Genomic DNA, 72,089 nt, shown 5'->3' with positions numbered 1-72,089 from the left:
TGCCTTTGGGTCGAACCATTCTTTTGTCCATTCACTAGGTAGAATACCATGCTCTGTTAGATTTTATGAAGACCTTACAAATCCATTTAATGGCTTCAAGGGCAAAAAATTTGTGGATGAAGTTAAAGGCATGGTATGATTTTATTTCAATATGGCTACATCCTCCACTGTGAGCTTTGTAGGAGGCCTTCCCATGACTACTATAGATTGAAGGCATTCCGCGAATGGTGATTGTCCTTTCTTGTGACGTGATAATGGTATATAATAGAGGAATAGAAGGTTATTGGAAGGTGTTGAAATTTTCACTCTCACTGAATTACTAGTAGATTCACTAGAACGTCCTAACAAAACATTGCTTGCTAATTCTTCAACGATTAATTCCAAATGTATCATGCCGATTGCATGTTGTCCTCCTTGGTTAAAACCTTGAATGACCAAACGACTATGCGATAATTCCTCCATAGTAAGACCAAGTCATCTCATTATCATTTTCGGTAGTATATTAATAGCTGAACCTCCGTCAATGAGAATATGATCAATCTTTTGTTCACGAGCATAACCAGAGACATAAAGTGGACGATTGTGGGGCTTTGAGCCTAACAACAGATCCTCATCAGTGAAAGTTAAGTCTGGAGAGCACGCGTAACATTCTTGCATTTGTTGAAGCCTGTTGGTATAAGGGTTGTAAATCTTTGGCTTTTCAAGAGCTTGGGTGAGCTCTTCTTTTGGTGAGGTGGGGGATTGCAAGGGTTCAACTTTATTAACCTGAGATTGGAGTTCCTTCAAAGATGACAAAGTCTCATTTGGACCACCATGGTCGACATCCTCTTTTTCGTTATGAATTTTGTAACTAGAGACCGTGTGAACGGCCTTTGTTGACTCATTTTGAAAGAATTATTTGGGGAAGAATTCTTCCAATGTGATGAGATTTCGAAGTTTTTGGGTTTGTGCCGAATGACATTTTTGTTTCTAGTCTTTCTTGCCTTTTATCGCTCCTTCCTCTTAACCGAGGCTAAATTTGGTTTTGTGCTCCTCTAAACTCTTAAATGATCAAATAAAGAGGGAATGCTCATCTCTTCTTCCATCTCCTACAAGTAACCATCGACCAACCCTCATTCTCATCCATTTTTGACCTTTTATCATCATTTGAATTATAATCAGATGCTTCTTGTGAGAGCTGAACTTGAACAAGTTCTAGAGAACCAGACTGGATGAGCATGGTATTTGCCCCCTGCGTAGTTGTTGGAGTCATGCAACTAGGTAATCCGCAAGCAAATGTTGCAAGGTTTGACTCGAAAACCTCATCAAAATCTAAGTCAATTTTCCTTTCCTTAGCTAAGTTCACAATGAGTTCTTTAAGAACAAAGAATTTTTGGATTGGATGGCTTATGATGCGATGATACTTACAATAGTTTGGGTCATCAACTTTTCCTATCTCTTCCGGTCATTGCCATTCTGGCAATACAATTAATTTCAACTTGAGCAGTTGTTCTAACATTTCAGGCATATCAGCATCTAGGAAAGGATACACCTTTTATTACCATTCCTTAAGTGATGAGCGACGCGTCTCATGCCATTGGCCTCCCTCATGTCTCTTCTCATTAGCCTTCACATTTCTTGTTGAAATTTTGATTAAGGCAAGTTGATACCGTATTTTGTCCGCCCTCGGTCTGTGTGTCGGACCCCCGAATATCCTAAAATATTATTTTCTCTCTACGGGGCCATAAGAACATCTAGAACGACGTGACGCAACCCGTTCAGGCATCGGAGCACTGGAAGTGACTTTTTTCGCTAAAATGACCAAAATGCCCCTAGTCAGCCCTAAATTTAAACGAATGTCAAACATGGTCTAGACTCTCACAAAAAAACATTTTTTCACAGTTTTACTTCAAACCTGAGCTTCTTGGAGATTTTTAGCAACTTTGATTAAGTTCGACCAAGTTTGACCCAAAGTCGATCCTAGGTGGGTCCAAAAATCCTAATTTTGATCTAACTACTAGAATAGATTGAAACCAATGCCATTGTGAAGATTATCGAATTCTCGTTCCAACGACTGTTCATGGGTCAAAATTGGAGTTAGAACGGCCAAGATATCACAAAAACCAAGATAACGTACTAATCGCTACACTACAAACGTCTGGGAGCCATAACTTTTGATCCAACTATTGGATTTTTGAGTTCCATACTTTTTAGAAACTGAAAATCAAGATCTATTCAAAGAAGTCAAGATTAGCCCGATCGGGGGAGGATTGAGGCCAGCAGCCTTACAATAGCCAATGCCTCGATTTTCGCAACCGGGGCTATAAATAGCCCCAGGCACACCCCAGATAGGGAGGACAAACATTTTTTTGAAATTTCTGTTCTGCCCAGCCTCTCTCTACATTTTTTCTCTCTTCCAAACACTAAACCCCCCCCCCCCCAAAAGCACTCCAAAAAACATATCAAAATTTCTTGATTCTTGCATCTCCACCAAGAACACAAGGTATTATTTTTTAATCCAATCTTCCTTTCCTTGGTTCTTCATCTTGGATTTGGGGTTTAGGGTTGTGGACGTAGCTTTTTAGCTATAATCCACACCCCTAACCTTCTAAATCTTTTTTCCTAGCATGTTCTTGCTCTTTTTGCCATAATAATATGTTTTATTGCTTTCTCTGACATGTTTCTTGCTTTATCTTGTTTCTAGTATGTTTTTAGCTTAGATCCTTGTTCTTTTATGCTTGTTCACATGTTTATTTGTCCTAATCTACAAGTTTTTGTTTTATGCTTAGATCTATGTTTCTACATTCATATATGTTTAGATCTACATGCCTAGGGTTTTATGCCATGTTTCCTTGGTTTTGTCCCTCTTATTACTTTACTTTTCTACACTTATATTTTGGGCCATGCTCTAGGGATGTAGGCATTTACTTTCCTGTTCTGTCTACTAGCATTATGCATAATGCATGTATATTTATACCTGCTTGCCCCTTTCTGGTGTGATTGTCACAATCCGTGTCACCTAAGGCTAGTAATGCCTAATTTCTACCGCAAAAGTAAGGTGACCTCTCACCGGATTCTCGCAATGGAAATCTGGCACTTTGCTCGAATGCCTTAGGAAAGTACAGATTGAGACCACACCCTTTCAAAACCAAACCTCAAAGCCCCCATGCATGCAAAGCCCCGAAAGCCAATGCCAAAATCATGTTTTTACTGCCAATCTCCAAACTTTAAGGTTTTATCAAAACAAAGGCTTGTCCTTGGATAGGCATTTTGGGGTGCCTAACACCTTCCCCACACGTAACCAAACTTCCAGACCTAAGAATCAAGATTTTTTGCCATCCACATTAGATTACGTAAATGCCATTTTTCTTAACCTAGGATCGGTAATAAAATCAACTAGAAACAGGTGACTAATCACACCTTAGAAAAACCCAATGATTGGTGGCAACTCCACTCACCTTTGGTAATCACCTAAAATTTGGCCTAGATTCCCGCCATAAAACCAAAGGTAGACTTACCTTCCACCACTGAGAGAGAGAGCACCCGAAGCTTCACACGAACTATATACACACACACACATCGAAAGGGGCCTCCAACGGGCCCCACACACGTGCGAGTTGTCGCCAAGGATCGAGGCCAGGCGTCGACAGGCAGAGTTGATATTCATTAAGTCTTTGATGTTAATTTTCGCATTCCTATCATTCTTCCTTATTTCTCGTCTTTCTTTCCTTTCCTCAGGTACGAAAGGTTTCGTATTTCCATGGCTAGAAATACTCAATTTCATGTCGTGCACACGAGTTGCTAACTCTTCAAATATTCGGGGTTTTATCCCTTAAAGGATGTAAAGAAGTCCCTAATGCATGCCTTGGATGCACATCTCCACAGCCGAGATTTCAGTAAGTCTGTCTTTACAATCTAAACTCAAAGAACGCCACTGATTGATATAATCCACAACAGGCTCATCCTTTCATAGCTTGGTATTAGTAAGCTCCATCATGCTTACCGTACGACGTGTGCTATAAAATCGGTTAAGAAACTCCCTTTTCAAGTTGTTCCCAATTGTCAATTGATTCAGGTTCCAAATCAGTGTACCAATCAAACGCATTTCCCTTGAGTGAACGTACAAATTGTTTTATAAGGAGGCTTCCTTAGGTTCCTGCATTCTCATAAGTCTTTACAAAGTGAGCAATGTGTTGTTTTGGATTGCCCTTCCCATCAAATTGTAGGAACTTAGGAGGTTGGTACCCATTTGGCATTCTCATGTTATTGATGCGCTTTGTGTAGGGTTTTGAATATATAAAGGAACTAGTAGAAGAACCCCCACATTGTGCTCGAATGGTATTTGTTATCATGTCTTGTAGTTGTTGGACAGATATCGAGGCCATTGAGGTGGAATGTCTGTGTTTAGAAGTGCCTTCACCTCCTTGTCCTTTATCAACCCTTGCATTTTCTCCTTTCAAGGTAAAGCCAGGTGGGTGCTCAGGGTCAAGACTTGATTCACTCAAATCTCGTACCTTTAGTTTTTTCATCAGGGTTGCAATTTTGACGTCCTTATCTTCAAGTGCTTTTATGAGAATGATGACCCTTTGTTCCATTTCAGCCATCTTTTCTTCCATGGTAGAGGTGTTAGTCATCATCACTGGCATGATCTCTAGATATGATGAAGAAAATGATGAAACAGGATGAATCAAAGGTACTTCATTCCTTAAGTTTCTCATCACGAGTGAAGAGTTGATAGAAAAGGTCTTTGTTGCGAATGACTCATTATTGATCTCTAAATCTTTCGAGACAGATGAATCCTTAGCCGTAGCTTTCCTATATGCAAGAAAGTCTGAAGCTTGCTTTCTTTGGTTGGTTGGGGTTGAAGTCGATCAAGAGCTTTAAACAGACTACAAGTGATTGGGCCGACATAATCATCGGAAATGGAAGCATCAACCACTAATTTTCGGACATTCTTACTAGAGGCCATTGAAGCTGGTGGCAAAATGATGTCAAATTTCTTTTCTTTTGAAGAAAAAAGAGATAAGGGGCAGAGATGTCTCACCAGGCATACCAGAATTTGTAGAAGACTAAATTTCTAGTAACAGTACATGATGCTTTGTAATTAGCTGTACTTTGTGGACTTGGTAGCATGATGTATCAACTTGTGATAGGTCGGGAATTTTCCTTCTCTACAAACACTATTGTTAACTCAAAGACAATTTGGTCAAAGTATGCGAGCACCACCTTTCTCTACTTTACGCAAATTAGTTATCTCGGTACTTGGTTTCTATAAGTCAAAAGTAGGGCCATCAACTTAGTTAGTCAAAACAGCTCAAGAAGATCCTATTACTGATCATTAGAAATCATGTGCATGTTGCCCAATCGGAGCAGGGTTCAAGGGAGTCGGTGCTGAAGAAGGATCCAATAAAGGTGCATTTAAGGCAAATCAATGACTTTTTGGTAACGCCTGATTCCTTGCATGTATCATGGGATAAGTTATTCTCCAAGACAGCTAGCCAACGGAAAGAAAGTAAAAGGCAAACTCAAAATTTAGAAGGTGCATCCATGAATTTAGGAAACCCTACATATCGGGTTAATGTCATTAATGAGCCACAGGGAAAAACTAATCCAACTACACTTAATTCCATTCCACACTTAACTTTTAGCCCGAATTCCCCAGCTCCGATTATTGTTCAATGTGATCTCTTATCTTTTTATAGTAGCTAGTTTTTCATCTTGACCCTCCACATGGAGGGTGGTTGAATCCCCCTAAATGCTTGTCCCATCTCACCTTTAAGGGGAGTGTTAAGTGAGCTACAAGTTGTCTTGGCATTGTTCAGGTGTCATGCAGCCATTAATTCGGTTGACCTAGTTGGTGTAGTGCATTCAATGCGGAAGTGATGGATGCTTCCTTAACACTCCTTTTCTTTTTACACTTCCAAACCAGGGGTGATACTCCTCCTCATTACCTCGGGGTGGTTACCTTTAGGACAAGGTTCCTTTCTTCCTCCTTGTGTTGTTTAGTGGTCCTCGTTCAAACCCTTTCTTCATGCAATGCCAACTTTCCCACTATTGTATCTACTTGTTGGCCTTATACGCTCCTCAGGTGTGGCCCAACAGCGGGGCTGCCCTCAAATCCTCATTGGGTCCATATGCTCTTTAGGCACGGACCAGTAGGGGTTCTGTCCTTGGACCCCCACATAACACTTTAACTAGTAATATAGTTCTGGTAAAAAAGAAAAAAAGAGTAATAATATAATAAATAGTGGGTCTAAAAGTCATGTTTGCGCCAAGTGTCTATATATATATATATATATTTTTTTTTTTTTCACTTAATTTATTCTATCCTAATACACCCTTTATTCTTCTGTCTTTTAATGTTAAAAAATAGAATGCTAGTGAGATTGATATATTAAAAAAAAATATATATATATATATATATATATAAAAGAAAACATATTTTAAAAATAAAATTCAAATTTTAACCAAGTTTCATCGGGATTAAATGATAGAAATACAAGTAAGAGTGACTAAATTTTTTTGTATTAAAATAAAAAATTTAAAAATAATGTATGATTAGATTAAAATTAAAATTTTATTTTAAAATTTAGTTTGGAGTAAAATTTTAAATATTTAAAACTTAGCCAATAGAGATTTACTCAATCTGAACTATACTAGGAATGTTTAGGATCTGTTTGATTTGTGTTTTCAAACAACTATTTTTAATTTTTAAATAACATTTTACGCATTTTAACACATTTCTTCACTCCTAAATATTTTTACAAATATTTTTAAACAACAATTTTTAAACATACAGAGCAAACGGGCTTTAGATTCTATATATAAAAGGAAAAGAAAAAAGAATTGATTGCTTAGAATGGCAGAAGTTGCAGTCGCCGGAGCAATAACTCTGGTTGGTGAGTTGTCACTGTGGCTCGTCAAAAGTTGGTTTAACTTCGAGCGTATTGAGATTGAAATTGAAGAGCTAAGAAAAGGGTTGAATACTATAAAAGTTTACCTGAAGGAGAAGGACACAGAAGGAAGAGAAGATACCCAGGGTTTGGAGCTTCGATCGTATTCGTATGTGCGGGATTTAGCCCTTGAAATTCAGGATGAAATTGAAGATCTCATGTATGAAGCAACTAAACGCCCCTGTCATCTTCCTCAGGCCAGCAAATTTGTTTATGCGAGCATGTTTTGTCCATCAAAGCGATTTTCCTCCCGAATGAAAGCTATCAAGTGCAAAATTAGAATCATCGATGCACTTTGCATTTGTCCCTCCCACGTTCGTACGGTAAGATCAAGTTCCAATTTATTTTAGGGGGATGAACATCTTGTGGGCATTGAGAAGCATATAAAGCCTCTTCTTAGTCTTGTTTGCCTTGAAGAATCAAGTGATAAGGTAATTTCAGTAATTGGAGATGCTGGCTCAGGTAAAACAACTCATATTAGCGAAGTTTACCATATGTTGAATTCAAATTTTAATTGGAAAGCTTGGGTTTCCGTCTCACGCTCCTCTTCTGATGGCTTGTTAGAGAAACTTTGTGAGGCACTGGAATTACCTCACAAAATAGAGAAGTTGCGCTCTTATTTACAACATAAAAGGTACCTCCTTGTTTTAGATGATATTTGGAATGAGAATGAGTGGAATTGGATTAAAAATGTACTTCCTTCTAATAATACTGGTAGTAGAACAATCATCACCACACATAAACGCAGTTTAGGTTCTTATTGTGCTAGTTCCAGTTATTATATCTATGATCTCAACCTTCATCTATTAACATGCGAAGAGGCTTGGGAGCTCTTTTGTGATAAGGCCTTCCAGGATGGTAAATGCCCGGATTTTTTGGTTGATTGGTCTGTGAAAATTGTGAAAAGATGTGAAGGATTGCCGCATGCAATTGTTACTGTTGGAAAATTCTTGTCAAATAAGCGACAAAGTATGATGGAGTTTAAGAAAACCCTTTTAGTCACTCTTTCTATAGAATTTTATGGCCAAGTTATTATCATCTGCTGCCCAATCTCAAGTCTTGTTTCTTGTATCTTGTGGCGTTTTTCCTGAGGATTACTCTATCAAATGTCGAAGACTAATTCACCTGTGGGTAGCTGAGGGATTCATTGAACAAAAACGAGGTAAAACTCTAGAGCAAGCGGTGTATGAGTACTTAGATGAGCTAATTCAAATGAGCTTGGTTCAAGTGAGCAGATGGGATTTAGATGGACGAGTAAGGAGTTGTCGAGTTTCTAATCTTGTAAGAGGGTTCATTCTTTCCGAGACTATGAAGGACAACTTCCTTACTGTTGTGAGGAGATAACACACCAGTTTGGGGCGTGAGAAGATCCGGCGCTTATCTCTCCACAATTGCTCCCCCTCTATATTACAAAGCAAGGACCTCTCTTATCTTCTTACATTTTCTCTGTTTGGGGGAGACAATCGTATTGAATCATTGCCCAGAAGTTTTTTCAGAAAGTTCAGGTTGTTGACAGTTTTAGATTTGGAAAATGCAGCCTTGCATCATTTTCCTGAAGAAGCTGTCAAACTCAACCTCCTGATGTACCTAAGTCTGAGGAATACAAAGATAGAGTCAGTTCCAAAATCTATTAAGAAGCTTCAAAACTTAGTCATTTTGAACCTTAAAAAAACTCGTCACCATTTTCCCAATGGAGATCTTTAAACTTCGTAAGTTGCTGTTTTTAGGGGCACAAGTGTCTTCAGGAATTGGGTGTTTGACAATGTTAGAGAAACTATCACTTATCAAGGCAAATGACAAGAACCAGAGCATTGTAAAAGAGTTAGGGAACTTGATTCGAATGAGGGAACTTGGGATCACAGAACTCAAGGTTGAAGATGGAAAAAATTTGTGTGCATCCATTGAGAAGATGGAGCATCTTTGCTTTTTGTATGTGAACTCAGCAAGCAAGGAGGAGTATCTTGATTTGAATTATGTGACGAACTCTCCTCAACTGATTAATAGTCTAATTCTTGGAGGGAGGTTGGAGGAAATTCCAGCATGGATTTGCAAACTTAACAGTTTGTCTAAAATAGAGCTCAAATGGTCAAAATTGCAGAACAGCCCACTCGAGGCCCTTCAAGCTTTGCATTCTCTAAAGGAGCTTCATCTGTGTGATGCTTACACTGGTACGGTGATGGAATTCAGTGCTGAATGCTTTTTGGAATTGAAGATGTTAGAAATTGAACAATGCAATAGGCTAAACAAGGTTGTGATACAAGAACGAGCATTGCCTAAACTTCAAAAGATGACAATAAAAAAATGTGATAGCTTGGTCATGGTGCACGTAACAAAGAATTTGCTCAGCCAGCTGGAGGAAGTGCTTGTTCCACAAGACCTTATTAGTATAATAAAAGGATGAGAAGCGTTGTCGTTGAAGCACCTCTTTGGTATGGTTTCAATGAACAAAAATATTATTGTTATATTTCCATGTAGCATGCTGCCATGATTGCACATTCATTTTCTTGGATTGTTAAATCTCACATTTCTGTCAAATGAATTAGTAGTAGNATAAGCTTTTGTTGTTGTTTAGGGTCTCAGAGGTTTCCCTTATTAGGATTGGCTCATTGCAGATAGTCTTATAACACTGACTTGGACTCTTTAGGAGTTGAATATTGACATCGAATTATGGGTATAGTTAGTCAACATATAGAAGCTTAAATCTGGAAAGAAGTATAATTAGAGAGAAATTAGGGCTATTCACCTATGAACAATACATTGAGCACAATAACTTATATATATATATATATATATAAATTTAAATAAAAAAAAAAAAAAAAACATTTAGCACAATACACATTGAGACTCGTTCTTGTAATAGTAGTAGTAGGACTCCCAGTAGTATTAGGATTACTAGTTTGACTAGTAAAATAAAACCTAATAAATACTAACTTGGTCCCAAAGAAAATAAACCTAAGATACTTAGAATTTCTTAGAAGATTCTGGACTCAACTAAATTCCAAAATAACCTTATTTCGCAGGAATTGTAGAAATTATAGATTTGCCCTGAATATAAATTGACCATAACTAATAAAATAAAAACCCAAATTAAAAACTGTTTTAACCCTAAAGACTCATACTTAGACCATTAAAATGGCATGACTTTCACTTCAATTGGACTTCAAACGAGTACCCAATAAAATAATTCTTTGAATAGGTCAATTAGCAAAATAATAGCATATTACTCTTCCATGACTTCATCGATATGTTAATTGATAAATTGGAGCATATAAGCATTTTTTCAAGCTCTTGAGACAAGGAAGTAAGGTCTTTCTAGAGGTTGCCATCAGTTTTAATCTTACGCTTTCAAGGTGACATATATGTATTGGCCTGAATTTTTCTTTTTTAATCTTCTACGTCTCAATTTTTATATCAAAAACCTCAATTTAGTATTTTTGAGCTTATGAGTTTGTCAATTCATGTTTAATGAATAGCAGGTGTTTTGAAAATAATGAGATAACTATGTCAGATCTCAAGTTATTCTGTTTTTAGAAACTTAATGGACTGGTTGTTAGCATTGACAAACCATTCTTTCTTTACTTTTCTTGATTTTCTTGATTTATGTAATTTTCTTTAATATTAATAAATCTTTATTACTTATAATTTTTTTTTCATGTTTAATGAATGTATTTAAATAGAAATTGTAATTTGTAAATTATTGTTTATATGATATTTGTTCATGCTTCTTGGGCCAAAGTTTGTTGTCTACACTTTTTTTGCTAAAAAATTTCCTCTATGACATAAGTAATATATTGTTTGGACAGATTAAATTTTTTTTTTTTTTTGATAGGTAATAACAATCTTTATTGATAATAAAAGTACAATGAATTTACGATAGTAAACTCACTCCACTTAAAAGAATACAAACCAATCAAAAAGAAAGAAGAAAGACTAACAAAATTAAGAAAGTCAAACAAAGAATGACAATGCGTAAACCCCCAAATACGAGACCACTCAAACAAAGTCCTAAGTAGCAAAGACTTCACACAATCTACAGGTCTCTTAGTTTCCTCAAAAGTTCAGACACTGTGCTCTTTCCTAATTAACCATATAAGACACGCCGGTACCATATTCCACACATTTGAAATGTGACTCTCCAAACAATTCCACCATGTAGAGAGAAGAGAAACAATAGACTTCGGCATCACCCACTGAACCCCAAACAAAAGGACTTCACTCCACAAGGTATGAGCATACTTACAATGGATCAATAAATGATCCATAGTTTCCTCTTCACATCGATAAAGGCAGCACCAATTAACAAGAGGTAAATTATTCTTAACAAGGTTGTCTATAGTAAGAATCCCACCCCTAGCAGTTGTCTATAAGAAGAATGCCACCCTTTTAGGCACCTTAACACACCAAATGCTCTTCCAAGGAAAAGACACCAACGGGGCTGCTAGCAATGAAATATAGAAAGAGCGCATATCAAAAAATACCCCTATGATTCAATTGCCATATCATGGTATCAACACCACCCCCCCCCCCCCCCCGAAGGTAACTTGGATGAGATATGTGCAAAGAAATCATAAAAAAATCCCTTGTTGAACTCACTGGACATTGTTAATTACTTGCTTACCATTAGCTCATTGAAGGCCAAAAATCTTTAAGAGGGACAAGTTGACTTTGAGGATTTAGGACAATCATCATTTAATGCTTGATTGAATTTGAATCCTTTTATTGCGTGTGAGGATAAGTATGGGGTAATGACTTTGGTTCAGCAGATATATCGGAATTCCAATGCATACTTGGGCTGGGCACACAGCATTGTCTATGGGCTCTAGGGTCCTTCAAGTGTTCCAAGCCCCAAGGGAGGAACCTTAGATGAGCCCAACGTCAATACAAAATGACTCTTCTACCCACCATTCCATGCCTCTTGATCACCCCCTTCGTTGAACTTCTTCCTTGCTCCTTGTGAGCTTGGTTCAATTGTTGGCAAAGAAAACATGTTGCTTCAAAGGGTTTATTTTTGAACGCTAATTATTGTTACACACTATGAATCGCACACAAAAATTAAAATCATATTTTGAATTTCAGTTATAATTGTAAAGTGATAACTTTGACACAATTTCAAATATGTGTCCGTGTGTAAGTACTACTACTCATTTAAGGGTCGTCAATGGGCCGGGTCGGGTTGGCCCGACCCATTTTTACTTGGCCCATGAGCACAATGGGCTGGGCATAATGGGCTATTAACTAGTTAATGGGCCGGGTCGGGCTGGGCCGAAAGAGGAAACCTTAGCCCATGACCCTACCCATGGGCAATGCCCATGTTGTCTTTAGCGAGATGGGCTATGGGGTTGGGCCTAATGGGTTACCCATGGGCTTGTGTTAACATATTATTTTATTATTTTTATAAGGAAAAAATCAATTTTTTATAAGGGAATAATCAATCTATTTTTTTAAAGGAAAGAATTAAAGAATTTAATACTTAATTACAAATTTTTTTATAGTCAAATCTATTTAATTTTTTGTTTTGTTGATGGAAACCTATTTAATTTTTTATTTATTAAGGCTTTAAATAGTTTTATTTTTATTTTTATCTTTAATAAAAAAAATGTCAAACAATTAATTCAAATTTGATAGACTACTAGAAAAATATATATCTAGTAAACTAAGTTTAGCACAATTACTTTAGGTATCTTACTGGTTGAGGGAGTTCTTTTAAGAAATTTCTCTATAATATCTCAAGATCAATCCTTCATACACTTCCTATATATTTTTGTTATGAATTATGAGTTATTAGGCTGGGCCAATGAGTTAGGCCAACGGGCTGGGCAACGGGTCGGGCTACTGGGCTAGCCCACCGGATACCCATGGGCATAAAAACTAGCCCATGGCCTAACCCACTGGTCTAGTGGGCTACCCATGGGCCTTAATAACAACGGGGCGGGCCGCCCATTAGCTCGGTGGGCCGTCGGGTTTCTGGGTCGGGCTGTGGGCCATGGGCTATTTGATGACCCTTATACTCATTTATGAATATGGTGACCTTTACTTTATCTTTCTTCACTCAACTTAGTGGTGCCCAATTGGGCTTCATCCATGGGCCCGGACCAGTACAATATTTTTTTGGGTTGGTTGGCTATAGAAGGCCACGGGTTGGCATCAAAATGGGCCCTCTTAGATCAAATTTGCAATGGATTTATGTGGGCCATTCATCTATATATATATATATAATCGAAACCCTGAAACTCCCACAATTTTCTACATCAGCAGAATATTAAAAAAAAAAAAAAAAAACGTAAATAAACTACAGCAAACCACGATACTCTACTAGCTCCTCCTCGATGCTNCCATGGCTTATTGGAAATGACCAAGTTAGCACACAAATTGGGAGTGTAGCTTGTGGCCTCAACCCTTAATTAAAACTAGTCGCAAACCCGTGCTATGCATGAGAACCTACCTATTTGTGAGGTAGACTAAAATAATTTTATTAAAAATTTAAGAAACTACACTTTTACATGATTTGCTCTTGTATGACTTCAATTTGTGTTATAATTTGATGAAGAAGCTATTGCTTGAACGTACAATGAATTATAAAAAATTTGTCAGACAATTTCAAATATTGCAAAAAATAACTCAAAAATCCAAATATTAAAACTTCTGAAAGACCAAAAAATATTATAGAATCAAATGATTCACTACTTAGAAATTATTCAAACAAAACAAAATATATATGATTAAACAATAGAGAAATATAAGAGAAAGATGGATTACATTCTAAATAATAATTTCAATTATTGCAAGCTTTTTTATCTTGTAAAAAACACCTAAAGAGAGTTTGTGGTTCATATATAAAAATTACTTTTTAAAAAATACATGAAAAACCATAAAATAATTTTTTTTTTTTAACAAAATAAAGGAGAAGAAAATAACATAAGAAGAGCTCATACATCTACTCAGCTTAAAAATATATGTATATACATATATATATATATATATATATATATATATATATATATATATATTGGGGTTTGCTTTACTTTTATAGTGTTCATGATTAATCTCACAAATTTGGGAATAAATTATCAATGTTTGAGTTTGAGTTTAAGTTGGACTTGTTAGATAGATAGAGTTTCACTCTTTATTAAGTTTGGATTGAACAAAACTAATTTTGTTTTAAAAAAATGATAATGATGAGTTTGAGTTTAAGTTAGACTTATGAGACAGATAAAGTTCCACTCCTTGTTAAGTTTAGATTAAATTTTTTTTTTATTTATTTAAATATCGTGCTGTCGTGGAAAATTGTGAGAGTTTCAGAGTGTCTAAATATTGCTAAAATAATCCTAATGAGTTTAGTAACTAACTAACCATGAGCATTTTTTTCTATCCCTCAGAAGTGACAGCAAATTTTGGCACCATTTCCAAAACAGAAATAAAAAAATGCTTCACAGATCAACCACACGAGACAGCTTTTGGATCCGGTTCAATAGGAAGTCCCCTTGCTTGATAGTTGCTTGGTAAAGAGCATTCTTTGCATCTGGACGATTAGTCTCAAGAACTCCTGCACTTTATCAATCTTGTAATCTTCGTAATTTTTATATATGAACCACAAACTCTCTTTAGGTGTTTTTTACAAGATAAAAAAGCTTGCAATAATTGAAATTATTATTTAGAATGTAATCCATCTTTCTCTTATATTTCTCTATTGTTTAATCATATATATTTTGTTTTGTTTGAATAATTTCTAAGTAGTGAATCATTTGATTCTATAATATTTTTTGGTCTTTCAGAAGTTTTAATATTTGGATTTTTGAGTTATTTTTTGCAATATTTGAAATTGTCTGACAAATTTTTTATAATTCATTGTACGTTCAAGCAATAGCTTCTTCATCAAATTATAACACAAATTGAAGTCATACAAGAGCAAATCATGTAAAAGTGTAGTTTCTTAAATTTTTAATAAAATTATTTTAGTCTACCTCACAAATAGGTAGGTTCTCATGCATAGCACGGGTTTGCGACTAGTTTTAATTAAGGGTTGAGGCCACAAGCTACACTCCCAATTTGTGTGCTAACTTGGTCATTTCCAATAAGCCATGGATTGGCATGAAAGTTAGCTACTTTTGGGCTTTATATTTGTGAAGAATTTTGTGGGCCTCAAGCCCATTTCGTGTTATTGACCAAAATGTCCTTAACAAAGATCAAACTTGCTCCATAAATACTAGGAAAATCACCAACCATAAGTCAATAAACATAAGAAAGACAAGAAATCAATCATTAATTCAATTTCATAAATAAAACTTAAAACATCCACTAGTGAGATCATTTTTATTATATCTCAATATATTAAGAAAATAGGGGTGGATTCCAGTTAGCTCAACTAGTATAGTCTCTGATGGTTGAATAAAAGATTTGGGATTCAATCCCCGCTTATATCAAAAACTAATTATTGTCTTAGTCTAGTAATAAAGAACTCGCATCAAAAGTGGACGCCATAGGTTGAAATTCTCTATATAAAAAATAGGGAAAATGAGTTACTTGTTTTCTAAATTCTTTAAACCACCCCTAATATTTAGCCTATACTATTTCAAGCAATAAATAAGTGGGGGTATAAAATTCATTTATAAATTCTGTGTAAAATTAAAATACAAAACTCACCTCCTTTTTCTAAAATTTAGCTTACCTCTTCAAATTTTAAGTTTTAAAATAATCACAACCTTTAGGTAAACACAAACTTCCCACCACACAAACGCACATTTGAATTCAAATTCCCTTTTTCCCTGATTTCAACTTAAGCATTAATTGCTCTTTTAACTTCTTATTCTTATCTTTATTCTTTTTCCACTCTTTTTTTTTTTTTTTTTTTAAATAAAAATTTAAAAATGCTTAGGATTCTCTTTTATTCCTTTAAAAAAAAAAAAAAACACAAAAACATAAAAATTTAAAAATGCTTAGGATTCTCTTTTATTCCTTTAAAAAAAAAAAAACACAAAAACAAAACAAAAATAATTCTATCTTATTGGACCAAACTGGACCAATTCATTATTTTGCATTATCATTTTAGTATCATAGTTTACAATAAAATGATAGAGGATTTAGAAAGTTTATGGTAAAGTTTAAAGATGAAAATAATATGGTGTAACTAAAATAAAATAAAAGAGAGAGAGAAAAAAATAGTAGTAATTTTTTAGCAAAAACAATTTAAAGTACAAAATTTTATTGACAAATGGAGCGCTAATATTTCAATGAACATTGTCAAACCATTTTATATTAGCACTCCCTTTATATTTTTCTTCAGCCAACTTAGTGTGTTTCACACACTAAACTAATAAAATAAAATAAAATAAAAACTTTAAAAGCTAACTTTACTAGCTTGTGGGTCCATTTCTATCTATTTTAGTATAAGAATCTACATTTTCTATTTTACATACTTAGTGTATGTTTGGATAGTGCTGAAAAGCACTTTTCAACTGCGTCCCACATTTTAGTGGGTCCCGTGCACCGTTCACGAAATCCGCAAGTACTTTTTTCAGTAAAAACAACTTCAAAACTAAGTCCCACGGCACTATTTACACATTTAAAAATTATTTTGCTTTAGTTTTTTCAGTTTTCAGTAATAAGCGATGTCCAAACACATCATTACTTTTCAAAATACTCACATTAAATTATCTATTTTATACTATATTTTATTAAAATATCAGTATTTCTTGATTTTTTTTTAATTATTTCTCTTTTTTCACACACAATAACAATCATCTACTCTCTTCCTTCATCCTTGCGATCCATAAAAAAAATAAAATAAAACTAAATGCAAAATGAATAGTGCTAGTATAAATTTATAACGTTACTGTAGCAACAATACATATTTACACAATTTTTGCTTGTTTGATGTGGGTAGTTTTTGGACAAAAATATGTAAAAATTTGTTACATTTATCTATTATACACCTTCTAATGTGAGTACTCTAACAACAAGATAATAATGAGCTTTTCATGCTAATGTCTAGTATGGGCTAGACAGGATAGGTGATCCCCTCCAACCCATCAAGAGAGGAAATCTTCAACCCAATTCATCAATTAGAATCCATGTCAGCTAACCCAACACAAAGCTCAAACTTTTCTTTAGTTATAACCTTGGTCAACATGTCAGTTGAATTTTCATTTGTGTGACTCGTCTTCAATTTCATCTACTGTTTCTCAACAACTTATCTTAGTCAATAGCACTCACATTAATGTGCTTCATGTGTGCATAGTACATAGTATTTTTTGCTCAATAACACGCTTTTATAGCTTAAACTGCCATGATACAGAACCCCATGCAAAAGTAAATAAGTACCGCAAAGATAGATATTTTTCTATAAAGGTCATCTACCATATTTGCATCTAGGGTTATTTTTTATTTTGTTGAGTTCACCCTGATGAGTCAATGTTTCTGTTTCATTTTACCTCTAGGGTTACATAATCAAACTAACTACACTAAGCTAGTATGGTGCACTGCACTTTGTGTAGACCAATTCCCACCAGTCCACAATTGAGGTGTGGGTCAAGCAAAAGGGGGAATCGCACCTATAGGTTTGGTGCAAACTCATTGCCCCCTAAAACCAATTGCATTGTGCCGTGTACAACCCTATGTGAGTACTGAGTAGTGAGGTCATTTTCCTCTTTATAAAAAAGATGTGACATGTAAGGAAAATGAGGTGAGGAGCATTACAGCTAGAATCGATTATAGGAGAGAGAGAGAGAGAGAGAGAATCAAATTTGTTACCACCTTCAGGGAGAGGAATGCGTAAAATGGTGACAAGTGTCCCTATCCCACCATAACATGTGGCCTAGTTAGTTGCATTGGAAAGTTCTAGACACAATCATGGATTGCCAGTTTGCGTCATGGCCATGTAGGTCCCATTCGAATTTCAATATTTATTTTTCAAGTAGTTTTTTGAAACTAGCTCAATTAAGTTGGACACGACACACCTTGACAAAAATGTTTGGATAATTAATGCTATGTTTGGTTTGAGGGAAAATGAGAGATGGGAAGCGAAAAGACTTCTTGTCTTTTGTTTTTTTAATAGAAAGTAGAGAAGATAAACGAAATGTGGGGAGAAAAGATTTTTATGAATGCCACCAATTTTTTTTTGTTTTTAACTTTTTATCCAAATTCAGAAAGTTACTCTTGTACCCTTAAATGGTTTTGATTTTTTAAATGAAATTACATTTATATCCTTATTTCTTTATAAATTAAAAGGATAAAAGTGTAAAATATATTCAATTTCTTTAATTTATATTTTAATTTGCATCCAAACACATATTTTCTTTTCCTTTTCTCGACCCTTCCTTTTCCCTTCTACTTTGTTTTTCTTCCCACTAACCAAACATATGGTAAATGACTTTCCAATGGAACAAGCTAGGTGCATTCTTCAACAGGATTTAGCTTTTAAAGTAATTGGATTTTAATTCCTTTTTTTATATTTGGATTTCCAAGGAAAATTCCTCTTTTTTTTTTTTTTTGGATTTCCAAGGGACTAAAAAAAAAAAAAAAAAAAAGAATGGGTAATTGTCACATATTATTTTGGAAAGTGTGTTGTGTGTAATATAACTTGCATCACTCTCCCTTAAAAGTTATAATGGTTTTTTAGTAGAATTTCAAATTTGTGGTATGCCTTTTTGTTAGAACCATTTCCCTCTCTCTTGTGTGTGTGCGCGTGCACTTATTTCTCAAAAAAAAAAAAAAACTTACAAATTGTTAAATGATCATAGTATGCATTTACTTTTAATACAATTAGGGCATATTTGGTAGACTATAATAGGCGTTGTAATGTAATAGTTATTCCTATGGTTTAGTTATTCTTTAGTTTGGCTATGTTTTTATTACAAGAAATAATCATTCCTTATGAATAGCTATTCTTCAAAATGAGAAATAACTATTCATTTTTAAAAAGTTGTATTAGCTATTCCTTAGTAAGTGCAATAATTTCAAAATTTAATATATTTCTAAGTAAACAAACTTTCTATATACATCTAACAATTATTAAAATAAAAAATCATAAAAATAACACATATCTCTCTTAAATTTAAAAATAAATTTTTTTAAGGAAATATAATTGTACGAGTACGTAAGAAATTTCCTAAAATAAATGTTAAGTTTCATTCTAATGTTTTAACTCACAACCAAACTAATGAATAAATTTAGTTATTACATTACAACACATTTTATTCCTAGTAATAAAGATTACAATTCCTGTCTTAATTCCCATTCAGTATACCAAACGTACCCTTAGTACTAAACTAGTGTGATGGATAACTTAATTAATTATATGTAAATAAATCGAAATAATATTAATAATTAGTGAGACACTTAATAGTTTAATAAAGTTTCACCTAAAGTAAATTGATTATATTAATAGTTAATAAGTCATGTGAAAAACTATATATATATATTGGATTTGTAGTGGGTAAATTTTGCTAGTATTAAAATATAAGACTATGATATATAATCAAAATAATTAAAATAAATACTAAAATTTATTTTGGATTATTTGAAACTTTTGGTAATAGAAACTTACCAAGAGTAAATTTTGGAAATAGAGCTCAATTTATGATAAACTATCTTAATATTATCAAAAACAAAAACAATTATCATATGTAGATGTTAGAGTTTTACATAGAGTAAATTATTGGTAATAGAGTTTTTTTTTTTTTTTTTTTTGAGAGAGTTTCAACCTATGACGTTTGCTCCTGATGATAGCTTTTTATCATCAGACCAAGACACCAATTAATTTTTAGTGTAAACGGAGATTGAACCCCAAATCTCTTCTACAACCATCAAAGACTTTACCAGTTGAACTAACTGGAATCCACATTGGTAATAGAGTTTAAACTAGGATAAACTAGCGTAATATTATGAAAAACAAAAAATTATCACTTAACTAAATAAGAGTGTAAAGACTTGTTGCTAAGAAGAAATAGCCATTTGCCGTAATCATAGCTTCTAAGACTAAACTTTTATTATATATTAGTATTATGCCCCTACGATGTATGGCTTAATCAAGAATCATGTGAAAACTAAAGAATTTTTTTTTATTAATGTAATTAAAATAAAATAGATAATAAAACTAAAGTAATTTTTTAAAGCATCTTTTACTTTTTAAGTTATATAATGAATGCATATCGTGTAAAACTAAGTTTTTCAAATATTCTACCTCCATTATAGCTATCAAATATTTTTCAATCAAAATGCCACAATAAGGACTTCAGTTGGTGTAACATCAACTCAATGGACATATATTAGACTAAAAACAATAACTAATACCATTGAAATTTGAATGACTAAAGAACAATTAAATAATTATAATTGTATATAAATATAATCACGCCAAAAACACAATCCATTAAAATTGCTTAAATAGTATTATTTAAAAGCCAAAAATATAGATTTATGGACTTGCCTTCAAATCCGATTGCTTTTAAATCCGAACAATACGTACCTGTCTTTCCTTGATATCCCATGAAATTTTTGGTAACTTTAACTCAAAGCAATGACACTCCTACAAGTGTAATCTTTGTTCATTCATAATGGATCTTTGTTTTAATTTTGTGAGTCTCGTTATTTCAACATTTTTCAACTATTTAACCCAAAAAGTATAACAAATATAGCATACACAACCAAACTTGTAAAGTTGTGATTTTCAATTCATGTATGTTGACATTAATTCTGTGTCAAATTTGATTGTAATTCATTCAATCATTTACCTATATTTTTGTGGGATTAAATGTAATGGATATAGTGTTCAATTTGGTGTAGAATTGTGATGAACAAGAGATTTTGTGACTTGCTTGTGACTGGCTCATGACTATTGCAACCCATGAAAGGCCACATGAGGAGCACATGTTGGAAGTTTAAATGACTCAAGTGTCAAAGGCATCTCAAGACTTGGTTGCGACTTGGCCAACTTGTGATTGACTTGCAAAAGGCCACTAACAATTGTTTTATGTGTGTTTCCTCTCTTTCTTTACCCACACTATAAAAGCTCACATTATCCACGAAATTGTAAGAAGAGTTTCATATTGAAAACCCTAGAAATCCATTAGAGAGTTAGAGATTGCAAACCAACAATCATCTACACATTTCTTTTAGTTTTCTTCCCTCTCTTTCCTCTCCCATTGTCATACCTTGAGAGAAGATTTTACCTAAACACAACCCACACACAATCTGAGTGTTGGGAGCATTTTGGAGCTTGGGAAGCATTATGTCTTTGCCATATTAAGTCGGTAAGGCTTCGCAGTGCAATCAAGCAGTATTGCATGATTTAGGAAGCTGGTGAAGACAAGACTCCAAGAAGTCTATTAGTAGCTGGATCTTGGAGAGTTCAAGCACTTTGGGTAGATTAGGCTTTGCGGGTCTTTTTGATATTCTTGTACTCCAACTTATTCACTAGTGGATCATTTTGGCTTGGATAACACATCGCATGTTATCTTGGGTTTGCTATTCTTTTCCTACTGCCTTTTATATTATAGCATTGCATCCTTGTGTTCATCCATGCTATTATTGAATGTTTTAGTTAATCAATTGGCTAATCAAGTATATTTTGCATTAATTGTGTTTAGCTTAAAATTAATTTAGTCATAATTAAAATATGGGTGTATTAATTTGCTCTAGTAATTACACTAGTGAGCTTTCAAAACTAACTTTATAGATTATTTGAAAGACAAATTAAGTGCATGTAAAATGTAAAAAAATTGTAACGCCCCATTTTTTTATACCAATTTAATTATTATGCGTAAATTAAAAATGAGGCCCACAATTAAATGGATTTAATTAATTTAGGCCTAAGATATTAAAAATAAGTAAATGCTATGGAATATGAAACTCAAGTGAGATGGCATAAGTAAATATATGAGCTTTGGTAAGCTTTTAAAAATAAATAAATAAATAAAACCCTAGTCTTTTACCTCTTCTGCTACACGTGCATAAACTTTTGAGGCTGCCTTTGTGCTTCAGCCGCATCACACTACTGAACTTTGCCTTTTTTCTTCACTGTGGCGTTGAGTTGGAATTGGAGTCTATTTTCTCATGCTCTAGATTTAAGAAGTTTGAATAGTCAATGGCTTGAAATGGTTATGAACTTAGAATATCATTTTACTAATAAAAAAGGGCTCCTATAAGTTTATTATATTAGATAAGGATAGTCAATATGTCAGGAAAGCCACAGACTTTGAACTTGAAATGGTTATGAACTTAGAATATCATATTACTAATAAAAAAGGGCTCCTATAAGTTTATTATATTAGATAAGGATGGTCAATATGTAAGGAAAGCCACAGACTTTGAAATTGAACCAAATAGAGCAATAGACTTGGACTTTGTCACCATGCTAAAGGGAAAAGAATGCTTGTGGTTAATATGCGTTCACACACATAGCCTCAATTGTTGACCGATTGACCATTACCTTTATTATTGTCTAAAACTAGTCCAGTGGCATTAAGGGACAATAGGCAAGTAGATTGGTAGTTAGGCTAGTACGTGGCTTCCTATATTTGATTGATTATATATAATAAAATTTTGCTATGAAGATTTAAAGCTTTTAAAATCCTTTTGTCGAAAGCAGTCACAGCATCCAAAAACACTTGGTTTGCTAGCTTTGACAGTACTTGCCGTGTTAATTAAGTCCACCAAGTCATACCCATATTTTTTTCCAACATCAATTAAAAGTCTTAAGGCTCTGATCACCTTCTGTGTAGAATGCTATAAATGTGCCTGAGGCAAAGGAGAGCTGGTATTTGATGGATCCCAATCTAGGAATTTACAATGGAAAATCTGATTTGGCAGAACTATATTATTTCACTATCTATTTAAGTGTGAAAACTGATTTTAAGTGAGAAATTGTGTATTGATGGACTATCTTTGGTATTATTTAGGTTCTAGTTGACATTGTTTCGAACAATTGAAATAAAGCTTGAATTAGCAACTAGAGGTAGGTGAACTACAGAACATAACGTCTCTCAAGACGTGTATATATATATATTTTGGTAAAATATATATATATATATATTTATATATACATAATTGTAAAAGTGAAGTTTCAAAAATTTATACCATTGTAAATGCATAATATATACCAGAAATTTTATTATTTATTGTATATTATTATGAAACTGTACATGTCAAGAATGTTTTCAAATAGTCAGTTAGACAGTCTGCAACCTTTGTCAACACAGAGTTAAGTGTTGGCCTTCGGACGATGTAGTGTTATTGTGATGTGGTGCAGTGTTATCGTTTGCTCTTTGGAGCTAGTGTTGCCTCTTTGAGGTTAGTGTTATTGTTCCCCATGGGAATCACCCACCGAGTGTTTAGCAGCTTATGTCTTTGTCTGACTAATGTTTTCCATATCGAACTACTGTTTTATTGTTACTGATCTTTATAAGTGGAAAAAGACTATTTATTGTTATAATATATTGTTTCTACCTATTTAGTGTATTCTGGCTAACTAACGTGGTTATTATTTTATTTAATGATTACAGCGTTATAGTTAAATGTTTTATTCTTGACAGTTTTATAGATTATATTATATTATTGTTAAAAATTAGTGGTAAATGTTTTGTAAGGACTATACTTTGTCAATGATACTAATGGTTTGTTTTGAAAGACATCCTCATATTATGTAGTCCCTTATTGGGCTTCTAGCTCACCCCCCCTTTCTCCACCCTTTCAGATTAGAGCAGTGGAATATCTTTTGGTGGTAGATCATTGGAGGCATAGATTGAAGATTTCTTTTGGAGTTATGTTAGTTGATGGATTGTTTTAGTATTTTTTTTAGGATAGTAAATTTGGCAATTGTGAAACTCTTTGAGATTGTATTTGGAGACTTTATTGTTAAACTTTTTTTTTTTTTTTTTTTTTTTATGGATTTCGTAAGGGAAAAGATTTTGATTATTTGAAGTTTATTGTGGATATTTAATTACGCTCTATTCCATTTTATTAGTGTTGAGTATTATTAAGATAGGTTATGCATCTAAATTCTTGGTATGGGTTTGGGGCGTTACAAAAATACTTGCTTGTAGGTTGGTGGTGGTGGTGGTTGTGGTGGTGTAGTCTTCCATGTAAAGCTAATTTTTGTTAATCCCTTTTGTTTTATAGGGAGAGAGAGAAAGACTTCTTTTTGGGAAAAAAAAAAGAAAAAAAAGTTAGTATATAATAATTGTAGATACCTCATTTTGTATTCCTTACGACTCAAGCCCCCATTCTTCAATAAAGACATCACTAGAGGGCCTAGGGTTGATTTAGGGCACAATCTTGTGAATTTTTAGCTTGAAGGATGTTTTGGTGAATAAAAACCTATATATATATATATATATAAATAAAAAAAATAAAAAAAAAAAAAAACCTAAATATGTGCATGCACACGTGTTTGCTTCATGCACACATATACCCCATGTATGCACACACATGTAGGGTTTCAGATTTCTGTAAGCAAAGCTTTTTGGATGTAAAATTGTATAGAGCAAATCTCACATCGGCTAGGAGTTGCCCTACCCCTCTATGATCATTATAAAAGGCCCCAAAGGCTCTTTTACTAAAACACGCCGAGTTCACTAGAAAAGAGTGAATCAAAGAGGGATTTATTCAAAAACATCCTCAAGTTAAAGTTTTGCTTGGTTGGGTCTTATTTCGTTCTTAACCTTTGAGTTTTTGAGTTGGCTAACCTTTTGGTTTTGTCTTGATTAGATTGACTAAGGGGAACGGTCAAATCAAAATCTCAAAGGAGTTTTAGTGTTTGAGGTAAAGGTTTAACTTTTTCTCTTTCATTCTAGTTTGTTTGCTTGTTTTTTATTTGTGTTTTACTACTCTAATATCTTGGTTGCTAGTTCAGGTTGCTTAGTTTTCATATTTGAAGCATGATAGGTTGCTAGAATTGTTGTTTTGATTGTTGGTTTTTGGGTTTGAGTTTCTAGGCATATATGTGTGTGCATGCTTTATACATGCGTACACATACTTCTAATATGTGTATGCATACTTATGAGATGTGCACGCATACCCCATGTGTGCGCACACAAATTCGTGCCTAGAAACCCAGATTCATGCCATTGTACAAGTGTGGTTTTGTACAATGAACCATGAATTTTATGCCATTGGAGTATACAAGCACATTTTGAGATGCATTTAGCTCAAACAAAAGAATAAAATCTAAATCCTTGCAAAGGATAATTAGATGGGGCCTCAATATGTATTATTTTTGCAAAGTACAAGTTAAGGGGATTCGAGTTTGACCCTTGGATCTAAACCCATAAGAAAGGAGCAGAATGCCACTAGGGTATATGACCATTAATTGGAAACTCACCATTATATGTATGTAAACATTGTGCTTGTAGAGAGCTTTTATGATATTAATTACCAATATTCTTGAGCAGACATTCAATCTATCACCTTTACTAAGCTTATAGTTTTAGCAATCCATGAATTAAATTCATATGCAAGCTAAAACACAATTATTTCATATGATATTCCCCCTTCTTTTTTAAAAAAAAAAATTTTAATTTTATTTTTTTGTTAATCCTTGAAAGTTCTGCGAAATTTGGTAAGTTACAGAAACTACACTTCAAAACATCTTAGGCATCTTCAGTATATGAATCTTTTTTTTCATGGTTGATGTTTTTTTCCTCTTTTATAGGAAGGCTTACAGCTTGAATGTAGTTGGCGTAATTCCAAATGAATTGTGGACTTTGACTTTCCTCTTCAATCTGTACGATATCTTCTTGATATGTTTGTTTACTTGCGTTTTGCATGAATATGGATTGCCTTCTTTTTCATGAAAGCTAGGATTAAACATAGACCTAGAAAGTGTATTGCGTCATGTAAACCAATTAAATTTGTTGTTTTCTTCTTTTTTCTTCACTTTTATCATATGTTTAGCTTCTATTTAGCCTAGTTCTTGCATGTTTAGGTCTTAGGTTAGAGAGATAACATGTTTTATTTGTTTTAATTTCTAGTTGGAAGATTAGGGTTTATACGTCTTGAATAATAACATGAACAAGCATATGAACATGAACATGCATTGATACATAGGTGTTATGGTGCAGTGAGATAAGTAAGGTAAGTCATGTATATGAATACGGATATGCATTTGAATTCTTTAAGCATGAGGTGATTGATGAGCATAATGATTATGCTTGAATACCATGAAGCCATGCTTGGATGATTAAATATGTTTTGTTTGAACATCATGATCACATGCTACTGACCTATTGATGTTGTTGTCTTATGATGTTTATGCTGCCCTTGGATATACATATGCACTAGATGAATGATAGGATCTTATGCCATGTTTGAAATTGGGATAATATGTCATGTTGTGTGCTAGATGCATGCTAGAGTGTGTGTGGGTATAAGATGAACATATTAGAAGACCCTTTGATAGGACTAGGATTCAGAACATAGTAAGTGGAGGTCGACCAGTTGGCTGGGGTTGGGTGCCTAACACCTTCCCATCCCTATACCTAAACTTCGGACATGTGCTCTAGTAAAGATTAGTCATTCCACAATGACATTATATATATGGTTCCTAGATCTAATCTAGGTAGCGATTTCATTTACACCCTCTACCTAGTCCACTCTAGACCGAGGCGTACTTTCCATGAGGAAACCACTTGTCGCTAGCGTTACGCCCACAATAGTTAAGATATTAATCCATGGAAGTGGTATTTGATGGGAATTATTATTTCAATTGTGATAAAAGTAATTAACAATAGGCTACTATTTGTCACCCGTCCAGATTAGAGTTCTTGTGGGTTTTGGTAGTTAGCAATTAGCACATAGTACTTAATAATTAGCCAATCACTTTGATTTTTTTTTTAAACAAGTCACTTAAAAAATTTAGTAGAATTTAAATCAGGTTAATAAATTAACTCTCTATTCAGGAAGAAAAATAAAAAATTAGGCTTATCTATTTTGCTTTGTTGTCTTCTAGTTGGATTACTATCATTAGCACAACAATGTGTTTTTGTTTGTGATACAAAGTTCTCCTTGTAATTCCTTTTAAGAAATTGTTAACAACTCTTTTATTTTATTTTTAAACATAACACAAATACAACCCATAAATAAAAAGATTAACCCCTTGTTGTAGAAGATAACACAAAATTTGATAATTCTTAAATAATAAATAGATAAAGCCTAAATATTTATAGAGGTTTATATAATGGATTTCATGGATTTAAAATTGTTTTTATGACTCATAAGCAAAACCTTGAAAAAAACACACACGCACACACTTACACAAAAACAAAGAAGAAAAATACACGATTGTGGATGGTAGGTTTGATAAAGCATTCTACTATGGATTTCACTAACGTCAAATTGCTTAAATAATAAGAAAGAACAAAAAAGGAAAAGAAAAAGAGAGTTAGATTTCTAATTAACATATAGAAATTACAAGCGAAGGATAATTATTGATAATGAAGGAGAGAAAAAATTCATTAGAACAATAAGTATTGTTTGTAAAATAAAAAAATAAAAAAAAAAAAACAGAGAGAAGAAGAAATTGTGCGTAGAGGAATATATAAGAATACGCTAAAAATAGTATAAATAAGTTTTGATAACAGACTTTTAGTTGGAGTAGCATATAAATTTCTAAAACTTAGATGATAAAATTTTAACTAAATGAAATTATTGTTAAATCTTATCACTTGGTTTGAGAAATTACGTCCTAACAACGAATAAAAGAAAATTATTTAATAAGTAATGAAACATAAGATGCAACTTGAGAAAAAAAAAATACGGGTGTTGCTCACTCGCTTGTGTCAAAAACAAATTTTCTACCTAAATTAAACTCTTGTTAAATCTTATCCCTTAATTTGAGGAAATATATCCTAACATATCCAAGAAATTAATATAAAATGAATTAAAGTAGTTGTTTATTAGGAAAAAATTGTTCAATGTAAATACTAATAAAAATACTATATCCACAACATTTTCACAACACTATCATAACAAATCTTAAGTAGTAGATTGTTATAGGTTGTTATTAGTGAACAAAAAAGTAATTTCAGTGGTAAGTTCAAATTAGAACCAATAACAACTTACCACCTTTGATTAGCTATAAAAGTGTTGTGAAAATGTTGTGCACCAAGCACTTTCCAAATACTAAATATAGAGATAGGTTTTGTACTAGAATTTTTATTTTTTTTTATTTTTTTTTGATATTAAGTATTAAGTAGTAAGTTTTGGTGTTTATCCAAAAAAAAAAAAAAGTGAGGAGAAAAAATAGTTTAATATGACCAAAATGTTGTATGTTTTGTTAAAATACTAAGGAGAAGTTCGTAAGAACGAACAAACTGTTGTTTTTATTTAAAAAGTTATTGTAATTTGGCGAAGCAACTTAGCCTAATCATGGCTTCTAAGTTTAACTTTTATTATATGATATTGTATATAATTTTTAGCTATGAACATATTTATATAACTTATTTTTTAAGTTAGGCCCTTTTGGATATATATCACTATCAATTTCTTTAAGACATTATTCCCTCTCTCTGTGTGTGTGTTAAAATACATATTATTTTTTTTATTTTTAAAAACTTATTTTTTAAGTTATATAAAAAAAACTTATTTTTTTATGCAAAATAAACCGTTCAAAATAAATTAACCCAACCCACACACAAACTGGACGTGCTTTAACAATGTCTCCTTATCGCATGTCGTCTACTAACACAAATCAAAACTATTTTATTTTTTTATTTTTTTTGAGAATGATAACACCAGTCAAAACTTGAATATTTATAAACGTCAAACTTAGATAAAGGTCTATAATAATTCTATAATTTTGTTTGAACCGAACAATTAATAAAATTCTCATCAATAAACCTCATTTCATATTTTTCATATTAAAATTTAAAAAGAAGAAAAAGAGAACAATCCTTCCCCGTGACTAAAATGAGTGGTGAAAATTTTCAAATACATATGTATTAGTATCGCACTGTTTTACAATAATTTATTTGTTAAATATTAGACCATATATATAATTTTTTGTAATTTATTTATTAAATATATGACAAAAAGATATTTTTTTAAAAAATATCTTATTTGTACTAAAGATAATTTTGTTAAAATTAAAAAAAAAAAAATTGTGACAAACAAGAAAAGGCAAAAACCAAAAAATTTTGCCTAACCGGATGCCAGATGGATGGACTTTTCTTTGCTTGACTTTTTTAGTAGGAAATGCATTTAGTCAGGTCTGGTGCAAAACCAAAAAAAACTTGTGTTTTCAGACCTGCGTTTCCTCTCCAGCTAGTGCGCATGGATCCCCCATTGCAAAACGTGGAACGCTGAATTAAGTAACTAACTGTGCTATTCAAACCGGGTCTTAGTCAGGTCTGGTGGCTCAATTTTTAAATGCTATACCCATATGCCGGGTACCACACACTGTGGGGCCCCCCTCCCTGTGACCTCCCTCTGTACCTCGTACCTCGTACCCGGCATTTATATAACACCTCTGGTGGCTCAGCAAATCACTTAAATAATCTTTTGTACTCACTCTATTGCTCTTTCTCTAGTTTTCTGCAGTCTCATTGCTCATCAATTTTGTTAATCAATCTCTATAGAAAAAGATTAAAGCCATGGTGGGATCACCACCACTTCTAGCTATAGCTTTTTGTGCTGCTTGCATCTTCGGCCAGCTGGTGGAGGTAGCTCAATCTCAATCTCAAAATCAAACCCAACCTCGGACAGACCCTGCTGAAGGTGTGCCTCTCTCTCTCTCTTTCTCCTTTGGATTATTGGGTTACAGTTCGTGGCTGAGTGCTCTGCTTTTTTTGTGTATATGAGATAAATAATAATACAAAACTGCATATTATTTTTTTAACTAGTAGTGCATTGGTAAGAATTTAGCCAAATTTAGGGCCCGTTTGTTTAGGCGTTTACATTGCACAGAACGGGAGTTTCGCGAATCGTGATTCTGGGATTTCAACGAACTCATTTGTAAATAATGGCTTATTAGACTAAATACTCTATTATTAAATTACTAGCTTTATCAATGGTTCTAATTTTTACTAGGAGAGCACTCTTAGCTATCTACATTTTTAAATACACTTTTTAACAAACTCTATTATTTAATCTTTTTTTTTCTACTCATAAGATAACGACAGAGACTAAAATAACACGAAACTGAGAAAGTTAAAGACTAAATTGACACAATTGAAAGGTTAGGGATTAAATTAAAATATAGTGCAAAGGATAAGGACTAACTTTGTAATTTACCCTTTAAATAATCATTTTTATTCTTCTTTTTATTAATATTTTCATTTATTCCTTCTCACCTCTCAAATCTAAAACTCATGCCTACCCTCTCTCTCATCCTAGCCCCTCACTTCCCACCTGTCTCCTCTCAATTTTCTCCCAGCTGCTACTATCCGCACTACTCTTCTTCTTCTTAGCAACATCTTAAACTTGACCCATCCTCACTGCCGCCAACCTAAGCAAGCCTCAGTTGTAGCAACCCACCACTGCCACCTCCGATTTTGATATCGTGCTACCATGGTCCTCACTTGATTTCATATGGCTTTTTGTTAATTTTGTGTTTTGATTTCATCTAGTTCTATGATGAATTATTCTAATTTTAGTTTTGGGGTTTTAATATTTGGGTGCCATAGCAAGATTGTATATTTGCAATTCTATACATCCACTGATGTGGATAAGTTTTACGCCAAAATGTGTATATCTTACCCTTTTTTTTTTTTTTTTCTTTTTTAGACTCATTGATGTGTGTGCTTACTCCTTTTTAAATACTGTTGTTTGGTTTTGAATAAAGTTTTTATTGTTTATTATTAAAAAAACTCTACATTATGGGATCACTCTATAGCCTATTTCAATTTATGGACATTTAAATGTTTATATTTTACTTACAATGTAAATTTATATTACAAGTATAAAGTAAACATAGAATTTTCTTTTATAATAAACTTAATAATTTCATAAAGTTTATTAAATGGGGGCATAAACCAAAAAAATTGTATTGAAAAGTGAAAATATTAAATAAGTACTTGACTTTTAGTTTGTTTTCAAAATTTTTATTTTTATTTTTTATGTTTTGGAAAGTTTGTTTGTTTGTTTATTTGATCAAAGTTAACGATACCTGTGGAGAGACGAACCTCTCCCTTAGAAGGTATTGTCTACTTTGGGTAAAGTAGGGCCGGCTCAAGGTATTGTAAGGCCTAAGGCGACAACTTCAAATCATGTCTATTCTTATATTTTGAATATTAATAGAATATTTATTTAACTTTTGTTTTTTTTTTTTTCATTTAAAATCTATTTTTTTAGAAAAAAATTACAAATTAAAATGAACCCATCGCATTATTCAATGACTATATAACTAAAATAAACACTATTCATTGAATGAAGTAACTAAATACTAAAAAATTATGATTGAAAATTTAAATAAAGTTATATATTTGATATTTCTAAATAGAATTTGAGTATAAATTTATATACTAGTGTTAGATTAATGAGTTTTTTTAACATTTATATGTGAGAGATTAAATGATTGACTCATCCAATGAAAATATTTTTCTTTAACTAGTATTTCTGTGATAAAAAACTACTTTTTATTTATTAGTGAATATTTAGGGCTTAATTAATACTTCTATTGGTAAAAGAATATTTTTATTGGTAAAAATTTAGGGGTCTTTTTTCATTGGGGCCTTAGGCGGTTGCCTATTTGGCTCACCCATTGAGTCGGCACTGGGGTGAAGACCCTCACAGATTTGCTCAATCCCACGTCGGAGAAAGACGCCTCCCACCTTCCCTTTCACCTTTAGCTTATAAGCACTGGGCCTAATTGAAGGTGTACCACTAAGGATTCAACTGTAGGTTTGTATTTCGAGATATGCTAAAGGGTTTGGTAAGATTCTTTATATTTGTAACCGTCTGTGATTGATAATAGTGGGTTCTTAGGAGTGGTGACCTTAAAATTACCTGGTGGGATTTTGCCTCGATAGTTTTTTTTATTCGTAAACAAATTACCTGTGTCAAATTTATTTTCCATTGCATTTAGATAATTTGGTGATTTATTTGTGTTGTCACACTATTGCATGAAATTTGATCTAATTAATTAACTTGAATAATTAATTAATTAATTACAAGAATTCAATTCATTTTAACCCAACAACCCACCGTCAGTCACCACCAAAAAAAAAAAAAATCATCAGCCAGCACCCACCACAACCCACTAGCCACGAAATCCACTCAACCACTGCCACAATTACAACAATAACAACTGCCACTGTCATCACTACCCACAACTGCAACCCCCAACCACTAAAATACAACCAAATTACAAACCCAAACCCACTACCACATCGCCCTACCAGCTGAAGAAAGAAAGAAAAACAATAAAATAAACACCAGCCACCTTCAAAAATCAAATAAGACCCACGAAGAACCAATAGAAATCAGATCAGACCACCGAAAATCTTATGGAGCAATAGGTCGGACCACCGAATGAAGCACAAATCGGACCATCGAAGCCTCACTGTTGGACTATCGAAAATACTATTGGACATCGAATCACTACTGAAAATCGGACCACGAACCGAACTTTTAAGGACAATGTCTCAATATTAGTATTAAGGACACTGTTCATTGTTAAAGATTTTGAACAAAATATTGATTCAAATGTGTGGGTGTTTTTGACAAGTTCAACTAAAATTTTAACTGGAGACTATTTTATTTGTTGAGTGATTAACACGCGCTACCCTTATAAACGTGTTACCGTTATACATCAAAAGCTAATAGACACCTATAGTGCTAGTTAGCAACCACACTAGTGCTGACATGTCAGAACTTGTGCCACGTCATCCTCCCAAGTCAATGCATTTTGCCCCGCAATCCTACCACTTCAGCACGCAAGTTAAGTCAATTACCGCATTACACCATTGACCAATTTGCTGGTCATCAGTCATCGGCAATGATTGTTTTTGGCAATCAATTTTTTTTTTTTTCCAATTAGGGCACTTTTTCACGTCTATTTTTTTGGGAGAAATTTCAAATTTTAGGTTCATTTTTCTCATTTGAGACTCATAAATAGCCCAACTTAGCATTTCTCCGTTGCAAACTGCCTTACATCCTCCAACCCCAACGGCTAACACAAACATCTTTAGCTTGTCCTCCATTACGACATTTATAGTCACAGTAGTTGATCTAGCAGCCTTTATCAGCCATGTCCTATCCCATCTTCAAATTTTATTTTCTTTTATTCATTCTACTATAGTAGTAAAATCCTTTTATTGGTTTCTTGATTCTGCATGTTGCAATCATATGATATTTGATCTGCCGATTTTATCACACAACTCCCTCTTTACATATTCATTCACAATGTTGGTGTCTCATCTGTAACCAACAGATGAATGTGGAATTTATCTACATCTAAATTATTTGTAGACGGAGTCTCCCTTGAGGCAATTTATCACCATCTAAAATATTTCTAGATTGCGTCTCCCTTGAGGCTTTTCGTGTGAAGAATCTGTTTTAGAGCTCTGCTGTTTTGTTTTGGACCGTGCTTGAACAAAAACACCCCACATTTGTTTCTATTAAGAAAAGTCTTATATCCACAACATTTTTACAATACTGTTGCAACAAATCATTGGTGGAAAAATGTTATTGGTTTTAATTTAAATCGACGACTTAAATTACACTTGTGACAATCAATAGCAACTTGCCACATAAAATTTGTTGTGAAAATAATGTAAACTTAGCATTTCACTTCTATTAATGATCTGACCTAACTGACCACAATACTTTTCAAAACACTGGTTAATGGACACCACATAGTGGCGGAGCCACATTGATTCCATGGCCCCTAATTTAAAATAAAATTTAAAAATATATACACTCATAAATAAAAATATCCTAAAATTTTAGAATTTTTTTCATAGAAGATAACCTTTTGGCTCCCCATCCTCCCGTTGGTTTTTTTTTTTTTTTGGTGTGTGTGTGGAGAAATTCCTTGGATTTAACAGTTTTCTCAAGAGATAAAATAGGTTTCAAAATTTAATTTGTTCCTTCCTCATTTTGTTGAGCAAAAAATCTCCCTGGCTTACTTTGGTATTGATAGTTGAAGGATATATGTTCAATCCATACATAGGATATAGTTAAAAATATATAGTATTCTCAAAAACAAAAACAAAAATGTTCCGTACACTTTTTTTTTCTTTCATCTTCAAAAAATTACGCCAATGGTGCCACTGCCACTAGTAGATTTACAGTCTGCATTCCCTTAGTTTTCTCCTTTGTCTCTCTCTGTCTCATTTGCCTTTTCTTTCCCTTCTTTACTTCAAGTAGTTGATACTAAGTGCTTTACAGTTTACAGAGTCCAAGCTTCTACTACTGCTTGCTCCAATTGGTTTAAAAACCAAACACTTCAAGAGTAAAACTTGATATCACTTTAGTTTACTCTCAGTTGTGGTGTGTGGCTTTTCTTCTTCTATTCTTTATTTTTTAATTGATAAATATATTATATAACATATAAATATAATAAATTATTATTAATTTGACAAAAATATATAATTAGTTAACTGATTCAAATTTTTTTATGCATTTCAGTCATTGTTATATTTTTTTAAGCCATCTTTTAAGCTATTAATAATATTTTTTAATCTTAATTATTATAATTAATGTGTTGTAATTTAATTTGAAAACCTAGGTCAATATGCAAATTAAGAGCTATCAAGTTATAAATTAATCTACTTAACTTGTATTGTATATATCTATCAAAAAAAAAAAAAAAAAAAACTTGTATTGTATATTGAATTGTGTTTATATTATTAGTTTAGATAATTGTACATAGTATGGATGATTGTGTTAATCATCTAATTTATTACTCAGCTCTCCAACGACAAATTTCTAGCTCCATCACTGTCACATCATCCACATGCATGACATGCATAATTGAGGGTCCACTGCTAATAACCTTCACCTGACTGCCAATAATTCGTGCATATGCATGGTACAATTAAAAAAAAAAAATTATAATTACACATATATATGAATTCGAATTATACTCTCTCTCTCTCTCTCTCTTTTATTTTTCTTTAATTTTAATTTCTTTTGGATATACACATGAGTTTACTCTTTCTTTTTTTGTTTATTGAGTTTTTGATGATTTATTTATAATAGACCCTTCATCTTTTGTACTTCATTAACTCACCTAGAACAAAAATTGAAAAAACTTAAATAGGACTCGTGGCGCAAAATTAGACAACAACTGGAATCCAATTTAAAACCTAATTGGATTTTCTTTTAGCTTCACCTATTAATATATATATATATATATATATTAAAAAAGTTATGGTGAAAATGTCAAGGATATATATTTTCACAATTTGTCATGGTAATAATTTGTGATTAGGTAATATGCCAAGGGTCCAGGTTTGTCATGTGAAGCGTCAAGAGAATCGACTGATACATATCTTGGCACAATATGCCAAGGGTGTTGATCATTATGTAATATGGATAGAAGAAAATCTTAGTACGCTTGAGTCTACTTTGGCTCACGATATTTTGAACTTCTTTTCTTCTTAATGAAAGTTACGGTATTTACATAAAAAAAGAAAAAAAGAAAAAGAAAAAAAGAGTTGTGATTAGCATAATGTTAGTTCCACTTTATTCCAAAATTGATATTATTTTATTATGCATAAATTACTTCAATAATTATAAAAATAAAAAAGTATCTTTTTTTTTTTTTTTGACAAAGTTTTAGCTACAAAATTGATTGTAGCCTAAGATTATAATTTCCTTTAAAAAAATTAATATTACTATATATTTTGAAAATCTAACCGTTGAATTGTATGTTCTTTATGCTCATAATACATATGTCAAATTTTATACAAATTGGATATTATTTACTCTATAATCTATAAGTTTATATTTTATGTATATTTTTAAACTACAAAAACTTACAATTTAAACAATTTATTGGTGACATAGTTATTGATCTTAAATTTTATAAAATTTTTGCAAGCATGAATGATATAAGAAGTAAATGTAATTCAATGGTGGATTTGTCAAAATTCACCTCCAATAAATTTTGTAGCTAAATTCACCTCCAATAAATTAAATTATAATCAATTTTGTAACTAAATTTTGTCATTTTTTTGTTGTTGGTAGATGTATTGGATTTATATAGCCACCATCCCTCCAACCTATTTTTTTGAGAAAACCTCCAACCTATTTATATATTCATATTCACAAATATATGTTGAGCTGACACTTTTTCATATTTAAATTTGGATATAATCTTATTTTTTTATTTTTTAAACATTAATTTTACACCATTTAAAATTGGGTTGTTTCAACCTTAAAGTTTTTAAAACTTATTACTGTACATACTTTATTGCTTAAACAAACTCAAGCCATTGCAAAGGCCTGCACGCTAAGAAAATACGTTACTGGCTTTCTTTTACTGAACTAGACAGAATGACTTTATATTGTGAATTTGATTGCAGTGAGAATTTTGAATTCAATATTTCAAAAATGGGGGATCTCAGCACCATCAGGTCAATGGAATATAAGTGGGGAACTATGTAGTGGAGTGGCCATCGACTCGACCGACATCGACAACCAAAACTACAACCCCTTAATCAAATGCGAATGTTCAGCTAACTCTACCTGCCATATTGCCCAATTGTACGTGTCTCACTTTTTATATCCTCATGTTTTGTTTTCCATGCCTTTTTTTTCTACATAGAATTATAAATTTACAATATCCATACCTTAAAAAAAAAAAAAATTGCGTGGTTCAAGTTAAATAAAATTCTTCACTAGTAGATTACAAGTATCTCTTTTATTCTAGCTCAATAATTTTTTGGCGAAATTACCATTTAATTTGGTCACTATATTTTGGAGTCACTTCCAATTTGGTTCTTACTTTTTCTTAGCAATCAATATCGTCCCTATTATTTTTAACTTATTGTCTAGTTATCGTCAACTCGGGAAAAAAAAATACTTTAAAAAGTTATACCTTGAAAAAGGTAATACATTAGATGAAAATAAGTTGTTTTGTTTCTTTGTTCCTTGAAAAAGTTAATACTATAGAAAGTTATACATTTTCTCTGGTTTTGACTAACAGGTGTCTTACACACATTGGTTAAGGTTGAGTTTTATTTTATTTTATTTTAAATTTATTTATTTATTTATATTGTAATCAATGAGCAATTTTTGGAGAGTCAAAAGTCCATTTTCTTTTAAGATGAAAATAAGTTTGTCAAAATATACTTATGGACCCTAGAGTTTACAAAGTAAGAGTTTTTAGTTGGGAATGACAATTTTGCCCTTCCTTTCTCCACCCCATAGAGATTGTGGTGCAAGGACGGGTTTCTGCATTGAAAAAGGCTATTCTTAAAGAGCTAAGCAATGCGTATTTTGTTATGTTTTAGGATCCTGTTCAAGTAAGGTCGTTGTTATGTTTTAGGAGGTTGGATTATATTGTGATGTCTTAGAATTTTTTTTAATCTTAAAGTGTATATGTGTGTTTGTTATGCCTTAAACTGTTTTTTTTTTTAATCTAATCTAAGTGTATATGTATGTGAAGTTCATTTCTAAAAACTTAAATCTCGGCCCTTACCCCCCTCTCCCCATTCCATAAGAACTTGTACTTATAAAGTGACCATCACGTCAATGGTGCACTGTGTGGTGTTCTTGTTAATTTTTAGACCCCTTAACACAATATGTTTAACCTAATATTAAGCCAAGTTGATTAACAAGTTTGTTAATTAAAACTAGGTTAAAAAAATATGTGTAAAACAAACATAATGCGGAAAGTAAAGAACACATATCTAATGACCCAGGAAAACCAAACCGTTAAAAAACCTGGGGAGGATTTAATTTAGCTATCTTCAAGGTAAAAACAGATCTACTATGAAAGAATTGAAATTTGTACAATAAGACTTAGACCACTAACATCCCATTGCTACCTCGTCTAGAAACCTTACTACCACAACCACGTGACAGCTCCGAGTCCACGGACTACTTCTTTCATTGATTTGCAGCAATCACAAGTTCTCCTACTTGTGACTTTGAGACACCTCTCAAAGGTTTTAGATCTTCTTGAAAATTCTTTATGTAGCAACTGAAACAACCATTAAGTTCTTAATGTGAATCTTGATCTTGATAGCTCTATGTGTGTGTTTGAAGGTAAACAATTCTCAGATCTCATAAAAGATTCAACACACAACTCAACAAAGACCTCTAAAACGTAGCTAGAGTTTTTCCTTTTATACTTGGAGTGAAACACTTAACCCTACACGTCATATGGGCTTGGGCTGATTTGAGAATTTTGCAGAAAATTGTTGATCAACGATTTTCGATCGATCGAGTCTAATTTTCGATCAATCGAGTCTTGCAAAAATTGAATAGTAATTTCCAGCAATTACTTGATTCCAAACCTACATTAAACCAACATTGGAGCAAGTCTAAGCCTAAATTAAGTGTTTTGATCATGGTTTGCCAACATATACAGATTGAAGTTCTAATACATTAGTTCCTAAAGTCTTAGAACCTAACAGTTATGTCTTAGACTATTAATATTAAGACTTAAGAGACTTAGTTTGTATTATTAAGTATTTAAATGCTTGGATATTAAGACTTCTTGTTTTTGTTGTAATACTATCTTGTTAAACACTTTGCACAATATTATTTAGTCCTTGGTAAAAATTAGTTTGATTTAATGATCAATTAATTATAATTTGAAGTATAATCGATATCAAGGCAGGTCCTGCAGGGTCCTAAGGGTAGGGTTAGGGATGAGACAGTACAAACCCTTTGTCATTCCTACTTTTGGTCATTGAAGTTTAAAAAATGAGCCTATATGGATAATAGAGTAATGATGTGGCTCTTTTTAAGTGAAGTAGCAACATTTTTAATATTAAAATATATATATATATATATATAAAATTATAAACTTTTTTACAAATAGTTGATATGGTAAATGATTATTGATAAGTAAAAAAAAGTGATGTTAGTCATAGGCTCAATTTAGAACCAATAAAAATTTGTCACATCAACCATTTGTGGCACACCCTGCTGAACCCAAGTAAGAATCGTCTCTCTTGCGTGACAGATTTTATTTATTTATTATAAAATGATTAGATTGAAGGTTATTGAATTTTGTATATAGAGCAATGATTTGATAAGATATAAAGAATCTTACTGGATAATGTGTGTTCATCTCGTTGCTTTTGCAGACGTGAACGACATAGAGTAGAAATAAAACAAAAATACAAACGAATGGGATATATAGGATTATAAAGGGAAGAGAATATATTATTTTTTAAGGAGTCCTGTTAACGGGTGCCTTTAGACAATTTGTTAATAGACCATTTTAGGAAAGTTTTAATACCACTTTCATGAAAAATATAAAAAGCTGTTAAAAAAGTTAGTTACTTTTTTCTTTTCATAAAAAAATTCTAAAAATATTTTCTAAACTAATGCCTTTAGGACACTCATTAACTTTTTTTCCTTCTAAAAATGTGGGCAAACCGTTTTTCTCAGTGCAAGAACGACATTGCTACATCACTTTAAAAAAGTCACATCATATCTCTCCTATTCATATACGTAAGGGGACTAACGGTAGCTAAGAAAATGACCATTAACAGTAACTTTTTTAAGCAGTTGGTAAATTTAAGGGAGTATCAGTGTATTTTGGCCAAATAAGTTCACCTAAATAGGAAATCACAAAAATTATTAATTTTTATGCTACCCAAGAAAGAACAAAGCTACCATGGGGGTGCCTTATGGTGCTTCTCATGTGGTCAATGGCGGCTCTATGATTTTTTTTTTCTATGAAGGTAAATAGTTTCGGAATTAGGAATTTGTTGTGGGGAGAAAAAATAAAATAATTAATTTTTTTTCTATGTATACAACTTTCTTATTATTGATGCCCATTTTTGACAAAAGGCCCAATGGCAGAAGAAGCCTAACAACAAGGAAAATGAGAGGAAAAAAGAGTATAAGTGGTAAAAATAAGGTAATAAATTCAATGGGCCAGCGTGGTAGGAATGATAGCTAGTAGGCCCATGAACACAATAAGAAGTAAAGGTAAATGTTGGGAAATTTAGACCCCGGTTAATAGAATTAACAAGTTTTAAACCCAAGTTGTTAATTAAATTTATTATGAATAAAACTTGTTAAAAAAACAAACATCAATATTATGTCAAAATCATGCAGTGAAAAAATAAATAAGACAAGATATAATGACCCAAGAAAACCAATAAAATAAACTAATTTCACAGTAAAAAACCTGGGGGGAAACCTTCCCGAAAAACAATCCATTATAGTAAAGAGAAGTTTCAGATCTAGTACAAAACCTTTGTCCCTAGATTTTACAATCCTTGTAAATGAACTTATAGCAAAAACCTTCTACCGCTTCAGAATCTCTAAACTCTTCAATATATGAACGCCAACATTTTGCACGGATCCCAGTACGTGATTAACTAATGATGCATGGCTCCCAGTACGTGACTAACATACCAACTTGAAGAAGATGTTGGCTGCAAAGTTCTTCACTTCATCAACAATGAAGATTAAAAAGCACTTGGTTACAAAACTCTAACGCGTAAAGACGCAGTAACTTCTTTCAGAGAGAATAAGGCACCGGTCACCTTTTGCATGTGTTCTCCTTGTATTCTCTTATGTGACGACCTCTAAAATAAGTCTTATATATGTCTAGGGTTGTGAGAAAAGAAATCCTATACAAATACATAAGCATGTGCCGAAAATCAGATCTGAAAAACTGATTTTCATAATTCTCGATAGATACCTCGATAGATAGTATCTGTCGAGCCTCATTAAACTTCAATAGATAGCTATTTGTCGAGCAGCTATTGAGCTTTAATGAATCAGCACTTCTTCACTTGTTTCTTGGACAGATTGCATGGCTTCAATACTAGACTTGAACTCTTATTCTTTGAAGTATTAAACACATCCTAGATCTACCCAATTACAAGTAAAGTGCATTTTGTCAAAAAATTAGCCAATTGCATAAAATAGTGACATATGTTCTTAACATTGAATCACATATATCCTAACAGTAAAGGTAAAGTAAATAGGCCAGGGAAGCTCAAGAGAAGAGGTAATGAATTCAATGGGTCAACGTGGCAAGAATACAGCCAACAGGCCCATGAAAATAATAAGAGATCAAGATTAAATAAATGGGTCAGGGAAGCCCATAAAAAGAGATAATAAACCCAATGGGCCAACTATGCAAGAATGACAGCCAACAGGCTCATGGGCACAATATAAGAGGTTAAGATAAAGTAAATGGGCCGAGTAAGTCTAAGGAAAGAGGTAATAAATTTAATGGGCCAACATGATAAGAATAACAACCAACAGACCCATGAGCACAATAAGAGATAAAGATAAAGTAAATGGATCGAGGAAGCCCAAAAGGAGAGGTAATAAATTCAATGGGCCAACATGGCAGGAATGACAGCCAGCAGGCCTATGGGCTGGAACGGTGGAATCTTCTGCCTAGACAATACCCAGTCCATGAGGAAAGGAAGGGAAGCAATACAAGACCAAAAGCCCACGCACCCTTCATGACGTGGGAGATAAGCACAAACCCAACACACGCAGCAGAATGAGACAAGGCAAGAATGGCAGGAATGACGTGGGAGTAAAAGAAGACAAACACAGAGGATAGTGGAGCTCACACAAGGGCTAGAGCACCACCTATTTGTACCCAGTCAATATAAGGGAGGTGGGCCCTCAGTCAAGGAATTCAAAGGGTGTGGTTTGGTGGTGGGGAGAAAGGGGGGTCTACTCTAGAGTTCCTACCGAGGCTTCTTTTGGAGAAATGCCTTGTTGGGATGGCATTTTGCCCAAAAGAGGCAAGCAAGGGGCTGGGGCCATTTGATGCATGCCATAGAGGTAGGTGGTGAGGTAGCTTAATCATCCATTGAGGGAGGCAGAAATTGAGAGAGAAGAGAAACAAAACAAGGAATTTTGTCTGGGGATGGGGAGTGGTGCAGCAAGCACACTCTGAGCAGAGGTAGTGGCTGGGTAGCCAATGGGTTAATGGGCAATCCTAGAGAGATGTCCACAAAAAACCAAAAACGGTTGGTGGAGCCTTAGGGACAAAAGGGAGAAATCCCATAAAATCAAGCAGTATAAAAAGGAAGAGAGGTAACCATGAAAAGGGGAGGAACAGAGAGGGAGAAAGAGTAAGAAAGAACTAAGAATCAGAGAACAAAAGAAAAAACTAAGTAGTAAAAAATAAGGAGGAGAGAAAACACGGCAGAAATAGAGACATGCATCAATAGACCATTTTTCCTTTCCCTCTCGACATTCCCACTCTTTGAAACTCTATCAATTGGAATCCAAAACCATTTAGGCCATTTCTCCAGCATGAGTAATTTCAATGGCAGAAACCTGTAACGAGATTACCCGTGTTGGCGTTTGGTTTCCTTCTTGGACCCGTTCTTGCTGAACGATTCAACCCAAGAATGGGAAAGCTAACCATCCCTTTCACACTTACTTAAAATCGTCATTACCACTCTGTAGTGGTACCTTTTAGCTTGCTTGACACTCTAGTAGTTATTCATTTTGCTGTAGTGTTTTATGTTTTTTTTTAGCTGTTATCTGTGATTTCCTTATGTCTATTTTCTATTTCAGTTGTTTAGCTGTAACCCCTATTATTTTATTTGCGGTATTAGTTATTTTGCTGTAGCTTCATTTGGCATACTTTATTATAGGAGTCATTCTGCTGTAGTATCTTTTGCTATGCTAGTTGTGATAGTTATTCTACCACGACTATACCTGCTGTGCCCTACCTGCCATACCATTCTTGAGCTGTCTCAACATTGAGCATGCTTGACTTGCGCATAAGCTAGCCTGCAGTATGATTCCTAAGGGGCCAGTCCCAACTCCCTTACCCACTAACTCACAGGCCTTGGTGTAGCAAACGGGTTAAGGCCCATCAATGTAAAAAGGCCCCCACACATATTATATGCAATAATCTTCTTCTTCTTCTTCTTCTTCTTCTTTTTTTTTTTTTTTTTTTTTTTTTTTTTTTTTTTTGTGAGAAACATTATATACAATAATCTAAAATAGTGTTTTAAGTACAATTTAGAATACAATACAATTATATTGTATAATAGTCTAAAAAAATTATTAATAGTTTAAAAGATTGGTAAGACAACAACCATTAAATGCATAAATAAATATAATTAAATAACTAATCATACTTTTTTGTCAAATTAATAATAATTTTTTTTATCTAATATCAATTAAATAAAAATATACGATATAAAAGAATAATAACACACCTAGGAGTAGGACTGTGAGTAAATGTGAAACTAACAAAAAAAATAGTCTTCCTCAAAAAAAGAAAAAAAAAAAAAAGAAAAAAAAATAGTGGTTGCTATAAGTTTTTGTTTATGTAGTGTATGGCTTGTTAGCCATACACGTGGTCATTCTCTTGAAATTAGAGCAAGCATTAAAAGACTTCTTGGAGCACTTATCAAACTACTTGACTAGATAGAAAGAAAACATGGAAGGCAGAAAGAGAAATAGAGAAAATGAGAAATGAATCACAGATGTAGATACAAATTGGTTGGTTGTACATGTGGAGCCATTTTTTGCTAATGAAGAAGAAAAGGGAAGAAAAGCAGTTTCATTCCATCGTCAACGACAAAGTAAGCTAGAGCGGAGAGAAGATTTATTTAATTATTTTTAATGAAGGAGCAATTTTAGGCATAGTGCTACTGATCACACAACACTTTCACAACAAAATCTAGGTGGCAAGTTGTTAAAGGTGTGTAAAAAAGTAATGTCAGTTGTGGGTCTAGATAAAAACTAGTTACAACTTGCTACTTGACCTTTACTGTAAAATTATTGTGAGAATATTGTGAAAGTAGTACTAAGATAATCATAATCAAGCTTATTTCAGCTGGGTCTAAAAAAAATTTCGAGTTAGGGTGTTCAAATTTTTATTTTAGGAGTCAAAAAAAGAAGTTTATATATAAAAGGGTTTTGACTTTTGAGCATGTAATATCACACTCACATCATACCATCATAAAAAATCAAAGTATTTTCAGCTCAAAATTTTGATAAAATGTAAGCTCATGTGCCAATTCAGGTCAGTGGCATCTATGAGTCATATGTAAATGTACAGAACCTACACTACAGAATATCTTGAGCATCTCTTCAGTTTATGAATCTTTCTTTCCATGGTTGATGATTTATTTATTTACTTTTCTTTACAGGAAGGTTAATGACAAGGTTGTTGGCGTAATCCCAGATGAACTATGGAGTTTGACTTACCTCTTCAATCTGTATGATTTCTTCTTTATATGTTTGTTTATTTGCATATTGCATGAATATTGATTAAATTCTTATTCGTGTAAGTTAGAATTGAATTTAGACCTTGAAAATGTGATGCAGTATGTCAACAAATTGAAATTTACATTAGATGTGGTGTACTAGTTTTCCAGGATGGTTTATTTTCATTATAATCTACTAAATGTGCTTATCTTCCAACATTTCTTACAGGAATTTGGCCAATAATTACTTGACAGGTAACCTTTCTGCGTCCATTGGCAATCTAACTCGCATGCAATACCTGTAAGCCCATCCGAATTTTGATTTGAAACTCATAGAACATAGTAAATTTAATGTTAGTTAACATTTCTATTTTTTCTGATGTTTATTAAATTAGGGGTTTTGCCGTCAATGCACTATCCGGGACAGTTCCAAAGGAACTTGGAAATCTTACGAATTTATTATCATTGTAAGTTATCCTCATTCAAAATTTGTAAGTCATCTATGTGGCATTTTGGTGGTGGTGTTTTGTTTTAGACACTGATGATGCGAGGCCCATAGGATGCATATATAACTTCCCATTAAAAATATTTGAAGAAGGTTTTCACAAAAATATGAATTTAGTAGTCACTCAGATGCAAGTGTAAAGAACGCCTATTCTGTTAGTTTCTGCATTTCACATAATTTTTTTTTTTTGGGCTGGGGTTATGCATTTCACGTGCTTGATCATGATGATCTACACCTGAGAGAATCAAATCCTTGGTTTATAAATTATAATTCATTTATTGTTTTACTTGTTAATTTTGTAGGTCTATTTTGAGAAACGACTTCACAGGTTCTCTCCCATCTGAGCTTGGGAATTTATTGAAATTAGAACAGCTGTAAGTTTAGAAAATCTATTTGAATATATTTTATAGCCGGGTTAGGCAGACGTTGGAATGGTTCTAATCTAGCTTCTAGTAATATCATGTCTGTGGCTCATGGTTATAAGAACTTTGTCACAACAAATATTATATGCCAATTGCAAGTTTTTCATATGCAAGACTGTATGTTATACCAGGACAAAAAAGAAGAAGAAAGTGAATCATAATTTTTTTAAATATATTTTAAATGGCGGAGGTACATTATTACTATTATCAGTAATGAATTGGCAAAAATGATACTGCTATTGCAGAGATTTAGCATCAGCAATCACATTGAATTTGAAATTTAATTTGTAGATACTTTCCATGTGAAATTTTGAAAATTGTTATCATGACAAGTTTGTAATTTGATCCAGAATCTAAAGATGGCTTGAGACCTGTCTTTTGGTCGTTAAATTCATTAACTGTTACTAATAAATTTTATTTGAGCTGTGGATAGGAAATCAAATATTACTTGATTTATGTAAATTCTTTACCTTGACAGCTACATTGGTAGTTCCGGAATTAGTGGTGTGATTCCTTCGACATTTGCTAATTTAAGAAACCTCGAGATAGTGTAAGAACTAACTCACTACTTTCTCAATCGCAAACTTTCTAAATTATACATAATGATAAATATTTTTTTTAAAAATGTGATAAGATTTTTGTGAGGAAATACTTTGTGTGGTCTCAGGTGGGCATTAGACACTGAACTCACAGGCAGGATTGACTTCATAGGGAATTGGTCAAAACTTATGAACTTGTAAGACAATATTGCTAGACCTATCCTTTTTGTTTCTCTCTAAATCATGCTTGATAAAGCTCAAGTTTCATAACAAAGTCAAAGTGAAACATTGTTAGTTTTAAGAGTTATGATTTAGTGTCTACCCGTAAATTCTACAAGAAAGATGCATTTGTGCACAATTCATGATTAACTACTCCAAAATGCTTTTGTAGGAAGCTTGGAGGAAACTCTTTTGAAGGGCCAATACCCTCAACGTTTTCCAATTTGACTTCTCTGACAGACTTGTGAGTCTCTACATCTCTTAGTTTCTTTTCTTTGTATTTTGCAGATCTGTAAAGTGAACAATCTCATGTGTGATATTATTGTAGGATAATAAGTGATTTGTCTCATGGGAGTTCTTCGCTAGCATTTATAAAGGATATGAAATCTCTACGTAGCTTGTAAGAAAACAACAAAGCAGCTGTGTTTCAGATTCCTGATGATGAATACATGTTTTCTTTCCTTGTTTATTGTTCTTCCAGAATATGGTATAACAGTTTAGTTATATGTGTTGCAGGGTGCTGAGGAATAATAAAATTTCTGATTCAATTCCATCCAATATAGGAGATTACCAACAGTTGAGACTGCTGTAAGTATGCCATTATTGGGTGACTATTTAGATACATGTGGAGCTGGAAATGAGTTAGATTGAATTTGATTATTTTTCAAAGCAATGAAACCAGGAACATGTCTGCCATTTATCAGGTTGGATGACCCCAACCTTAAATGGTAAATACTGATCAAATTAAGTGATATAGTTATCAGGTTCCTTATGGCGTGCAAAATGAACTCACCCTGTTTCTTTTTAGCTTCTCTTATCTTTTCTCCATCCTTTTTTTTCTTGTTGGGATGGTGCATCTGGCTTATTTTTTAACGGCTCTAGTTGCATCAGGATTATAAATTTTTAATGGTTGATTACTTCTTGTAGATAGCTGGTTTTATGTATCACACAAACGTGTGATAATAACTTTTTTATCAATACATAATAATAATAATATTGTTTTACATTGTTTAGGGATTTGAGCTTCAACAATATAACAGGACAGATTCCAGATGTACTTTTCAATTTGAGTTCGCTCTCTCACTTGTAATATACCTCATTTTCTTAGTTGCATATTATATATTGCAATATTATTCTTTATTGTATTGAACAGTGTTGTTAAAAGTGCACTTAAAGCGCGCTTAAGCGCAAAGTGCACAGGCCTTGGAGCTTTTCCCCTCTAAAGCGAGGCACCTTCTTAAAAGCTCGCCTTAAGTGCGCATTTTTAGAGCTTTTTTATTAAGCACAAAGCGCGCTTTTTTGAGCTTTTTGTAAATTTTTTTTATAAAAAAAATCCTAATTTGATTTTTAGCCATTAGATCTAAATATGTTTGATATAAGCCATTGATTTAATAATAAAAACTAATAGTGTGGTGTGCTACCATATACCTAAGCCTACCTGTTTAGATATTTTAGACCTTTCGGACCACAACCACACAAACAAACACTCAAGTCAAGCAATAGGTTCAAGTTCTAGTTCACAACATGCTCCTCATGATGGAGATTAAGATGATGAGTGCTACAAATCTTGCGATGACAATGATGATGGTCCCGTGCTTAATGGGGATGATGATTATGTAGATTAGGATTGCATTGCATATTTGCAATGATTTTGTTAGGCAAAGATAAAATTACTTAACATTCTAGTACTTTTTAGCCTTTGCCTTTTTCGTTCTATACTTCTATTTTGATTCAACTATGTTTTGTAATCATGGCCATCAAATATCATGGTTGCATATATTTTGTAAAGCACAAGAGAATTATATAAATGTTATATAAATTATATAAAATTTTTTATTGTAATTTATATGATTAATTGATCACTTGATTGTTGTATTGACCATTAATCAATTTTTTTTTTAATTTATTAATTTTTTTATAAAATGTGCGTTTCACATGGATCAGGCACGCGCTTGCGCTTTGTGCCTAGGCTCCAGGAGGCCTTTGTGCTTAAGTGCGCTCAGCGCTTTTAACAACACTAGTATTGAAGCATGTTTACTGTGTTCATTATCAGGTTTCTTGGAAATAATAAGTTAAGTGGCACTGTGCCTGCACAAAAAAGCATGTCTCTTCTCAACATGTAAGTACGTAAGACATTATTTTCCTTTTAACAATATCATGAAACGTTTAAAATGAAAATGGAAGTGTCGAACAATTAGCTTTTTAATTGAAAAACTCCCTTATTTGTTGATTGAATATGTATAAGACTTTTTTGAATCTTTGCTGTATAAGTGTATATACACAAGAAGTAATATTTTATCTGATGTCGAGGGGGTAGTATGAGTCCTATCTCTTATTAACACTAAGCTATTTTTGGATCATATTTTGGTAGAAATACTTGAGTACCACATCCCTAAATCTTATATGAGCTAAGTGAACATTTATATATAGTGAGCTATAACAATTGCATGGAGAAGATGCTTTTACATTGAATGTTAAAACACACTTAGGTTAATATAAGAATTGATCACCATGTAATAGTTTAGTGATTACTGTAAAATGTATTATGTATCTAACATCCTTGTTATGTTATTCTTGCAGTGATTTGTCTTACAATAATTTAGAGGGAAGCCTTCCTTCTTGGGTCAGGGAACAAAATTTGCAACTGTATGTACAGTTGTATACTATTGTATTTGAAATTTTTTTTTTATATTATATTTATTTTTCTGATATTCTTTAACCTGCTACTCTTGAATAAAAACTAACATTCAGATCTTATGATGCACATAATATGCAGCAATTTAGTTGCCAACAATTTCACAATAGAAAGTTTAAATAGCGGGTAAATTTCTCCATGCTATATTTTCTTATTTTACTGCATGAGTTTTACCATAATGAAACAAATTTTTGTTTCTAATCTAGTTTAAAATGTTATTAGTCTTGTCTATACTACAGGTTTTCTTAATTAGATTAAATCTCAAAGACTATTATATTAGCATTCGACGACTCCATGAAAACACTTGTAGTGAGATAAAGTCATAAAAATAAGAATTTACTAGAGAATAACAATGTCTTTGCTCTATTAAGTTGTTGGCCAGAAATTTTCTCATACACCTTAAGAATCTGTTGTAGAGAATCACATTCATCAATGGTAGCTTTATAGAAAATAATGTTGTTATCTGCAAAAATTATGTGAGAAAGACTAGGACCCCTTTGACAAGCGGATACACCCTCAAAGTGACCATAAGTTACAGATTTTTAAAATAAGTGTTGAAAGAACTTCTGCACAAATTATAAACAAGTAAGGTGACAAAGGGCCCCCTTGATGAAGACCCCAAGGAGTAATATCACCACATGGCTTCCCATTGATCCTAACAGAATAAGAAACAAAAGATATACATTGCATCATTAGATCCCTCCACCTAGAATGGAACCCTAGTTTCTCAATGCTTATCTGCTAAATATAAGAAAAAGGGTATAGTTTTTGGTAAGTTATTTGTTAAATGTGTGGCAAAAATATAAAATCTAGTTTATTTATAGAAAAGATATGTTAAATTTCAAATTAAAGATGAGACAAAAAGCAAAAAGCAATTTCTTTTGTCAAACTCACCCTTAAAGAAACCTCTTTCATCATGGGGCAATGATGGGTCAGTATTATTTGGAGAATGTTTATTTGCATATCACCAAGAGATCATTTCTTATTGCATGAGTGGAAGCTTAATCCGAGGAAGAAGATTTGTATCATTCAGTTATTTCTGCTTTAATAACTAGTGTTTCATTTGCACCATTAAGCACCATATTCCTTGTCTAAGTGCATTTTTGTTCTGCTTTTAGTGTTTTGCCTTCAGGATTGAATTGTCTTCAACGAGGTTTTCCTTGCAATCGAGGCATTGGAAGATGTAAGTACAATTTATAAATCACACCTGAATGCAAGATTGGAAAGCAGGTATTGTCGTTTGAGGCCAAAAAAGGAGAAGATTATACACTAGGATTGGTGTTTCTAAGAAGAGTACATAGTGATGAAACTTCAAACGTTTACAAAATATGGATATGGACATAGTACAATTAAGATGCATCCCAAATTTTTAGTACATATGAATATTGGATCTATATTTTTAAGGGTTAAATTGGCAATGCATCATAGCTATATTTCAGTGTCAATTCAATATACAGTAATTTTTAATGGAAGCTTGATGTACTTTAGGAAAAAAAAAAAATTGCAATGTCCATTGAACCTCTGGCAAGAACCTTTCCTTGGTGATTATTAAAAGCATATTCAATCTTTTGTCCTTAGCGCTAAGTGACACATTCAACTTGCAGCAAAATCAAATTATTTTTCAACTTACATTTTTAGTTTATTTATAATAGACTACTAGAATAGATTAGGTTTCTAAATTCAAGCATGTCCACTACTGAAATGAGTAGCATGCTTATGAACGCACAAATTTAATGACCTTTTCTGAGATTACACATCAATGACTGCTTTTTTTATTATTGGATTTCAGATTATAATTTTTCAATTAAGTGTGGTGGTCCTCAGATTACCTCTTCTAGTGGGATTGTGTATGAGAGTGACATACCTACTGAAAATGAATCCCAGGAACTTGGTTCAGCTTCATATTATGTGATTAACACAGGCCGGTGGGCAGTAAGCAATGTTGGATATTTTAATGGTACTTATAATCCTCACTATACAAGTTCTTCATCATCTCGGTTCTCGAACACTTTAGACTCAGAGCTGTTCCAAACAGCCCGACTCTCTGCTTCATCATTAAGATACTATGGCTTAGGGCTCGAGAATGGAAACTACACTGTGAGCCTCCAGTTTGCAGAAACAGCTTTTAATAACTCTAAAAGTTGGAAAAGTCTTGGGAGACGTGTCTTTAATATTTATATCCAGGTTTGCATCATATTATCAAATTGTTTTTGAATTACTGTGTTTTATTTTAAATGAAGTTTGCATTGCCTAAATTTTTTTTTCACCCTAGTATACAATCACATGGGAAAAAAAAGTGTATGAAGCAAATATATTGACTGTCTTATACATCAATGCAGAAAATTTCATGAATATGATGCATATATACAATTGAAGGGAAATGCCTATTACAAACTGCCTATTACACACAACTTTGTGTACACTAGTCATTTCACTACGATTGAAATTATCTAAGTAATTCTAAATTGACCACTAGAGGTTCTCTATTTTAGTTGACTATGGTAAAACCGTTACCTATGTAATTTCTTCTCGACCTTTGCAATTAATTCCAAAACCCAAAATAGTTTTGATATCCAAAACATGTCTATAATCATGATAAGGATTTTGAATGAAACCTTTGATGTAGTCCCTCTCCAATTCCCCATAAATTACCTCCTTCCTCTTATCCTCATTCCTGTCTTTTTGTGAACTTTTGAATTTGTTTACCCCAGGGGAATCTTGTAGTAAAGGATTTTGACATACGAAAGAATGCCAGTGGTACCTCTTTCCGAGCTGTTCAGATACAATATAATAAGGTTCAGGTATCAGAAAACTACCTTGAAATCCATCTCTTTTGGGCTGGAAAAGGGACTTGCTGTATACCTGATAAAGGCACGTACGGACCTTCTATTTCAGCCCTCAGTGCTACCCCAGGTAATAAAGTGCAAAAACTGTAGTTTCAAATCAGAAGATTAGGTACTAGTTTCCTCACATGTTAGTAACCATGTTATTGACTATCTTATTTTGGTATAGAATTTATACCCACTGTTAATAACAGACCTCCAAGCAGCAACAAGAATAGGACTGGTCTGATTGTGGGTCTCATTGTTGGTGTTGGAATTTTGAGCTTTCTGTCTGTTTTCGTGGTTATCTATATTGTTCAAAGAAGAAAACCGCCAACCAATGATGATGAAGGTGAGCCAAAATCATGTTGCACATAGTTGTCAAACTTCGTTCAGTTTGTTTGACTAGTTAGAAAAATGGAACTCTATATTTCTAACTACTAGTGAGGTGGCCTCTGCATACTGCATATTAGGTTGAATACAAAATGCAGTGTAACATTTCATGTTTACACAAGAATTTTTACAAAAACCTCTTTAATATGTCTCTTAGTAAACTTGCACACTTAAACAGTCATATATGACCAAAAAGGAGTAGGGGAAAATGTTAGTTTCGGGGCCAATGAAGCCTCAGCTTATAAACAGCTTTCCATATGTTAAGCTTGCTACCCAATCTCCAGCTTCAGTCCAACAATGTTCTGGACTAAAACACATTGATGGTTGATGCTTAAGAAAAGAATACTTTCTCAATTTAGCATGTAAACTCTTGCTGCATTTTCTGCGTGAAACCACTCAAGAAATTGATTACTAGATAATGGATTCAGTGTTACAACCTGTGTTTATGTTGAAATTGCAGAGCTCCTTGGAATAGATGCTAAACCATTCATTTTCAGCTATGCTGAATTAAAGACAGCTACAGAAGATTTTAATCCTAATAATAAGCTTGGAGAGGGAGGATTTGGACCTGTTTATAAGGTAATTCCTTATTCCAATCAAGAACTTTAGTGGCTGAAACCAAGCCATTGCCTTAAATTTGACTGTCTGATATAAGTTTAGAACTGCTATACGTCTATTGCTATTTCCAAGCAATAACAATTAACAAATCACATATTGAAACATTACCCTTTATCTTTTTGTTTCTTTCCTTTATATTTTCCTTCTATATTCTTCTATTTTCATTTTTTTCCCTTTTGTGTGAATTTGCACGGCACTCCTTACCATGATAGCTTGTACCTGTGACTGGCGAGAAGTTGACAATTGCAATTATTGTAGAAGTAAATTAATTCATAACCCCATAGCCAGAAGCTCTTTCTTTTTTATTTTATTTTATTTTTTCTATTGTACATGAATCTTTTGTTATTGTTGTCTTACAACTATAGTAAGAGTCGCAAGTTATTCAAAACTGTTAATCAAATGAACAAACGTCCTATTTTCTAGTTGTTTTCTGATTCAGGCCATTTTCCCATTCAAACTTGTCTAAGTTGCCATAACATAAAATATGTTACACTTTTTTTTTATAAATTTTTTGGTGCTGGTTACAAATTCAAAATTATTTTTGTGCCTTTTAAAGGGTTACTGTGGATTTGTGGGACTGTTCAGTCAGTGGAACTTGTTCTTTATACTTGGTATAATCATAAAAGAAAGCATCCTATGTTGAGAAGAGGATCTCAATTGCAATTGAATATTTTATTGAAAATCACTCATTTACAACAAACTAATTAGAGCATTAGCATCCAGGGTGTTAAAACCCCAAATGGCTTTTTAAAAGTTCAAGGTTTAATTGCAATCAACCCAATCTATAAGGTTTAAAATGCAATTTGCCCATAAAAAGAATTATTGGACACACATTCTAAGTTGTCTCACTTTAAACGAACTATGTTATAAATATTGAATGGATGATTCTAGAAATTTAATATCCTCATGGACGGTTTATTGTTTAAGTAGTTGTTTGCGAAAGACTGTTAAAAATGGAGTGTTAAGAAAAAAAACCATCTCTGCTGATGTTTATTATATTTGATAATTATGGGAACCATTAGAGTAATTACAATTTGTGGAAGGTATAGCATTTTGAGTGATCACATTTGGTACAATTAAAGAATTTGCACAATGCTTTAGTATTAGGAGATTCTGACCAAAAAATTGAAGTCATTAGCAAACAAGATTATTTTTTTGTGACTAATTTATTTGTTAGAAGCATCAAATAACGATATTATTTTTCTTTTCTAGAGATTTGTATGGTCATTGGTTACCTGATCTAGGAAATGGGATCCATAAGATGATCTTTTTGGTAGTTTATAGCTAGCTTGCTAGATGTATTGCTTGCATCATTGGAGGGAAAAGGACTCTAGAAAGCAAGTATTTGATTTTAAAAATCCTAGTTTTGGACCAAATGAAAGCAATATAGTGCTTTGTAGAGCATTTATATTAGGAATCTTGTCATCCATGCTAATACTTTTACTTTGAATAGTATGAGTCTATGAGGCATGAAATTGAAAATCATTAAACTGCAAATACAATTTCATGGTGAAGATAACCATTAAGCAGCTACCATGTTTTTTGTTTTATCCATGTACATTTTATATATAAAAATATTGTGTGGTTTTGTTTTACATTGTATGACTTGAGCCGTCAATCAGATAAGAAGTATAAATTGCATCTATTTAGCCATCCATCCTAATTAGCCAAACTCTCATTTTTTTTCATTCTCTTGCACATAACCTAAACAATTTTAAGTCATGATTATAATAGCTTAATTCCTTATTGTCCAAAATTCATTACATTACAAATATCTTATAGCGAGGATAGTGTTTTAGGAAAGTTAAGAATTTTGTGCAAAATAGTGTTATGTGGATTGTGGGGAATCAAATTTTTTGTAATAAGTTATGTGGACTGGTAAGTAATGATATGTTTCTTTAGCTATTTTCTTTAATAAATTTGTTTGAAAATTTGTACTAAATAGGGTAGACTTATTGATGGGGGAGTCATTGCCGTGAAGCAACTATCTGTAGCATCACAACAAGGAAATAATGAGTTCATAACTGAGATTGCTACTCTATCTGCTGTGCAACATCGTAATCTTGTGAAATTGCATGGGTGTTGCATTGAGGGAGATAAAAAACTCCTTGTTTATGAGTATCTGGAGAATGGATGTCTTGCTCAAGCATTATTTAGTATGTGAATAAATCTCTCTCTCTCTCTCTCTCTCTCTCTCTCTCTGTGTATGTGTTATGCTTTACATTTTTGCATGACTCAGGACGCACACGTTTGAATCTCAACTTGTCAACACGCTACGGTATATGCTTGGGTGTTGCAAGAGGTTTAGCTTATCTTCATGAGGACTCACAACTTCGAATTATACATAGAGATATGAAGCCTAGTAATATTCTGCTTGACTCTAACCTTGTCCCCAAAATAGCCGACTTTGGCTTTGCCAAACTTTATAATGATGAAATGACACACATAAGCACCCGCGTTGCAGGCACCTTGTAAGATCCTTTATCTTAATGGGGCTTAGCAAATTGCTTTTGTTTTTGTTTTAATTATATAATTCATTGTATTCTCTTACTTATTTTTGATAAATTTGATAGTTACAATAAGAAATGAGGATTTGAATCCTAAATGCCTTTATTGAAATTACTAGGAGGTGCTAATTGTGTTATAAGATTCTTGGCATATTCTTATATTTTATTTTTGTTGGACTAATTGTGCATATGTTTATTACTAATATAGTGGATATCTTGCACCGGAATATGCCATGCGCGGACACCTTACAGAGAAGGTAGATGTGTTTGGATTTGGTGTTGTGGCTTTAGAGATTATTAGTGGAAGGCCAAATTTTGACAAAAACTTGGTTGAAGAAGAAAAGATGTATCTTCTAGATTGGGTATGAACAATATTTTTTGCTTCATATATGTGATTTTTATCTTCTTCTTCTTCTTCTTCCTTTTTTATTTTTATTTATTTTTTATTTTTATTATTTAATTTATTGGGATCAGGCTATGGTTTTTGGTTCATCACAACCGTTATCTATCCATAACTATAAGTATGTTATTTATGCGTAAACTTGAAGCAACATTGAAGGTTTGAAACGCAATTTTATCATAGGGAACCAGAATAACTTATCCTCTTCCACTTAATAGGAAATGAAATGAAATGAGTCTCCATAGACTGATCCTACCTAGTAAGATCATGGTTGTGTTGACATTTGAGAGAAATTAGCTCAAAATCCTATTTTGATGTAGTTTGGGTTTTCTTAAAGTGGAAAAAAAGTCCATTCTATGTTAAAGAAGTAATTTGATAATTCTTATCCCATAAGAAAGCTATCCTTAGTCCACTAAGAAATTTATTATGTTTTTAATTTGGTCAGTTTGTTTGATACTAGCCTATTTGTTTCAAGGTGAAGCAAACAATGCATTTTAAAAATAAGATACCTTTAAATTTAAACAAACATGTCAGCTTATTTGCTTAAGCCACTAATTTTTATCTCACACTCAAAGCAAGCACTACCAATCTAAAATATATTTAGTGTTGCAAAGAGTTTGATATCTTTAGTCCAATTTTCGGCCATTGTAGAGAGAAGAAGACACTTAAAAGAACTTTGAAATGGGTTTCTTCAATGATTACTATGGAAGTCATTTTTGTGTTGAAAGATACCCAGATGTGTGAATTGAGAGTATGATTATTATTTAAGTGTGGAAGCATCATTGGGTATGGGTATATATATTGTGTTTTCAGCTTAATTTGTGAGTGTCTCCAGTATTTTAGTTGGTATAGGATTTTTTTTTTTTTTTTTTATATATATATTTTTTTTTTTTGTCATGTGTATTTCTCATTTATTCATAAATTGTATTTTTAAAGTTCGCACTTTCCTTGATATTGAAATTTTTATTTGGATTGTCACTTATTGGATCCAAATATGCCATGTCCTTTATTGGATAAATCATAAATATTATCTTTTGATAAGAAAAAAATATATGTATTTTCTTTATCTTTCTCTCAATTTATTAATACCATTGAACTTGGGTTCTTTACTACATATATTTATGATTTAAAATTTTATATTTTTGCAAGTGAATGTGCTTATTTATAAAATTATTTTGAAAATGGTCTTATTTAAATGAAATAATAATTCTTATGACAAAATTTGGCTACAAATAACTTGATTGTAGTCTAAGGTTACAACTCCCATTAAAAAAATTAACAAAACTACATATTTTGAAAATCTAACCATTAAACAGCATGTTCTTTATATTATTAACAAATATATCAAATTTTGTGTCAATTGGAAGTTATTTACTATTTAATTCGTAAACTTATTTGTTGTGCATAATTTTAGGCTGGAAAAACTTAAAATTCAAATATTTGATTAATGACATATCTATTAATTTATGATATTCTAAAAATTTTGCAAGTATAGAGTATATAAGAAGAAAATGTAATCTAATAGTATATTTGTCAAAATTCGCATTTAATAAAAAATATTGAGTGGAGTTGTGACCTTTGGTAACAATCAAGTTTGTTGCTAAACTTTGTAATTAGAATTGAACTTCGTAATTTTTCTAATGCTCGTTTATATTTTTTATTAACCTTATAAAAATCATGAAAAATCTTTTGAAATTTGATTTTCTTGAGATTTTGTTTAATGCTCTCTTAGTCTCTTTCTCTCCCTGTTTTTTGAACTATTTGATTTTATCATTTTTAAACATTCATCTTGACAGTGCTATGATAAATCTTATCTTTCACAGACTTGGCAGCTATATGAAAACAATCGTGAAGTTGAACTTGTGGACCCTACGTTATCAGAAATCAATGAGGAAGATGTAAAACGAGTGATAAGAGTATCTCTTTTGTGCACTCAAGCATCACCTACATTACGACCATCAATGTCACGTGTGGTGGCAATGCTTTTGGGAGACACTAAAGTTGGCACCGTAACTTCAAGACCTGGATATTTGACTGACTGGAAATTTGATGATATAACTAGCTCAAGAAGTGGACCAAGTGGTGTTAAAGCTAAAGAAACAGTTAGTATCTATCATGACTCTTCAGAAAGTACAATCATGGTGGGTCATGCAGATAATTCACCAGTAAATGCTTCTAAGCTCATGCTTGGTAAGATAATCAAAAACCCTAGGTGAGAATTAGTCTTCATCTCTCTCCCCTTTTTTGGGAGATAAATTGCTTGGTGTAATTTTCAGTAATTTTTTTTTCTTCTTCGCTGATGTTTGTGATAAAACTTAATTCGTAACACGTAGAACACTATTCAAGAATTTGCAGAGATTTATATGTCTTTCGGCCTGCAAATTTACTTGTAAAAAAAGTAAAGAAAGTTTTTTTTTTTGGGTGTGAAAATATGTTATGTGAGAATCTACGACATCGTTTGATGAAATTGTCTTAATTTGGACATAAATTCCTACACTTTTTTTTTTCTTTTTTGAAATTAAGTTTGCTGTTTGCTGTCCTAGGTAGCCTATGACCTTGAAGAAATTTAATCACTAGGTACCACCTTCCCATTTGGTAGGACTCTTGGCTGAGGTTCAACACAAGGAACCGTGCGGCCCATCTTCCCTTTTGTTCATGTTAAATGCCTTATAGATACCCTCAATTATTCAAATCTCATGTGTTTATCACATGTCTAATTTTTTGGTCAAAGTTAACCCCCAATTAGATGGTTGGCATTTCGAAAGTTTAGGGAGGATTTTGTAATTCAAGTGAAAGGTTTATGGTGAAAATGTGTAATTTACCCTTATATTTTACTATATTATTTGAGTATTCACATTAATATATGTAAAGTCTCAATTTTTTTGCTAAATCAACCCCCCAAAAATAAACACCTATATCAATTTATGTATCTATTGTGCAAAATGGGATTTTGCTATAGTGCTTGTGCAAATATACATTGTGCATTTCAATTTTTTATTCTTTCTTTGTGTGTCTTGAGAATAAATAAAGAAAGTGGATAGTGATTGTAGTGTGTGAAAAGAGAGAAACAATTAAAAAATTAAGAAAAATTGATATTTTAATGAAATAAAGTTTAGAGTAGATAATCGAATATGTGTTTTAAAAAGTAGTTACCTATAAAATAAAATAAAAATAGGATTTTATGCTAAAATAAGCATGAAATTTTATATAATGTGAATGCTATTATTAACATGCCATTTAAAGAGTTTCAATATAACAGTACAAGTGGTACTAGTAGCTACATTAAATCTCTAGGTTCTACAATGGGCCTGGGCCTTAATATCTCTATCATGCATGTTCCCAAATTCAAGGTGGAATATTGAAGTGAATTTGGAATACGCAAGTTAAAGATCGATGATGGCAAACAATGGTGATAAGTGATGAACAAGAACAATGTCGGAACATAAGTATTATGGCTGGAACACAGTTGTTATGGTTAGTTTGTGGTTGCTATTGTCGGTCTATAGCTGCATGGGTTACAAGAGTGGTGGCATCGTCTCATGGCACCAACATTGGTGCACAGATGATGGCATTGGCGCGCAACACTAACAACCGGAAATACGAAATCGGGATTAAATCTCTAGATTAAATATTTTTGGTTTTCCTTGATTAGATCGGATTTTTTTTTTTTTTGGTTCCAAAATACCTTCACACCCCTAGGTTCAAGTAGAGACAAAACTAAAGGATAGTACAGTAAAAATATATGTCTAAATTGCACTAAAATATTGTCTACAAAATAGGAACATTCTCCCACTAACCCACTTCTTCACAGCAACTATACATTTATTGTTTTTTTTTTTTTCCAAATAGAAAAATAGATTATGAATTATCACATCAATTTTTTTTTTTCTACATGTTGATGCTTTAGAAATTTCATGGTTGAAGACTTACTTTTCACGAATCTTTTTTTTTTTTTTACCTTTCTTTGAACTTATTATTTTACATTTTACTTTTCCATGAAATCTATTTGTCATTTTTAGGTAATGCCTTGATTTCTATCAATTCTCTATTTTTTTTCCCCTTTCTATCTGTCTTAGGAGCTGGAGGTCTGCACTAGATGATGATAGCAGGAAAACTATTTGCACGGAATTCATAAGTTAGTTTGATTTGCACCAAGGCATTGTATTTTGTTNAATAGATTATGAATTATCACATCAATTAAATAGGTTTAACTATAAAAAAAAAAAAAAAAATTTAAAACCACAGGTAACATTATCAAAAAAAAAAAACCGACAGGTAACAAAAACCTCCCACTAACCCACATATAGTTCATCCGTTTCCTATGCACACACTACACACCAAGACTGCCTCCTCACTCTTCTTCCACTCCATCTCCTTCCCAACAAGGCACAACTACAAACCAACCCCAAAACCCGACCACTACAATGTGACTGCAGTAGCCACGGCAGACAGGCAAAGTCTTCCTAGATGCGCACATCCTCAACTTTCAACATTGAACCCCTTAAGAATATTGCTAGCCAAATCAAAGGGCGTAGCATTTAAATGAATTGCTAACAATACATTTTTGGTTCCCCCCCCCCCCCCCCCTTACTTTGTTTTTGAAAATGAAAATAGAAGTGTTTACAATTTGTTAAAGTAGGTTCAAAATTTTGACACTAACAATGACATATGATAAAATTTCATATAAGTTTAGCATCTTATTTGTTCTTCACCCTATAGTTAAATAAGCCTCACACTTTTTCTTTAATTGAACAATTACAGTATATGCCCATGCTTTGGCATATTGGTCTATCTAAACATTGATGACAGCTTTTATTTTAGGAACATACACAATGGTGCCACTTTCCTTGGGAATTCTGCAGCCAACTCTCACTCCCAGATCTTATAATAATTAATAGGTAACACTTCAAATACATAAGGTCTATATGTTTATTCGATTGGTAATTCTATTTTAATTGAGAATTCCCATTGCTTAATGATGCAATACACATGAAAATGAAAACTGGTTTTCATTCTATCACCATTTTAGGAGGAATATGAGATTAGGAAGGGGATTAGGGGCTAAAAGAAGGGCAAGGGAAGTTTAGAAAATTGCGTAAATATGAAATATGTGGTTACAGGCTTACTGCTTTCGATGAAATCTATTACCCTTTCTCTCTTTCTCTTTAATGTGCCCCATCCTTTTAGGCTCCACTTGGTAGGAGGGAATGGAAAGTCCATTCCCTTATTTGGGAGTTTAAGTGGGAGGGAATGGAATGGGTAGGAGAGAACACTCATTCCTCTCTATTCCCTTAAAACCTCAAATTTTCATTCCCCCCGAAATTGGAAGGAATGGGAGGGAATTGAATTAGATTTAATGATTTTTTTACTAAAACTTCCAAAATACCCCTATATATTCAATCCTTTATTTTAAAATAGGGGTCTAATAGTAATATTGTCGTAAAATGATTCTATTCCATTCCCTCCATGTTGCTCCCAAACAGGATTACTTACATTCCATTCATTTTCATTCCTTTCTATTCCTTTATTTTAAAACATCCAATCAAGGTTACTTAATTCCATTTCATTCCATTCTTTTCCATTCCTTTCTCTTACTTAAATACATTCCATTCCATTCCATTCCTTTCCATTCCCTTATGATCATCTCATTCCATTCCATTCCATTTTATTCCCTTATGAACTCTCAAGCAGAGCCTTAATGTAAGTTCATATAATGTATCGAATTCTTAAAGTCATATCCATGTGAATGGATTTGGAAATACTTTATGGTGGCTTCATCTTTGTCTTCTAAAAAAAAAAATAAATGTTTTGTTTTGTTTTTGTTTAGTTTTCGTGTGAGGACTATGTTGTGAAATTTCATAAAATTTTCACGTTTAGGAAAATAATGTGAAAAAAACAAACTAAAAATAAATCACAATTACAATGGGAAGATATATATATATATATATATATTGCGTAGAATATTTTTCCCTTTTTTATAATCAAAATGGCCACTCGCACAACAATTTTTTGTGATGGATATTCCCACAACAATTTTAAGTATTTTGTCTCATGATTTCAAACTATGGCAAATTTTTCATCCACATTCTCACCTTTGTTTGGACTCTATTATTTAACCACTAGACCATACACTTTTTTATTTTTATTTTTACTCCTGTAGATAAGAATGGGATACAAGGATCCTTAACTCTAAACTAGCTTCTATTTTTTTTTTTAAAAGGTTAATAATTTTCAATTATCATAATTCGGAGTTGCTACATTCTTCAATCACAAAAAAATCTAGAGGTGTGATGAGAATTATATACTAAAAAATTATTTCACCCACAAACGCATAAATCTCATCACACCTTTAAATCTTTTTGTGATTTAAGAATGCAACCCTGAATTATGATAAAAACCCAACTTTTTAGGACTTTGAGCTTATTTTAGCAGGCCCCCCTCCCCAAAAAAAAAGAAATTTCCCTTTATTTTCTAAAGCGCTTTCAACAAATAAACAATTAGTAAAGCTCATAAAAAATATTTCAAGTTTCTACATTGATCCATCAACTTCTTCATAGTAGCTTTTGTAAATATTTTCACATGTAATTTTTTAATAGTTTTATAAATACAATTTCATTATGCATTTTCACTTTATGTAAATTTATAAGATTTGCTCAGAGAATCTTTTTTTTTTTCCTCCCCCTAAAGGTTAACACTTATAGCATCATCTTCCAATCATTAAAACATTGATTTCTACATTAACAAAATAGCAAAAACTGGATGATAATTATGGAATACTAGCCTTTGAGCACGTGCTCACACGCGTGCTCAGAGACTCTTCTATTTTTTTTTTTTTTTGTAAATGTTAATAATTTGCATCCATTATAATTTGGGATTATTACATTTTTCAATTACAAATTTACTTGAGGGTGTGATGAGTGTTATGCGTATATTCGATCATATTATGCATTTCAAAACTACTGATATAGCCATGATAGTGTGTGCTTATATAATTTGCATCTATTATAATTTCAGATTATTACATTTTTCAATCACAAAAAAACCTAGGGGTGTGATGAGTATTATTGATTTGCAAGTGAAATAATTTTTCATCACACTCCTAGGTTTTTTTTGTGACTGGAAAATGTAATAATCCGAAATTATAATAGATGCAAATTATATAAGCACACACTATTATGGCTACATCAGTAGTTTTGAAATGCATAATATGATCGAATATATGCATAACCCTCATCACACCCTTAGGTAAATTTGTAATTGGAAAATGTAGTAATCCCAAATTATAATGGATGCAAATTATTAACATCCACAAAAAAAAAAAAAAAAAAAAATAGAAGAGCCTCACGCGTGTGCTCAGAGGTTAAAAGCAAATCTGTGACTATTAAAGGATATTTAGAAATTAGAATACAAATCAAGAATAAATTTTTTATTAATTTTGAAATCCATTATTACTAGTTGGTTTTTATCAGTTTGTTTCTAAAAAAAAAAAAAAAAAGTTTTATCAATAGAATAAAATTATCGTTCTTATTTATTTAAAAAATAAATAAATTAGCCACCTATTTGATATTTGTGGGCCATGTCAATTATTTTTAAATGATTAAAAACAATTTGCCCCCTACCTTAAATTCTTGACTCCGTCCTTAAGGTCGTCTATCATATCTGCATCTAGAGTAATTTTTTATTTTGTTAAGTTCACCGTGTTCAATCAATGTTTATAGCATTTTACTTCCAAGGTTACATAAACAAACTAATCATATCGAGCTAGTATGGTGCACCGCACCTTCTGTAAACCAATTCCCACCCCTCTACAGTTGAGGCGTGGGTTAGGCACGTGAGGAAATCACAATTCACACCTGCGGCTTTGGTGCAGAACCAGTTGCATTGTACTGTGTACAACCCTATGCGAGTACTAAGTAGTGAGGTCATTTTCCTCTTTATAGTAGAAAAGAGGTGATGTGTAAGGAAAATGAGGTGAGGTGCATTACATGGTAGGAAATCCCTTATGGCCAGCTAGAATCAATTATAGAAGAGAGAGGGAATGCATAAGATGATGACAGGTGTCCCTATCTCACCACAACATGCGGGGCAAAATTTGCCAAATAGTATATTTCTAAAAAAAAATTAGGTGCGTGGCATGCGTTCAACAAATGCCACTAAAAAAACGCTACTATAGTGTTCGTTTTCCAGTCCAAAGTCAATTTTGCCAAACTCTATTTTCAAAAACAGTCTAACTTACTAAATAACTTTGAATACATACCACGCGCCTAATTTTTTTTTTAAAATGTACTATTTGGCAAATTTTGCCCAACATGCGGCCTAGTTAGTTGCATGGAAAAGTGCTAGACATAATCATGAAAAAGCTAGGTGCATTATTCAACAGGATCCAACTTTAAAGGACCAATTCAAATTAAATTTGGATTTCCTTTTTTGAAAGTAATTAGACATACATTTCAGGGGAAATAACATAATTTTCTAAATTTAAATTGTGGCTCTAAGGCATGCATATCAAATCAATGTAAGATTAATTTGTTTTTTTTCAAAACCAACTGGTCAAATTAGGGGGAAAATTTTGTGGCAATATCCCAGAAAGATTCATCATGGGAATTTTTTTTCCCAAGACAAACCAGTCAAAGGGGAATAAAATTGCAACAATATCCCAGAAAGATTTATCACAGCACTCTAATCAAATTTTATAAAATAATATTTTTTTTCCAAATAAACAGTAAAATGAATCCAATTGTGTAATTCTCTTATTTTCACGACATCTCCCTCCATTCAAGTTTTTTTTTTTTTTCATTAACAATTAAATCCAAAGAAATTTCATGATCTTTAATAGAGGACTAATATTAATCCGATCAAATGGTTTGATTTTAATTGAAGGTCTATTGGATTTACTTAGCCTAATGAAAATTGATTGATATTAATAAAAGATGGGGTTTGACTATTAAATTCATTAAACTCATGAAATCCTTTGAAAATCCCTGATGGTTGAATAAGAGATCTGGAGTTCAATCTCCGCCTACACCAAAAACTGATTAGTGTCTTGGTTTGATGATAAAAAGTTATCATTAGGAGTTGACATCATAAGTTGAAACTCTCTCTCAAAAAAAAAAAAAAAAAAAACTCATATTTTCATCAAAATTTTGGGTTGGACAAAATATAGTACTAACACACACCCTAAATTTGTGTTGACTACCCTTAACTCAAATTAATTTTTGACGTAATTACAAAAGGTAAAAAATGAAAAAAAAAAAAAAAATTCTGAAACACTGCCTCTTTGCCAAATCTCTATCCTTTGGTCTAGTTGATGTATGTTCCAGAGAAATTGTATGACTCCTAGTTAACACTAGTGAAGAAAAGTTATCTCTATCCTGTAGTTTCTATTTTGTTTGTTTGTTTGTTTTGTTTTTTTTTTTTTTTTTTTTTTTTTTTTTTGTTTTGTTTTTTTTTTTTTTTTTTTTTTTGCGTCTGGTAGGGATTGCCATAAGTTAATTTTGGACCTAAAAATTTAAAGCTAAATATAATTATAGTTCTGAAGATGGATTACTGGTTAGATGATAGACTAGCCAATGAGACAAAGAAGAGGGTTTGAAGTGGGGGTTCCCTTGATTTTAGCCATCTTTACAGTATGCTCAGTCATTTGGTTCAAGCTCATCCTCTATGCTAGAACTTGTCTTTTGCACATGAGCTCTTTTGCCCAAGCTCTTGGTGTCTTTATTAAGTGTTCTTGTTCATGATGACATGTCAGGCTATGCTTATGTGACTTTATATGACAACATTCTTTGTATCAAGTTTGAATAGAGTTTAATGTGAAATGTGTTAAACGTTTGGAAAAAGGATTTGGGTGAATTTAGTTTACACAACTGGTGTGGCTCCAAACTTTTTCCCCTTTGAATAACTCAAAATCCTAGTTTATAACTTACAAATGGTTAAATGATCATGCAATGCATTTCCTTTAAATACAACTAATGTGTAGCCCTGTGCATATGCATGATTACATTTAAAAATAATCACAATTATATGGTTAAAATTATATCTTTTTTAAGAAGAGGTTTAAATTATACATGGTATTAGTTTACACTTTTAAAAAAAAAAAAAAAAACTATATATTTTAAAAATATGTAATGGTTTCTCTCTCTCTCTCTCTCTCTCTCTCTCTCTCTCTCTCTCTATATATATANCTAGTATTATTAAGCATTTATTATTTATTGATGTTAAATATATAATATCAAATTAAGAGTAGTAATGGATAATAAAAGCAAATCTGTGACTATTAAAGGATATTTAGAAATTAGAATACAAATCAAGAATAAATTTTTTATTAATTTTGAAATCCATTATTACTAGTTGGTTTTTATCAGTTTGTTTCTAAAAAAAAAAAAAAAAAGTTTTATCAATAGAATAAAATTATCGTTCTTATTTATTTAAAAAATAAATAAATTAGCCACCTATTTGATATTTGTGGGCCATGTCAATTATTTTTAAATGATTAAAAACAATTTGCCCCCTACCTTAAATTCTTGACTCCGTCCTTAAGGTCGTCTATCATATCTGCATCTAGAGTAATTTTTTATTTGTTAAGTTCACCGTGTTCAATCAATGTTTATAGCATTTTACTTCCAAGGTTACATAAACAAACTAATCATATCGAGCTAGTATGGTGCACCGCACCTTCTGTAAACCAATTCCCACCCCTCTACAGTTGAGGCGTGGGTTAGGCACGTGAGGAAATCACAATTCACACCTGCGGCTTTGGTGCAGAACCAGTTGCATTGTACTGTGTACAACCCTATGCGAGTACTAAGTAGTGAGGTCATTTTCCTCTTTATAGTAGAAAAGAGGTGATGTGTAAGGAAAATGAGGTGAGGTGCATTACATGGTAGGAAATCCCTTATGGCCAGCTAGAATCAATTATAGAAGAGAGAGGGAATGCATAAGATGATGACAGGTGTCCCTATCTCACCACAACATGCGGGGCAAAATTTGCCAAATAGTATATTTCTAAAAAAAAATTAGGTGCGTGGCATGCGTTCAACAAATGCCACTAAAAAAACGCTACTATAGTGTTCGTTTTCCAGTCCAAAGTCAATTTTGCCAAACTCTATTTTCAAAAACAGTCTAACTTACTAAATAACTTTGAATACATACCACGCGCCTAATTTTTTTTTTAAAATGTACTATTTGGCAAATTTTGCCCAACATGCGGCCTAGTTAGTTGCATGGAAAAGTGCTAGACATAATCATGAAAAAGCTAGGTGCATTATTCAACAGGATCCAACTTTAAAGGACCAATTCAAATTAAATTTGGATTTCCTTTTTTGAAAGTAATTAGACATACATTTCAGGGGAAATAACATAATTTTCTAAATTTAAATTGTGGCTCTAAGGCATGCATATCAAATCAATGTAAGATTAATTTGTTTTTTTTCAAAACCAACTGGTCAAATTAGGGGGAAAATTTTGTGGCAATATCCCAGAAAGATTCATCATGGGAATTTTTTTTCCCAAGACAAACCAGTCAAAGGGGAATAAAATTGCAACAATATCCCAGAAAGATTTATCACAGCACTCTAATCAAATTTTATAAAATAATATTTTTTTTCCAAATAAACAGTAAAATGAATCCAATTGTGTAATTCTCTTATTTTCACGACATCTCCCTCCATTCAAGTTTTTTTTTTTTTTCATTAACAATTAAATCCAAAGAAATTTCATGATCTTTAATAGAGGACTAATATTAATCCGATCAAATGGTTTGATTTTAATTGAAGGTCTATTGGATTTACTTAGCCTAATGAAAATTGATTGATATTAATAAAAGATGGGGTTTGACTATTAAATTCATTAAACTCATGAAATCCTTTGAAAATCCCTGATGGTTGAATAAGAGATCTGGAGTTCAATCTCCGCCTACACCAAAAACTGATTAGTGTCTTGGTTTGATGATAAAAAGTTATCATTAGGAGTTGACATCATAAGTTGAAACTCTCTCTCAAAAAAAAAAAAAAAAAAAACTCATATTTTCATCAAAATTTTGGGTTGGACAAAATATAGTACTAACACACACCCTAAATTTGTGTTGACTACCCTTAACTCAAATTAATTTTTGACGTAATTACAAAAGGTAAAAAATGAAAAAAAAAAAAAAAATTCTGAAACACTGCCTCTTTGCCAAATCTCTATCCTTTGGTCTAGTTGATGTATGTTCCAGAGAAATTGTATGACTCCTAGTTAACACTAGTGAAGAAAAGTTATCTCTATCCTGTAGTTTCTATTTTGTTTGTTTGTTTGTTTTGTTTTTTTTTTTTTTTTTTTTTTTGTTTTGTTTTGTTTTGTTTTTTTTTTTTTTTTTTTTTTGCGTCTGGTAGGGATTGCCATAAGTTAATTTTGGACCTAAAAATTTAAAGCTAAATATAATTATAGTTCTGAAGATGGATTACTGGTTAGATGATAGACTAGCCAATGAGACAAAGAAGAGGGTTTGAAGTGGGGGTTCCCTTGATTTTAGCCATCTTTACAGTATGCTCAGTCATTTGGTTCAAGCTCATCCTCTATGCTAGAACTTGTCTTTTGCACATGAGCTCTTTTGCCCAAGCTCTTGGTGTCTTTATTAAGTGTTCTTGTTCATGATGACATGTCAGGCTATGCTTATGTGACTTTATATGACAACATTCTTTGTATCAAGTTTGAATAGAGTTTAATGTGAAATGTGTTAAACGTTTGGAAAAAGGATCTCTCTCTCTCTCTCTCTCTATATATATATATATATCATTTAGAATTTAGTTGGATTTAGAGTCTTCAGTTTTTTCACCCTAAAAATTCACTTGCCACAAAAATTAAAAACTTAGATGAACACGTAGCGAAAAATTGGACTTCAATTCCAATCCAATTTATAATTTAATTAGATTTGGAGTTTTCAATTCTTACATTCAATAATCACTTTGCACAAAATTAAAAATTAAATGAGACACGTAGCACAAAATTGAGAATCCAATTAAAATGTAATTGAATTTTTTCTGAGATTTGCCTATATATATATATATATTACACTAGTGTGATACATGACTTAATTAATTATATGTAAATAAATCGAAATTATATTAATAATTAGTGAGACGCGTGATACTTTAATAAAGTTTTACTTACAGTAAATTGAATATATTAATAATTAATAAGTCACATGAAGAACCATATTTGTTTGTTTTTAGACCCCCTAAAACACAATTGGATTAACCTAGTTAATAAGCCAAATTATTACTTAGTCCAAATTCCAGATCTAGGTTAACACAATCATATAATCATATCAATGTAAAGTGCGGAATATAAAGAATACAAAGATATGATCACTCAGGAAAACCAAACCGGTAAAAAACCTGGGGAAGATTTAACCTAGCTATCCTCAAGGTAAAACTAAATCCATTATGAAAGAATCGAAGTTTTACAATAGCAACTTAGACCACTAACATCCTATTGCTACCTCATGTAGAAAACTTACTGACACGGCCACGTGCAAGTTTTGAGACTACGAACTCTTTCTTTCTTAGATTCTCCAGTAAGTACAAGCACTCCTGCTTGCGTATCTTTAAGCTATTTAGTACATCAACTGAATGATCATCAAGCTCTCAATGAAATCTCCTTCTTGATAATCCTAAGCATGTGTGAAGGCAACCACCTCTCAGATCTCACAAGAGATTCACACACACAGCAAATAAAGCAACCTTTAGAAAGTCTTTAGGTACAAAACCCTAAATCCAAAAGAGGCACACGATGCACTCTAATCTCTCTAATAAACTCATGAAAACGTTTTAGGGTTTCCATTATATATAGGAGAGTTTTACTTGAAACCCAATACGTTTAAGTAGAGTTTGGGCTAAACTGGAATTCTGCAGAAAAATAAATCTGCACGTGGTTTGATCGATCGAGTCTAATTTCCATCGATCGAGCCTTGCAGATTTAGTCCAATAATTCTGCAATCACTCGATTCTAATTTTACAAATAAACATACTTTGAGCAAGCCTGAACCTAGACTCTATGTTTTGATCTTGGTTTGCCAACATAGTACAAATTGGAGTTCTAATACATTAGTTTCTAAAGTCTTAGAACCTAATAATCTCCCCCTTTGGCAATCCGTGACAAAACACATCACAAACATGAAATGCTCAAAGTTACAAATAACCCAAATACAATTCAACCTAACTACTATCTATCAATTGCAAGTGTAGACAGCAGTACGACTGAATCAACTTGTAGATTCCTGAAACACTCAACAAATGCATAAACGCATGTGTGGAAAATACAAGTAAAACAAAAATAATAAAACAAAAAATATGCAAACTAACTCTCCTCCTACGTTAGATACATAAAAATTTTATTTTCTCCCCATATCAAAAACAATTTCAACTCCTCCTAAACAAAACAAACAGGTTTCCCACATTTCATCTAAATCTCCCCCTTTTTGTCACATATTGACGAAGACAACTCATTGTTTCCCAAATTAAAAAACATATGCAGCAAAAGACAAGAGAAAATATAGAATTAAGGGAACACAAAACAATTTAACTCTATAGAAAATAAAGACAACTCCTCCTATGAACAACAAAGGTTAAAAGCAAGCTTTTCCCCTATAAAAATAGGAAAAAAACAAAACAAGTTTTGGGAAAAACAGTTTTGGGGAAAAATGAGGAGGTGGGGAAAAAAAACACACAAACCAAAGTTAAAATCTAAGGTGAGGATACATATGAAGAAAAATACTCTCTTTCAATCAATGCAAACTTGACGCTATGTGACCTATAAACAGTTGCATGAGTAAAGAAAATATTTGCATATTGATTATCCATCATATCTCTTAAGAAAAAATATTTTTTGCAGTTCACACATAAAAATAGCATATACTAAAAGTACATAACTCAAAAATTAATCAATCAATTTTTAGATCAAGTTGAGTACCCAATTTAGCAAAGTGTATGCATGTTATGTGTGAAAACAATGAGAGATATGACTGCAAAACTGCAAGATGGATACAGAAAAACAATGTAATGCATGTGAATCCTAAACACAAATGATGCATAAAAAAAATTTGGTCAAAAACTTAGAAACTGAAAATTTTTCAGTGTCGATCGGTCGAGCATCGATCAAATACCAATCGAGCCAGGCAGATTCAAACTAAAAATTTTTATCGCAATTTCGATCAATCAAGAGACAGATTCGATCGATCGAAAATTTGAAAAAATCAAATTTTTGAAAAATAGAGTAGTTTAATGTAGAAACTCCTCAAAGCATAATATTTCATGAAAGAAATGCATGAGTATGAGATTAAAAATTTTTCAAAAACACTAGAATTCAACCAAGATCTTCCAAAAACAAGATTTAAAATCAATTTGTCCTTAAATCTCAAACTTTAAACACATTTTGCATTAAAATCAAGGAACTTTTAATCTTGGATGGCCACAACAAGATCACAAACAATACAATGTACCAAGTTTAGCAAAGAGTAACTTGTGTAGTGTGTGCAACTAGCAAAGGTTTGAGATACATGTGAGGTGATATGTGAATAGTAATCAATCACAATCTGTACAAAATTCATCACATAGAGTTTGAAAGAAACTATCACTTAAAGAGTTACATCATATAACTCTCACGTCTCCTAGAATAAAAGCTTGCAATCATGTAAGTTTCTTGATTTGCCTCATAATGTATACACCAATTTTATTTGATCAGAAACTTATTAGTAATAGCCGGGATAATGTACACACCAATTTTAGCATTTAAACCGAGGCTACACCTTATGTTCTTTTTGTGCATGTGCTACACTTTCTCGAGCACAAAATCTTACGATACGCACTAAGGTGTTCATGATTGGCTAGTAAACAGTGATGAGATGGTTATTTATGCCTTTTTCAAAAAGTTCAAGTCCGACAATCAAATGCATGTGACTTCAAGATCAAGATCATGTGATCAAAAACTATAAATATCTTCCCACACAACATGCACTATAAAACTTAAACTAGTAAAGTGTAATAAATAAGCTCATCCAAGCTAAACAAAGTACATAAACACATTATGTAAAGATAATATGGCCAACCTTGATTTCAAATCCAAGATCTATAATACACAACACAAAAATCTTTTTGGTTTAAAAGAAAATTTTTATGACCAAAAACAAAAAGCACACATTATGCTAAATGATTAAAATGCAAAAGCAATGCATGATAATGATAAACTAAGCTATAGAGGGTACACAAACAAGAAATATCAATTTCTTAATTAACCCATGAGTACATGTACAAACTAGTACATACTCACACAAAATCAGAAAAAAGCTTAGCACTTATCTAACACATGCTATTCAAGTTTCTCCACAATGTCAAGCATGTTCTAAATCAAGAGAGAGATATCATAATTCATGTAAACCTCAAGAAAAATAAAACTAGATACAAAATAAAATATTTTTGTCTTTTTGAAAATTTTCAATGTTTTTGGATTTTTTTTTTTAATAAAAAACAACCTAAAAAACAAAACAACCAAAAACTGAAACAAAACATGTCCATAAACAATTGAAAGAATTAAATCAGGGACATGTTAGCAACACTCACCTTAGAGAATCTTTTCTCACCCATATAGCATGAGTCTTCAGCTTTGTAAGTGAAAATCCATGTGAAGCAAAGTGTATTTGAGGGATTACACCAATCTTCTGAGAAATACTGAAATCCTGCAAATTCCTTTCACAAGCCAACAAGCTCAAATTTTTCAAAAAAATATGAAACAAT

At 32.4% G+C, this 72,089-nt stretch overlaps 2 protein-coding genes across 2 annotated transcripts; both read left to right on the top strand.

Moving 5' to 3' along the window:
• Positions 1 to 6,838: 6,838 nt before the first annotated feature.
• LOC136066331 (disease resistance protein RPM1-like) lies at positions 6,839 to 9,333 on the top strand. Its single transcript, XM_065770466.1, has 3 exons — positions 6,839 to 7,129; positions 7,283 to 7,901; positions 8,660 to 9,333. The coding sequence occupies exons 1-3, from the start codon at positions 6,839 to 6,841 to the stop codon at positions 9,331 to 9,333; spliced, it is 1,584 nt and encodes a 527-aa protein (XP_065626538.1).
• A 20,102-nt stretch (positions 9,334 to 29,435) lies between these two features.
• On the top strand, positions 29,436 to 57,653 carry LOC112004928 (probable LRR receptor-like serine/threonine-protein kinase At1g56130). Its single transcript, XM_024037169.2, has 24 exons — positions 29,436 to 29,636; positions 36,392 to 36,572; positions 44,147 to 44,215; positions 44,433 to 44,504; positions 44,599 to 44,670; positions 45,011 to 45,082; positions 45,609 to 45,680; positions 45,798 to 45,866; positions 46,061 to 46,132; positions 46,217 to 46,288; positions 46,405 to 46,476; positions 46,903 to 46,974; positions 47,942 to 48,007; positions 48,469 to 48,534; positions 48,665 to 48,709; positions 49,702 to 49,766; positions 50,373 to 50,767; positions 51,295 to 51,496; positions 51,596 to 51,757; positions 52,259 to 52,377; positions 54,362 to 54,572; positions 54,656 to 54,887; positions 55,132 to 55,285; positions 57,147 to 57,653. The coding sequence occupies exons 1-24, from the start codon at positions 29,513 to 29,515 to the stop codon at positions 57,537 to 57,539; spliced, it is 3,129 nt and encodes a 1,042-aa protein (XP_023892937.1). The 5' UTR covers positions 29,436 to 29,512; the 3' UTR covers positions 57,540 to 57,653.
• The last annotated feature ends 14,436 nt before the right edge of the window (positions 57,654 to 72,089 follow it).

This window comes from Quercus suber, unplaced genomic scaffold (genome assembly GCF_002906115.3).
Source record: "Quercus suber isolate HL8 unplaced genomic scaffold, Cork oak 2.0 scaffold_31, whole genome shotgun sequence".
NCBI classification, from domain to species: domain Eukaryota; kingdom Viridiplantae; phylum Streptophyta; class Magnoliopsida; order Fagales; family Fagaceae; genus Quercus; species Quercus suber.
This window is presented reverse-complemented; position numbering and strand designations above follow the sequence as displayed.

Excerpts from the sequence above, each read along its gene's own strand:
- LOC112004928 (XM_024037169.2), top strand. The coding sequence starts at position 29,513 with ATGGTGGGATCACCACCACTTCTAGCTATAGCTTTTTGTGCTGCTTGC. Across the intron at positions 52,378-54,361 it reads GATTTGGACCTGTTTATAAG|GGTAGACTTATTGATGGGGG; the intron begins GTAATTCCTTAT and ends TGTACTAAATAG. Across the intron at positions 55,286-57,146 it reads AGATGTATCTTCTAGATTGG|ACTTGGCAGCTATATGAAAA; the intron begins GTATGAACAATA and ends TATCTTTCACAG.
- LOC136066331 (XM_065770466.1), top strand. The coding sequence starts at position 6,839 with ATGGCAGAAGTTGCAGTCGCCGGAGCAATAACTCTGGTTGGTGAGTTG. Across the intron at positions 7,130-7,282 it reads GCCCCTGTCATCTTCCTCAG|GGGGATGAACATCTTGTGGG; the intron begins GCCAGCAAATTT and ends AATTTATTTTAG. Across the intron at positions 7,902-8,659 it reads CTTGTCAAATAAGCGACAAA|GGGCACAAGTGTCTTCAGGA; the intron begins GTATGATGGAGT and ends TGCTGTTTTTAG.